The sequence below is a fragment of the Toxotes jaculatrix genome, chromosome 16 (assembly GCF_017976425.1).
Source record: "Toxotes jaculatrix isolate fToxJac2 chromosome 16, fToxJac2.pri, whole genome shotgun sequence".
Taxonomy (NCBI): domain Eukaryota; kingdom Metazoa; phylum Chordata; class Actinopteri; family Toxotidae; genus Toxotes; species Toxotes jaculatrix.
In genome coordinates this window covers 14146690-14202113 of record NC_054409.1, presented here as the reverse complement: position 1 = coordinate 14202113, position 55424 = coordinate 14146690, and the positions used below count along the sequence as shown (strand labels likewise).

Genomic DNA, 55424 nt, shown 5'->3' with positions numbered 1-55424 from the left:
ATCATTAAGTGTAATCACATCTGAAGGAAACAGAGAGTTTGAAGTCTGAAATCACTCTCAGGGGTTTCATGAATCGTGCAAACAGTTACTGTGTATTACCATTTTCACTGCATCCTTTTCCCCATCCTTACTGTAAGTTCTTGTTAAGAAGAGTTAAGTTTGTTTGTTTGTTTTTTTTTATTCAAAATGACACTCAGAACTGCTAAATAAAGAGTCGCAACTATTACAAGAAATTTATTGTATGTCTTTCACATACTGTTGCAGCAAATTTGGGCTTATAAAAAAAAATCTCATCATACATTGTGCAAAAACAGTAATACAATTTTTTTTTAACTGTATCATATTAATGTGTTTTATTTTTTGTTTTGTTTTTTTTAGGTCACAAGCTTCTGTGCTCTCAGTATTTCACAGTTTGTGTTTGGAGCATCAGCACCGCTCCTGTCCCAACTGTCTCCTTGAGTGTGGGGCAGTGTCCCGGACAGGCCATGACCAGCACCCTGCATCCCGCTCTTTCTCTTAGGAACGTCTTTAGGGACTCATCGAAAGATCGGTTCCCTTCTCTGTACCCATCCAGCAACAGTAGAGTCCCACTGGATCTGGTTAACACAGTCCTCAGCTTATATTCTGTTGATGTCTTTTCCGTGAGAGAAAGTTGAGTCACTATCTCCTGAAACAAGTCGCCCTTCACATTGCTGCAGTCGACATATATCAGAATTCTGAGAATGCTGAGATTGAGGAGGTCACTGAGGGCATGTGCAGGCCCTTCAGCCCAAGAAGAGATCAGGACATGGGCCACTGTTGTCTTCCCGCTTCCTGAGGGTCCCTCAAGAAAAAGTATCTCTCCAGCTTCTGGGAGTAAAGCTTGAAGTTTCACAGCCTGACGCTCACTGAAAAATAAAAACAAACAGACTTGTAATATAAACTATACAGGCCCGTACGAATAGAAAAGTATAGACTTTGGCTGGGTATGTCCCGTTGCCCACACACAAAGTTTCAGTTCCTAAGTCAGTGACAGACTTCATGAAATCACTTGCAGCAAACTTCCTGCAAAGGCAAACTAAACCTGTACAAATTTTTCATATTGAGTTCGACTTTGATACAAATTTGTTTAACTGACCATTATCAAGCTGTCTTGACAGTAGGCTACCGACCTTTTAGGGAATAGAGAGCTCGGAGGAAGCTATCGTACCTGGCTAATGTGCATGCAAACTAGCCCTTTTAGCATCACCTAGCACAGGGGTGGGCAAACTGTTCCACAAAGGGCCGGTGTGGCTGCAGGTTTTTGTTCCAACCAATGAAGAGCACACAGTTTGACCAATCAACTGTCTGAAGACTGAGATCAGTTGATTAAATGAGTCAAGTCTGGTGTGCTGCTGCTTGGTTGGAACAAAAACCTGCAGCCACACCGGCCCTTTGTGGAACAGTTTGCCCACCCCTGACCTAGCATAACTTGCATAGATGTGCAGATGAATCTCACTGTGCCACTTTCTGGGATGACTGAGCCATGATACAAGCTCCTGTTCAGTTGGCTTAACAAACTAATTATTTATCCCATTAAAGGCAATGATTATGTTGTTTCCAAGAATGGAAAGCTCACTATGGAGTCAAACAGGCCTATCTGTTATACTACTTAAAAAGGTTCACATGCTTTCTATGAGGTTTCATTTATTTTTAAAAATTCTCTGCTTGTGGCACAAATGTACTAAAAACCTTTCAAAAGGGAAAGAGCCTCCAGAGGGGACATTTATTCACAATGACATCAATACATACATCATGTGATGCAGAATGCAGAGATTTGTGTGACTTCTAAGGGATGCGATAAAAGTGTATTTAAAAATGTTCTTAATGGTTTAAAAAAAAAAAATCAAGTTGTTGCTGTTACTGGAAATAAGATTACAGAAGAAAGAAAGTCAGGGCATCCTGACAATCAGTTCGGAAATTTGTATTTGTGACTCACTTGTTTTGGAGCCTGTTCGGCAGCTCCTCCACATCGAAAGCGCCTAAGTGGCTTTTCACCTCTGTGCTGAAGGTGTCAGCATAGTGTGCTTTCAGAAACACCCCCAGATTTTCCTCCATGCAATCTGCAGACCAAAAAACAGACGCAATCACGATCATATCTACACTATTTGATGATCAAATAGACTAATCACGTAATTGCCTGTAAAGTACTAGAGAGAGTAGGCAGATATTTTTCGCAGTAAAAGGCATTTTTTATGAATGTAGCAGAAGAAGGTCTGTGGCAGTTTGGCACTAATCCTTTTTTCAGCCGGCAATTTTTTAGTAGGATACAGAAAGAAAACCTACAGCTGTTTATTTACTACCGATGCAAATGAATGATATAGGATGATCATTTATACATCACCAGAAAAACAGAAATCATGTAAACAATACTTCTAAGAGCTGCTCACCTTCATTAGACATAGTTCCCTCCTTCTCATTGACTTTATTTATTTGTGGGCCTGATGGAAAGGAAAGCATTGTTAGAAAACATTCATTCACATGAGAGCTGTTCAATCATCAATGCCACAGTGGCTTTACAAGTTTTGTGCTGGTGTAAATCTATGCACACACATCTTAATGCAAATTTAAATTCAGTTATTCTAATATAGAAACAATGTACTTTATAGCATTTGCACACTATCAACCCTGATGATAAATAAATTTATTGAAGAGCTTTGCTTCAGTCAAGCAAACCTTATTCATCATTTCTAATGTGCAATTTAAACATAGGTCTTTTTTTATTTAAGGTAAGAGGTCATGCAGTGATATGAGTTTTGTCTTATTAGCGAAAATATAATGCATGTTGGTTCGCTCACTTGCTAAGATTTGGTTAAACCACGCTGGTCACAAGCAGCACAGTCTCTACTGCAGACAGCAGCAGGGCTTTTAGATGTTTGACAGCTAAGCCACTTTTGAAAATGATTCATTAAACAATAAGTTTTATTTTCCATGAGTAAATTGCTGCACACTGCATAACTGATCTAGTGAAAAAGTACATGCATATGAGCACGATATCCACAGCACAACGTGAAAAAGAGTCAACCACAGCCAGGCTCAATCACCATGATGGGAAGGAAAATCACAGTTTTGGTTCCTAAATGTATGATCTCAATCATCTTCATGAGAAGTGGCAGAAAATGTGAGTATCTAACTTAAGGTGTATAAATATATTACAAATGCATCATTAGCAATATGACTAAAGTCTACAGAAACCTATTTATTGCAGAACACTTTTTGTGCTCGTTGTTGCCACTTCCTTATTTATTCTTTAGTTTATGTAGTTGTTTTCACAAGTGCTCTGAAACTAAAGTTGCCAGTTCTTCTAAACTGCTTTTGCGTTTCAGTCTTTCAAGCCAATGCTGAGATAAGTAGTGGAGGCTAATGAAGCTAGTTCTCTGCTCTGTGGTATGACTGGTTTCTGCTGTGGCTGTGACTGAGACAGTCAGGCCCTTAAATGCTGTAGTTTTTGGTTGTTGACAGGAGCAGTTAAGAGTAGCCACAGTAAAGCTAATGTAGCTATCTCCATAGCGCTGAAGAGCTACAGCTCTAGCTACCACAGCCAGGCAGAGCAGGTGCAGCTGCAGCTGCAGCTGTCCTCGCACCCTGAGGCTGTGTCGTGGAGCTCAGCATTTCGAGAAGAGCAATGAGCAATAAATGCACAGTGCACAGTGCAAACTGAATTTCTGTAGTACCAGCACTGTGTTATATGTCTGTTCCTATGGATCAGGAGGAATGCTGAAAAGCACAAGCTCTGTTTCAACTCACAAGCATCAGCAGGAACATGACTTTCCCAATCATCAACCAGATGCCTCCTGGCGCGTGGAGTGCTGGATCCTATCAAAAAATTTTAAAAAACCAAAAAACAAAAATTACTATTAGTGTGTACAGTATGTGTGTATGTATTTAAGCAGGGATATTACAAGGTGGAAGTCATTATATGTGTATGTTTGTTTGGTCCTGTATACTGTAAAAATAGTTCCTGATCTACTGTAAATCATTCAAGCAGCTTAATGAAAGTGAAACTAAAAAATGTTTTGATAAGTGTTTTACATTAACTTATCTCTATATGTTTGACAGAATGGTGATATGCTATATGTTTATCATTCATTAATGTTATTGTTCTTTTGTAAAACAACTTGAATGACCCCTATGAATGGTCACTTTTTCCTGATACTAGTTTGAAAATGTCACCCACAGGCTTCCTGACCTGTAACTAAACTGAGACTTATCATGATCATACATTCATATATAGAGAAACGTGTGATAAGCCTTCTATTGAAATGATGATGTTTGTTTGGGGGATTGTACGAACAACAAACATGTGCTACACTGAAAAAGCACCCATGCATTTACAAATAGCTTCAAATTCCCCTGTCACACAAACCACGATTAGCCGGGTGTTTCCAAACTTTGTGGTCATCAAAAGAGCAAAGTCATGGTCTCATGAAAACAGGCAGACTGAGTCACATGCTCACAAAATTCCCTCAAAAGCCAAATAACCAACATAACGGGGCCAAATCATTCTCATGCAGTTAGTTTAAAAATACTTCCTCTTTTCAGAGGCAAACGATTTGAGTCAACATGTATCACAGTCTCCTGCGAAGCTTGTGCTGCCCTCACTGGCACAGAGCTGTTTACTGACAGGACACAAATTCCTCTGCACATTTGACAAAAACAAAAAATTAACAACCACCATGGCTCTGATAGAGGAAGGGAACATTTTGGATGCTGACTAATGAATTCAGCACTACAGTGAGTTGTCTGAGGTGAAACTGAAGATGAATTTTCAAGTTCTGGTTGGACACTAAAGTTCTGTTAGAGCAATGTGTTTTTTTATTACAATTATTACAATTATTTATTATTATTATGTTCTGTTCTGTCCTACGTCACTGCAGTTTTGTGTGTCATTTTTCACTGGGTTGGTGACAGTTCAGAATAAACAAACAGTGAATGTGATGGAACGAGGAAACAGTGAAGGACTAAAACTTGGCCTGCCACCAAATGACTGGATTATCCACTCTTTCGGTGTACACCCTAAAGGGAAATCCAACCCTGGAGTAACCCCACCACTCCCCTGTAGTCTGACTTCAGATCAGGTCGTGCCTTTATACTACACACTGACAGAATGTCTCAGTGTCCAAGATTACTGGCTGATAGTTTTAATCATCTGTCACACATGTATCTGTTGTCATGTGCCATTTGTCACTGTGTCACTTTAATATTTCACCACAGCTGTATGTGGAATTATGATGCATTGTTATTCCTGGTGTGTATTGTCTCATATGCTCATATATCAAAATCAGTTACCAGTGAATGTGGTTTTGATATTTTTGCCCCATTCTACACCTGCATTCTATGTATAGCTGTTTTTGTTGTAAACTACACATAATGTATTGTATATGTAAAGAACTTTACCTTTTCGCCGTTGATACACGAGCACCGCGACGATTATGAAAACTATTACAGCTATGCTCAGTACAACGATGAGACCATCAGTTTTTACTTGTGGAACAGGTATTTCATCTGTGGAAAGAACAAAGAAAGACTAGTGTTAAAATGTGCCTCAGAAATTAAAGTATCACATTTATAATTGAACAATGACAGAACCAGAACAGGTGTTGGCATAATATGTTTAACCACCATGGAAATAACCAAATATCCCAACGCAAACCATCGCAAACTTCCTCTTAATGGTCAAGACCTAAAAAAAATACAACTGTTAAAGAGACTCATTTGTTAGACTTAGTTATGCAAGCAGTCTGGTCTTTTTTCCTCTCTTCGTCATTGTATTCACAGCTCATCTTCCATTATTTGGCACCAAAATAAACTGCTTTTACAGCCCACATACACACAAACATACAACATTTCCAAACATAAAAGCTCTCGTAACTCCTACGCACAGCTAAATCGTTCAAAGCTCAAACACCACCTTCAGCTTCACTGAAAAGTGGGGTGAAAGCTTGCCACTCTGGAAAAAAAAAACTGTGTGAAAGAGCTAAAAATGCTCACACACAACTCACTGATTCCTTTTCTCTTTGTTAGTTATCGTATTTGATGTGGGCTGACATTCTCAATCAGAGAGAAAGTGCGTAGGTAGTGATAAGTATGCAATGATGATACATTTCCTATGAACATCCAAAGCTTCACATAACTTCCCGCCTCTGATGTTTTTTTTGGTGACCGTTCAAAATAGGACAATTCTGCTTTTTTTCCATAGAAAAAGGCAGGGAGTTTAACATGGGTGATGTGCAGAAAAGCGAAAGGCCAAAATAGTGATACAAATGCAGAGGGACACAGGAAAACTTATTTGCTTGCTTCTCAACTGATGTTTTTTTTTTTTTTTTCTAGGCAGTAGAGAGCTGATGGGAAATGAGGAGAGACGGGTGACGACATGCACTAAAGTTCCCAGGCTGCAGTTACATGGTGAGCATTTTAAAACCCTGTCTGCTTCCATGTTCTCTCCAGTTAAACATTCTGAGGACTGCCTTGGTAGAAAGCCTTAAAGGAAATACAAATTTACCTGGAATATGAAATGTTGCAGAGTGGCCGTCATTTGTAAAGTTACATGTGTAGTTGTTTTTGTGCGATGATTTGACGCGGATCTGACTGGTGACTAGAAAAAGTTGGTCTGGTGTTGATACGGCGGTGGTGTTGGAATTGAGCGTCTTCAGGTGTCCATCCTGCCACACAACAGGTGACTGGGGGTATCCCTCAGATTGGCAGGTTAGCAGCACGTCTTCGCCATCTGGAGTCTTCTCAATGTGTTTAGTCACTACTTTATATGGTGCTGGAGAATCAGAGAGGAAGAAAGCACATATACTTATAACTGTATGTTTAGATTAGCACCAATCTTAAAATTAAACTTATTATAAAATTATGATCAACACATCTTGCATCATATTGATATGGGAAAGGGATTTTGAGGGAAGGTTAAATGAGCTAAAAGCATTTTTCCCCACCAAACTAAGTACAGCTGGCGTTAGTTTCATTTTCAGAATTAGTGATTCTCTCAACTGCCCAGAAATGACCATAGGACCATTGTGTAAGAGCATTCCTAGAAGTAAGCCCCTAAAGTCTTGGTCGGGAAAAAAAACCACAAAAAAAAAAAAAAAAAAAACCAAGAAACTAAAACTAAAAAGACGTTTACACTGTCACAGACTGTGTACTTACCTATAACAGACAAAGTTATTGGTTTATAGTCAGCTCCTTCTCCTGTCTGCACCAAACAATGATAGGTTCCAGAGTCATTAATCCTGAGTCTGGAGACCTGTGAAGTGACAAAAGAAGAGGACTCCTTGAATGTCCTCATGGCCAAATGTCACAGTTTAAATGAACCTAAATCCTGTTGGATTATCCCTCCCTTTCTCATGTCTTATTCTGTATTATCATCCCATGCCCCCACATCCACACCATCAATGGAAAATTTGACCCTCACGTCAGTAATTACCGATAGACAGGCGGACCCCATCACTTTGAAGAAACTTAGATAACCCACCACGTACCCAACAAATGTAAGACTGAAAACATCATTGCCAATAATGACCTGCAACTTGGCCCAGCCTTGATTTAGCTCCTCTTTGAGAAGCCTCACTCGGCCCTGATACTTCTCCGTTGCCATGCGCTCCACCCCGTTATTCATCTGGTACACTTCCTGACCAGAGGTGGAGGTGATCCAGGTCACCTTCAGGTCAGTATCAGGATTTGCTGGTTTAGGCTGAAACTTGCAGCCCATCACCACCTCTCCTCCAAACTCTGACTCATACATGGCTCGCTCTACCTCCACAGTGAACAAGACTGCAGAGAAATAATGCAGATGTCAAGATCAATGTAAATTTGGTTCACAGCCATTAAATATAAAACATCAAAGCATGTAATTTTATAATAGCAACTTGATATTGGCTTGTGAGTCAAACAGAAATTGAAACGCATCATGTAGGTGCAGTCTTTGTCCTGTTTGTGCTCTTATTTACTCATATATATACCTCCATTGTTGTACACACCTGAGAGAGATGGCTGAAGTATGACTTGCAAAATTACAAATACGGCCCAGTCCATTGAGACCTAAAGGAAGAAACACAAGGGAGTTTTACAGATGTAGAAATCCTTTGACCATGTTTGACCTCATGTTACTGGCAGCATGAGTCATTTTAGTAAAGAATGCCAAATGTAGATTCCACTGCCACAACTCCTATAATGTAGTTTATTTCTTTACTCTGAAAAAAACAAAAGGAAAAAAAACGATATGATAGTAAACCATTCCTGTGTTATTCCACATTTCACATCAGATGACTTATGACTCAGCTCTGCTGCAAAGCAAGTAACTTCCCTGTTTATTCTCACAAAAGTAGCTCAGTAATGCTGCTGTATCAATCTGGAACTGTGTCAATGTGCACTTTTGTATGTGTGCACACACACACACACACACACACACACACACACACACACACACCAAAACATCTGTTTTTCTTCTACTAAGGAAGTTGTATCTGGCACATCTGTTAGCACATCAGGCTTCTGTGGAAAGGCTTTATTCAGCCACACTCATTTCTAGAAGTTCTTTCATCTAAGGTTCCTTGCATAAACAAGACTATCTGTTGTGGGGTTTTTTTTTTTGTTTGTTTGTTTGTTTTTTTAGCTTTGTTAGGACTGAGATATACCCACAAATCAAGTAAAGCTTCCTGTGAATGGCATATATCTCAACAGACCTCAAAGTGCTTTGGCTTCAAGCCATTTATTGAAATGTGTGATTATCACATGATTAGTCATCTTCTGTGCTGTTTTCCTGTGAAAAGGCAGTTCTGCAGGACATTTAATGTGGGTGAGCTGGTATTGATGATTACTCTCAGTGAGCTGTTTGACTAGTATGAGAATTACATTAAACTCAAACAAGTTCCAATGTTAAGTCATTAAGTCATGAAGTCATTAAGCATTTTCTGCACGTATTATTATTCCCTGTGGTGGACATAGAGATAACTGTATTGGTCCTCAGGACAGTGAGCTAGATTCAAACACAATTCATATTTAAATATATATTTTAAAAACGCTAACAATACAAATATATACATACAAATGAAAAAATCACAAGTAGGTAGAAACTCTAATGCTCATAAATAAAGCTCTTCCACCAGCATTAAATGTACAGAAGTGAATAACAACAACAACAACAACAACAACAACAACAACAACGATAATATGCAGAAGAAGAAGAAGAATTTAAAGTTGCACAAACACGGACTGTTGTTTATCACTTAATAATGTATTCTTACCTTCTGGTCATGTAACAGCTATTTGTGTTTTCATTAAATGTTTCCTTCTTCCCTCTGCTGTGAGCGATGTGAAGCGGCTCCGACCCGTCTGCTGTCTTTATACGTCTGTAGGACACACCCACCGCTGGTTCTGCTTCACTCTGTGCATCTCGACTGTTTGCCACAGAAGTCCCAACCTGAGAGACGCTAAAGCAGCACAGTGAGCAGTTTAGGTAACGGGGGTCGGCTTTTTGCCAGCGGTTAGGAGGTGAGAGTCTCCCACTGACAGTGTCACTCTTCCCATCAGTGAGTGTAGGCACCATAAAAGTCATAATATCGCGTAACAGAACAAAGCTCGGCGGGGAAACGAGTAGTGTAAACCAACTTAATCATCATCCAGTAAAAAGTCTACTCAAACAAAATAGTTAATCATTAATAAAGCGCCCGATGGTTGTTTTGACAGAGACGGAAGTTTTTTTTTCTTTTCTTTCTTTTTTTTTTTTTTTTTTTTTTTTTAGCTGTAAGGGATCTTATCTAACTAAGAAAAAGAAATAAATAATTAACAGCCATAACCAGCCATATCTAACCACCAAGGCTCAGATTTCTTTGGTGAAATGTCAAAGTTGACATGACAGGGACATGTGTTCGTTTATCTGTTGCATTGTGACCAACAGATGAAAATATTAAGAGACATTTGAAAGTCCAATCACGCAGCTATCGTCAGTGTTTGAAACTTTCTGGTTTTTTCCCCCCCTCTCTGTTTCTGCGATGAAACATCCGCGTACATTACAGTTTTCCCGCGGTGATTCATGTATCACTGAATTTACAATTTACAGCCTCACGTGTGAATAAAATAAGTGTTTTACTCTCCAGTGAGATTTACTGGTGTCAGTAGTGTGAGGTAAACCATGGCGTTTACTGTAACTGTGTTAGTATACAAGATTTAACGGTGGTGCCGTCCTAACTGTAACAACAACAAAAATAATGATTATAATAGTGGTAGAGGAAGTATTCAGATCCTATACCTACATAAACAAAGTTCCCACACAACAATGTGAAAAAAAATAATGTGTTGCAAGTGCTGTGGTCAAAATCTTACTTAGGGAAAATTGCAAATGCAGTATCATCAAAATCTGCTCAAGGAATCAAAAGTGAAAGTTCTCATTATGCAACAGAATGGCCCATATTTTACATTTATTGTTAAATATGCAGAAATGTGCAGGCGTTTCACTGTTGTCTCTGGTCGAGTTGGAGCTATTTTAACTACTGAGCAGACTGTTCAATCTGTTCAGGTGCATCATGTTTAAGAACTTATCATATGCCTTGAATGTAAAGTCTTAACCTGCACAATAAGGTAGGTAGCAGAAAATGGGAGAGACACAAGTAAAAGCTCAAGGTCTACTTACTTGTTTTCGCAGGCTCTTTCAAACCCATTTCACTGGCTTCATCACTTCATCAGCACATGAGGGTTGCTAATTCGTCATCCATGCTGTTGAAGACTGTGAGATGTGGTTGAAAGCCCTGAGAAGGCAGTAAGTCAAGACTTTTTGTCAAACTATCATTTCAAACGTCAATAATGAACTTTTATACAATACTACTACTACAACTATGACAACAATAAAACAGATAATAATAATAATACCAAGAAGAATGCTATTATAATGATGAAAACTCAAATTCAAAATTGTGGTTAATGATGATACATATGCTCCAGCTCCCTGCGACCCTGATGGATCAAGCAGTATAGAAGATGAATGAATGAATGAATGATGATATATATAAAACAAAGTTGCATATCCTACATTTTAAATACAAAAGAATTAGTATAAACAAAATAAAAACATATTTTAGGCTATTTAAATAAGACTGGCTTGAGTTGAAATCTGTCCTGTCTCTTAGTTTCCCTTTCTCTCTCAGTCTTATACAGTACGAGGACTAACATGCAAATGTGCTTCAGCGACTGTGCCAGCCAAAAGAACAATATCCCCGAACACACAAGGCGGAAGTAAACACACATTATTTGGGAAATCTGGAAATTTGAATGGAAGAAATTCTGACTCAACACATCAGAAACAAGTTTGGCCAGCGATTTCTATCATCAAGCTTATCAGCCAGGTGGAATTCCCATGTTCAAGGGGCTGATATGCATCTAGTGATTCCACCAGCTCTTTCTAGCAGAGAGTTAACTGTACAATTGTCAGTATTACTATATGGAAACTATGTGGATTCTCCAGCAGTTCATTTACTGGCTCCCACATTTTGTGCATGTTCAGGCGTGACTTGGTCTTTGTGAAACGGGAATGTTAAATCTGATCTTATCGTTGCTGTTGCCCCAGGGAAGTTCATCTTTGGCTGATTCCTCCGTAATGTCTAATTACTTGTGGAAACCCCGGAAAAATCTGAAACTCCTATGGGCTTTACTGTCCATATCACTCAGAGGTAAAATAAATAAAACGCCTGTTCCTGTGCAGGAAATGATTGTGATACATATCACATGTAGACACCTTTTTTTTTTTTTCAGTGGAACCCAACACTTGTGAAGGTCTATGAGGGCACTAAAACATTCAGTTAGCTTAAGTATGCAGGGGTGTAACCAGGATGTAAAAAAATACTGCGAGAAGGAGACTCACTGTGAGATATCATATTTGTCATGACATTTCAGAAAATATTAATTTTCCCCCAAAACTGTTATAATGTTAAAAATGGAAAAATGAACACAAAGGACAACTTTAGTTTTTTTGTTTTTTTTACACAGCTGATGTATACTAAGATGATGTTGTGACTTGCACATGTTGAAGGTGCATTTGTACCAAGAGTTATTTCTGTAGTCTAAGAAGACATCTGTTCAGGAAGATAAAAGTTGGCCAGGAGTCCTCGACGCTGTTGTAATACACTGATGAAAAAGATAGCTTGGCTTGATATGGTTCATTACAGCATGAAAATCATGAGTCTGGTGCATTTTCGATCTGACAGATAAAATTAAAAGTAATCTAAAGGCCGACTGGGATGTACGAGTAATAGATCACCCTTCCTGTGAAGGGTGGGGTGATCTTTTACCTGTACCACTTATCTACACAGCCAACAACATTTACATAAGATATAGTACATATATAAACTTTCTTCTCTGCTACATGTTAAACAAATACTACGTTTCACTCCATTACACTTCTGAGTATATCTGAAGTTACCTTGAAAAATATGTAATATATTAAAAATAAATTAAAATAACTGACAGTAGTTAAAGTAACTTCATAATCTATGGTGTCACTTGAAAGAGGTAGCAGTTGAATCTATGTCATTACAAGCCCATTAGATTGGCAGATAATCCTACATTAATGCTGAGAAAACCAAGTACTATACCCCTGTGATTCAGGTTATCACTGTTCTTTAAATTCTATATACACTGTGACCCAGAGTCACAAGTTTGTTGAAGTTAAGGTATAACACTAAAATTTAAATCAGTGCGCAGTATCATGTATTTTTTTAGGTCCAATTCTTCATGGGGTTTGGTGGCAGGGAATTTCTTCAGCTGTGAGGTTCCTATTGTGTGGTTAATTTTTTTTTTTTTTTTTTGGTGCCCCCTTGGTTAAAACTGCCCACAGTACAAGGGCTGATTGTGATCCAGAATTTGACTTGAGCATAATTCAAAGATTAATTCCAAGATGGTCCTTCTAATTTCATACCTAATCATATTTAAGTTAAAATCCAAAAAAGCTCATTTGATCACTCAGGCCTTTTAAGATACTCACAATGACCAACAGAGAGAGCCATTTCGCAGCTAACTGCAGCCAGCCAGGCACCACAGCCTGTGATAAACACTATACCTCTTTAACACAACCACTGTGTGTAAAACGAGCATTTCTCAAGCCCTGTTTTTCACTTACTCAGAGCAGAAGCCTGATCATAATTCGGTTACCTCCTCTGAATCATGAATGTGATGAATGTGAATGAATGTGTGACCAAATCGAAACTCCTTTGCTGTATAATGAGTTTACAATTACTTATTTTGGTGGTAGGGTGTCACTAAAATGCTGCTATAATATTAGTCTTGGCATTTGTAAAGCGTCCCTCTTGTCCATGACCGAGGTGGCATGTTTTCAGTTTTATTTTGAAAGTCTTCACGGAAGTACAGTGTTTATTTATGCTTCCTGGTGGTAGGTGACAATTGACAAAGTACAGAGAGGAAGTCAGCCGCTTTTTTTTTTTAAGGTGCTCATATGTTTTGATAGAGACATGCCCTTGAATCCTCGTTGGTCCTGTCTTTGTGACCTGTGCTATCAAGTTGTTTAGTTTACCGTCTTCAGAGTATATTAGGTATGTAAAATCTCTCATTTTTAGCCAGCCAAGCTAACAGCCACGGTCAAAACCACAGCTTCATCCCAGGTGAAGCACGACAAGCCGTTTTGTTTGGAGGTATTAGCACATATTGTTAGCCAAAGGCACAAAACCATGTGTCAAGTAGTTTGACCTTTGCCACGTATTGCTATCATCTTGCAATACATAGCACAATATGCATGTTAGACAGAGTTAGCATGTGTGCCATTGAAATGGGGCAGTACAGTGAAACATTTACAACACTGCCTTTACAACCTAAAATAAATGGTATGTCACGGCTGGTTAACCAGTAGTACCTCTATACTCTGCGGATATGTGCCTGTTTGTTTGGTGTGTTGCCTCATGTTGTGGCTGCAGCATAATTTTGAGTAATTATATCTTCAGGTCAGCAAGAGCAACGCCACCATGGGGTTTCTCCTGTCTAAGTCCATGGATGCAAACTTTAAAAAGCAGCAAGAGTTCATGCTCCACAATGCACGGCTGCAGGTGAGTGAAGGTCCAAAAACAGCAGTGATGCTGAGTTTTGCTTGAAGGCTTCACCTTAAAAAAAAAAAAAAAAAATCTAGCTGTAAGATTTAACATTACTGTTTAAGTCAATATTGCAGTGAACCCAGCGCATGGACCAGAGTTTGGTTTGGATTTTATCTGTTGTTTCAACCTGGCTTGCTTTCTATCTTTCTTTCTTTCTTGAATCATACTATATCAGAACCAGGGTTTGAATCTCAGCATTCCAATTTAGAAACTGTAGGTTTTATTGCACTCATTATTTTTTTTTTCTTTTAAATAAAGGATTATTTTTTTTCTTCTCCTTTTTTGGGGCCAATCTGTTGTGATTTATTCCTGCCTGCGAGCTGCTGAGCAGCAGGTGGGATACGTGACTGTCATAACACCAATGACATTATCCGACTTACACCCAGGAGCTTTGTTGTCTTGTCTGCCCCATAATTTTCTGATTCTCTCGCAGCTGTAAATGTGGTAGATGATGACTAATGCTATGTAGTGATGGTAAATGTTTGGCAATTGAATTTCAGAGCGCCCTTGTTTGGGTCATGACAATGACTCACAGTTGAATATTAGGCATGTGTTTAAACATTGCTGTAGTGTGTCCACATTGTCTTATTGGCCTAACTTAGTAAAGATAATTTCATATTTATTATTCATAAACACATTTATGTTTTTAGTACAGATTGAGACATTTCTTATTTTACAATATTCCGCCTGTCTGCTTAAAGTATATTCATAACTTATATTTTAATTTTGATGAATACATTTAACATTTCAAGTCTTAAAAACTCTTCAGTGTCATTAAAGATCAAATGTTATATTACGGCCTGTGGCAGAAAATCATTTTTCTACTTTTTTCACATTCAACATTTAAATTGTATTTTGACATCACCAAATTTAATGAGTAAGATTGACCCCGGCAATTTCAGAATATCTATGAAGCATCACAGTTGCCTCCCCCTGCATTAAGATGTCACAGATGATTGCTTGCCAGTGTTCTCAAGTCACATCAGTCACAGCTAATTGATCCTTGCCATGCTCTTGCCCTTAAGTCAAAGTCATTGGGCATTGTGTTTGAATCACGGGTCCATCTTAAACATTACTTGAAAATTCCCAGGAAATGGGTCCGCTTGTATGACGCATGTCTTGAGGATAAATGGCACCTCTGAAATGACGTAAATGATGTTTTTGTTCACTTTATGTTTAAAAATGAGTCTTGGTTAATAATAATAGGGTTGTGCTTTTTTATTGGCATCCACTGAACTTAAGTGGGTTTGAGTGTAAAGCAGGTGAGCAAAGACCTTCCCGCAAGGTTTTTGATTAGTTTCATTTTCAGCACTTTTTACAAGTAATGCAAATCACAATATAAATCAAGCTTTGTTTGTTCTTCTTCCTCTACAGATTCAGATATTGTGATATTTGCAAACATTTCCTGTAGTTTTATGTTTGGTTGGGAGTAAAGGTAAAAAGCCAAGGTCAGATGATTGTTAAAACCCTGGAACACTGCCACATAGTGTCTTGTGGGTAATTAATAATCATCATAAACCGAGCTCATGATCTGATCCTAGTTAAATCCAGACCTGAATAAATTTCTCAGTATCCTCGAATGACAGTTTGTCGTTGATCATAGCTATTCCCTAGACAAGGTGAGGACAAATAATTAAAAATGTAGTTTTTGTTGCCAACCAAGACCCTGAAGAAACCCCCCTAATTTATCAGACATAACGTCAAATTTTTTTACATCCATTAATATTTGTATTAGTAATTAAAACCAGTTACAGATGCTGCAAAAATACATAAATTATTTTGTATTTAAATTGTTGGAAAAACAACATTTAAGACTTGTGTGTGTGTGTGTGTGAGAGAGAGAGACAGAGAGAGAGAGATGTGGTGGTCCTTTGTCTCTCTCTTATGTGTACTTCCTTTCCTCCTTTCAGTATGTAGACCATGATGATTCGTGTATGTCAGTTTTCCAGGTATTGTCCTGCTCTATGTGTGTCCCCAGCCTCTAGAAAATGTCAGTGAATTTCCCGCTTACGTTTCGGCTCTGCTCTCACTTTGTCACCTTGGGAATGGACTCACTGTGGCTCATTTCTTTCTTTCACTTTTTCTTCACTGCTTTTTCCAGTCACAGTCTCATAGTCATTGTGTAAACGTCTGCTGCTTGTCCAAACTTGCCCCTAAATCTATTGGTCATACCTTATGGTTTCACCAAGAGACATGATGTCTATTTTTGAAGTACACGTAGGTAAAGGTAACACGATGCTGCCACAGCAACTCAAGTTTATCAGACAAAACCTCATAGTCATCACATGGAAACACATCATGAAAACATGAATGAAAAAAATAGGATGAGGAACAGTAACACCAGATAATTTATTATTCAGATTCCTTGAAGAATTTGTGATGTCAGTCAAATTAAGTCAAGTTTATTTATATACCACATCCTAACCATCTTAATCCCAACATTTAACATTTAATAAAAAGAGTGTTTCATAGAGAAACATAGAAAGAACAAATTGTCTGTCAAGTCAAGATTTTTTTTTTTAACATATCCAAGATCTGTGATATTGACCACATATTGAGTGTTTTGGATGGTAATAGTATTTGTGTTCACATCTGTGAGGTTGGAAGTGGATTTAGTTGCTGTGTGTGTTTGTGGTTTTGATGAGTTTGCTCCTGTTGGTTACTGTGAGTGTGGTGAAGTAGCAGATGGAGCAGCAGAAGAACGCTGGCTCTTCGATGCTTTTATACAGGGGGCACGTAGGTGGGTTCCAACAGACAGGGCGTTGAGTTTCCGGATGGTGGAGATCTTGATTATCAATCAACCCGATGCTCATGTTTATAGATTAATTTGTAAGTTTCATTTAGCACAAAAATGTAAAAAAATATTGGCATATGGTTATGACAAGTTAACCAGAGACCAACATTAAAGACTTTGGCTTTGAAGAGTCAGCAGTACAGTTTTGTGTTCTGTTCATTTATGTACTGTTTAAAACAACAGCACCTGGGTTAGCTTTGAGCTAATTAGCAAGCCCTCAGACAAACATAGAGCCAGTATAGGGCAGTACACAAGCTAATTTCAGGGTAGGGGAGTCTTATTCAGTCTCTACTGCTGCATGAGTGCATCACTCAAGCAGATTTTTTTTTATAAGCCAATAAACTGATTTTCGATGGAGAGCATCAGTTTTCAAAGACATGAAACCTTCTTGACGTACATAATGCATGCATGGAAGATATGCATTCTTATATTTTTGTCAAAGTCAGGGGGTGTTACCTTTGTGTGGTACACCTGGGTCTCCTTTGAAGTCTTTTGTGTCAGCCATCACTCAGCTGATGATCATTTCTTAGGAATTTTTGTGTGAAAACCTTCATGCTCGTTTGGGAGCTGTGTGTGCATTGGTCATTTCACAGCATGATCTGAACACCTTTTTAAAATAGTTGAGCTGAAATAGTCCATCTCGCACAGTTAATGTCCAACTCCTGGCTCAACAGAAAAACAAATGAACAGACAGCTGGTGCATTTGCTTGCTGGATAGACAGTTTATCTCATCCTTATTTATATAAATATTTGTTATCTAATTGTTCTATGTCAGATTATGCCCCCCGCTGAGGCAGTTTCTATTTCTTTTAATTAATTTTTATTTCCACTGGAATATTCTGCCCTCTTCAAAAGAAACTTACCCAAAGGTGACTCAAAAATGTTTTATCCGTGATAGGAACTGGGTAGTTTCCAGATGGTTTATTAAATTCAGACATTCAGTGTCTCTAGTCTACTTCCTGTTTTTTGATGAGAGAAGGGATGACTTCACGCAAGATGACGTCTCTTTGACTGTATCACAAGGAACCCTTTATTACGCATTGCTCACTCTCAAGGGCCACCGTGGCTCTGGGAATGGATGGGTGATATGTATGTATGCATAACTCTGGAAAGAGGTCCATTTCAAACACAGTTAGATTCTTGACTCATTTACAGCACCTGCTGCATTTGATTTCTACTTCAACTTTGTCTAATTTTAACGAGCTGTCCTCGAGGTCATTATTTTTTCACTAATTTACCTCAGTGGACCCCACTGTTAGAGCACAAGCACTGCTGATTACAGAAGCTGTGCCTGTTATTTCCATTTCTTTCAAAACATTACTCAGACACAGTCTCTTGAAAATGAAACACTCTCCCCCCGTGGCTATAAAAGGTTAGTAGCTTCCTCCTTCCTGGAGAGGGTAGTCGTCGTAGTAAGCTTGGTTACAGCAGTGGATTCCAAAGTTTCACAAGGAACAAAAGCATCAAAATGTACATAGACGCCTCTTGTGTGTTCAGAGGAATTCTGTGTTGCTGGACTATGCTGGAATGATAATTGATTAAACGTTACAGCTCTAAAATCAGTCATTGATTCAGTGTTATTGTCACTAATAGTAAAGGTTACCAGGTAATATTCACTGCCTATATGAAATTCAGTGTGAAATGATAAACTGCTTCCTTTGTAATTCTCTATTACTGCACAAAGCTGAGGCACCTGTGTTGGAAGAAAACTCCTCAGTTTTATCATGATGAGAACTTAAACCAGGCTCAGCCACCAGAGAATCTAAATACAGTGAATAAACATAAACATGCCTCAGCAGGCATTACATAACAATCTGCAGTAGCTCTTCACTCTACTTCCCAACTCAGTCCACCTTCACCTACGAAGCGGATATGCAGACATTCGTCTCTTCCGATAAAGGAGCAGTTGTCTTCAGTTCTGCTAAATAACCAGTTTCATGAAAATGTATATGGACCAAAATCATTATATAGATAATGTACACTGTATGTTTTGTGCTGTTTGAGTAAAACGAGTCTTTAATGTTCACAGATGTAGATCTGAACCCTCCACAATCAGGCTAATAGCATGAAACCACATTAGATTTAAGGGTTGATTGCGTTTCTTTAACTCGAGTGCCATTTACTGTACTTTTACCTGCCTGTGACGTCTCCTGATTACAGCTTCACCCTTCTGAGCTGTTTTCTTAATTTTAGGCCTCTCCTTTTTTAGTAGCTTAGCACTTCAGTCAGCCAATCACCCAACTTGATGTTCTTGACATGGCCACAACAGGAGAACAATTTATGTCATGTATTAACCACCAAAGGTGTCTGATCAGTGCTATTACATTTTTATGTCTTTGCGTCGGCGACAGCTGTGGCTGAAGGCATAAAATCTCAGTTACGATATTTCAGTGATGCCTTGAGGGAATTTCTTCTTTTTTGTTATTTGTTTACATACAGGAATGAATTAAATAAAGAAATGCTGTGTCCCTTGGCTATTAGTTGTCTGTGAAATCAAACATACGTTTAACTCCAGAGACACTGGCACTAAGACAACAATGAATGACCATTAATAACTTTATCAAAACGTGGAAGTGAGTTAAACTTCTTAATAATCTCTGTTTATTGTACTAAAGGAGAAGAGTGATTGCAGACAACCAAAAAGCAATCTGTGTTATTTAGAATATGTCACACCACTCCTAATCACTTTTTTTAAATTGTAAAAATATTGAACAGTATTGCTCCAGTCATATAACTGATGGGCTCTTTTTTTTTTTGTCGACTAACAGTTGATGACTCTTTGCCAGCGTGGAGGCCATTTCTTCTGCCACCCATGAAGCCCTGAGGAAGGGTTGACGAGTCATTCTTGCCCTTATTCATCCTGCTTGACAAGTTAAACACATTTGGAGCTGGGAGTTGGTCAATATGAAGCCGACTCCCTCATAAAACACTGTTAAATTAACTCTGACTTGTTGCTCTTGTACTGTAAAACTTTGCAGAGCTTAAAATGGCTCATCATCCTCTGCTAAGTCCTAATTCTTTAGGGAATTTTACAGTCAGTGTAGTAATGGGCACTGTTGTACTGTAAGGCCATTACTGTGGGCATGCAAAATGTATGAAGTGCATGTTTACAAGCTGTTTGTGTAATGCCCAGTGCAATTATTTACAGTCTTTAGTTAGGTGTTTTTAATTACTGTGGTAATTTAAGTGTGAGTGTTTTTTTTAATTTATTCATTTGCTTTACTTTTTCATTCTTCAAGTCTCCATTAGTTTAACAGGCTCCACCTATTTAATTTCATTCACTTTAGCTTCAGTGCCACATAATGTTCTGCCATTAAGAGAGACATACAGAACTGATGATGACAATGTGGCAGAAAATCAGAAATCAAAACGCTCCTTCTCCGACATCTTGTAATTTATGCCATTCACTTATGTCATCGACTCGCTCGAATGGTACTGTGGTCTTTTTTTTTTTTTATAAACCTTTGCATCATCAGTGAGTTGGAGTCACTCTCCTGTTAAGTGGAAACAAAGGCTCATCTCTGGCACTTTCACTTTTTGAGAATAAAGGCTTTTTAAATGAGAATGTCACTCAGTCAGCTCAGTGGCAATTGTCATGCAGGAAGCATACATTTGTGTGCGTGTGCATGTGAGTGTATGTGTCAAACAGGAAACAGCAGACAAAAGACCCATCTGACTGAAGTGCTTCAGCATGGATACAGCGTCTCTGAGACTGTCCCTCTCTTGTTCTTTTGACCCTTTCTTTGTCCACCTCACTTTCCGTCTCACTGCTTTCATATCCAGCCACACTGATACCTTTTATATCTCTGGTTGCCATTTTCATTGCATGAGCAGAGTTTATGTTCAGAATATTTTTCTTGTTTAGGATTACTTTGTCTTTTTTCTTATTTTATTTTATTTTTTATTTTAACACTTTAATGGTTAAATGATGTGATTCAAGATCACATTCAAGATCACATTACCCCTTAAATTTGGTTGTTGGAGAAATGTGAATGGGATAGAAATACTAAGGAGGACATATTACAGTTAAACATAAACCTGTCACTTCTCTCTGGTGGACAAACTGTGTAATGAAGATGCAGTTTCTAAATTGCCTCAAACATATCATTAGCATTTCTGGTACTAAAGGGCAGTTAGCATTTGCTAATGTAATTTGTTAATTTGTCTCTTTAATTGAATAAAATTAGTTTTCTGATCATTAGATATTTCATGTTACAAAGTTACAAACACTGAGAGGCATGAGACAGTGTCCTCATGTGGCTTTAAAAGTCTTTTATGATTGATGACGTCTTCTGTGTCCATTCTCCTGTGTGTGTGTGCGTGCGTGCGTGCGTGCGTGCGTGTGTGTGTGTGTGTGTGTGTTTGCTTGCGCAGATGGAGCGTCAGATCCTGATGCAGAACCAGATGAGGGAGAGACAGATGGCTATGCAGATTGCGTGGTCCAGAGAGTTTCTCAAATACTTCGGCACCTTCTACGCAGTGGCCACAGTGGGACTCACTTTGGGGTGAGTGTTGTAACCGCTCATACCGCAAAACCTACAAGTTTTTCTTTTTTTTTCTTTTTCCCCCCCAAGATAAGATTCACTCAGGGTGACCTATGTCTAACACACACACACAACACCCAGTAATAATACAGAGTGAAAGAACAACCTGTATTGGCCCGTACATGACAGCTGTAAAGTGTGATCGTCACTGAACTGAGTCTTCACAGCTTCAGTATCAGATTAATCACACTCTGTAGTCCTGTGGCCTTTAACTGGTGCAGCTCTGTGTATGACGTTTTGTCACTGTTAGACACAGTGGTCACGTAAAGTTTAACTATGTGGTTACAGTTTTACTGGAAAAAAAACAGCATAAGCCACCTATAGGTGGCGCTAGGGCAGCATGACACACTTAAATGGCTGCAGCTCGTCCATCAGGAGTTTGACTCACTTAATCCCATGATTTAGATGTTTTGAAAATTTTAAAGTCAACAAAATGGTCTGCTGTGTTACGGTGTGTATTTTGATGCAAATAACAGATTCAGTTTTCTGTTTATTCTGTTTATTTATCTTTTTATCACACGTTGCCAGTGGAAAATATTCAGATTTTCATCTCTTTGTCTCTACACTTTTCTTCAGAGCTGTTAAAAGAAAGAAGCCGGCCCTGTTCGCTCCCATCATTCCTCTTGGTTTCGTATTTGCCTACCAGATGGACAGCGCCTATGGGACACTCATTTATCGTATGAGAGGTAAGACTACGCAGTCATCATCATGATTATCATCCATCACATGAACAAAACATTGATGTCAGCCAGAAAAAAAAAAAAAGCTTTATCTGCGAGCTGCACATTTCTCATACAGTTTACACTCTGTTTTTGTTGACTCATGTTTCAAAGACAACAGCTTAAAACAAAATGCTGTAAATGAGCTTTGCAGCTTTTCACAAGCTTTTCTCCTCAACATTCACACAATTATCACAAGAAGTTCACAAAAAGTTCATATCAATCAAAAACACCTTTACTGATTCTTAATTCTGCAGCACAGTTACACTAACACTGATCAGACAGTCATTTAAACTTCTTTTGGTATCACGTCCTTTTTTGGGTATCAAAGATCTACTGTATACACACAGCATGTACATATACTAAAACTCAACAAACTAAAACCAGCTTTAACACAACTTCCATTTGTTCTCTGCCATCAGTGCTCACTTAGGAGAGGCAGAAACCAAATAATTAACCTTTATTAAAACCACGTTAGACCAGCACCTTCGCATAGGACAAAAATGATTGACACCCATTCATCGCATCAAAACAAATCACAACACGTTCTTCCATTGTACCTTTAGGGGAGGCTGAGAGTATCATGGCGTCTGAACATGACCGTCTGGACTTGCCTCATGGGACTCCAACCTTCGATAGCATAGAGAAGGCCCGCCGCGCTAAAAGCAGCCTCGCCTCCTTCTTGGAGAAGTGACGACTTGGTTGTTTGAGACTAAATCAGAATCGTCCGCTCAGCGCATTCACCCACAATGCTTTGGCATAATTATGAGAAAAATGTTAAATATACCAGTCGCCTTTTTAAAGTTAATTGAGTCCGTGGTTTGCACTGATTCTCTCTCATGGACTTGAAATTAACGTCAGTATAAATAAAATAATGGCATTGCTGTTTTTGTGGTTATTGTAATTGTTATTGGAGGAGCATCAGCATCCAAATAATGAATTAGGTACTTAATAAAACAGATTATCTGATGCAGAAGATCAGTCCAAATACAAAAGTTAGTAATACAGCACTGTAGTATATGATGAAATAAATGTTAAATGAATATTTTCTTCAGCTTCTGTATCTTTAAACATTTTAATATGATTCCCTCAGACACCATGGGACACTGAGACTGTCTCAATAAGTTGTGTTATTCTTGTTTATCATATTCTTTTTCGTCTAAAGCAGCATTTAGTCATTTTTGTAATTCTCTAGAAGGCAGAAAGACTCCAAAACACAAACACAGTAACAGAAGAGCTGAGGAGCTTTATACCAAAGCTATAGTTAGCATTGGTGCACATGTAACTTTTATTTTTATCATCATGGTTATATTAAAGGGTGCTGATATTTATGCTTTATATATTTAGAATTTTTTAAACTCATGTTTGACATCATGGAAACTATATTTGTGATTCCGTAAAAATAAATATTGCAAAGATAAACATCTTTTTGTGACAAGGTGTTATTTTGATGCAAAACGCAGAAACCAGTAGCTTTGTATAAACACCAGACCACTTTTTGTTTTCTTTTTAGAGATGAGCGCAGTGTTAGTAGAAGCCTAAACCACCTACAATCTTAATTTCTTCCCAGTGATATGTACAAATTGCCATACACACCTCAGTTTCATTTGTGTCTGAATCATCGCTGCAACTCGTCTTTGGGTTCCAAGCGGAGACAGTGTGTGAGTAACTTCAAATATCTCCTAATGATACTACAACAAAGAAATGAGTCCAAGTACGTCATTGTCATCAATCTAAATGACGTGTGTGTGTGTGTGTGTGTGTGAGAGAGAGAGAGCGAGAGGGAGAGGGAGGGGGAGAGAGAGGGGGTCGGGGTTGAAAGTATAGGTTGATGAGTGAACTAGTGACTAGGACTATAAAAGGCTGTGTCCACTGACCAAGAGAGAACAAGGACACCAAAGTCTGCTGTGCAACACAAGACAGACGAACAGAAGCATCTTTTACAACTTGAGCCGGCTCAACAGAATTCTCCTGACAAAAAAAAAAAAAAAAAATCAAACAAAAAAACAACAACAACAAGGAAACCAGCAGGATTTGAAACCCTGATCAGATCTGAGGTGGAGCTCATCTGACCCCACCTGTTTCCGGGAAAAGTGAAAATGCTCTGGAGATTGACTCTTGCCGTGGCTGTGGTGTGCGTCGGTGGCATATGCAGCTGTGTGAAGGCTGATGTAATGAGCAGACTGATCGTACCGAGGGACTACGGGGTGAAACTGTGCGGGAGAGAGTTCATCAGAGCGGTCATTTTCACCTGCGGAGGCTCCCGGTGGAAGCGATCCACAGAGGGAGACGCAGGTGGGTTGACATTACTCCAGTCCCATTCATTGCTTAATATGTGCACACTTATTGGACAAATGTATATCAGAAAAAAAAACTGTTCACAAGCATTAACCACAAGACTCATTGTAAAATACACATTTAACTATATGTTGAAACATGACTTTAAATATATTCTAATGTAGCTGAGAAATAGTGTGAGGAATAGTTGTCTCAGTAAGATTAAAGAAGAAAGGTTCCACAGGTGAAGAACTGAAATAGATTGTTTTAATTCTTAAATCTCTCCAGAACATTAGGTGGTGTGTTATTACACATCAGAGGGTAAGGCTGCCACAGGGTTTTAATCAGGTAACATATTTCAGTTAGACAGCTGATTGGCAGAGGCTCACATTTCAGCACCATGGTTAGCTCACGTTAATGTTTAATTAGACTTAACATGAAAATCATCATTGCCATCATTGCTCTGTTGTTAGTCCTCCACAGAGCACCTTTTACCACTATATTCTGATGTGTCTTTGACATATGATATATAATAAGCTGTGAGGTAACTGTAACTAATCTCTGATTTTTCTTTCCCCAGACCCTTTCCAGTGGAGTTCTCTCAGCGATGTTACAGTGGAAGACAACCAGCACACCTGGCAAAGTGGCGCAGAGCTCACAGATAGCCGCTCTCCTCTCCACATCGCCTCCTCTCACTCCCTGGCAGACCTCCTGGCTCTTTACGGGGCCATAGGGGAGAGACAGCAGCAGTCCCTGAGTGACCTGGCCCCGCTGGAGAAGTCTCAGCCGTTCGCTGTTTTAGGCGAGCAAGACGCCAGACTGGCGGCAGCTGACCGACCCATATCGAGCAAGAAGAAGAGGAACTTTTCTCTGGGTGTGGCAGGGATGTGCTGTAACCAGGGCTGTACCAAGAATGACATTGGACGCTTGTGTTGAGGCGGGAAGGAGGAGAGGGAGAAGGGATGGGTGATGGCAGAGGGGTCGTGACATGAAGGCAGTGTGATGGACAGTAGTAGACAGTTGTGGGAAGGTGTCGGAGGTAAAAGAGGGAGGCTAGCCACTTCACATCTGCTGTTTAATAGGCTATAGTAAGTTATTGCCAGTCATGTCTGACTGCACACATCACTCCAACCTCACATCTCTCTGCCACATTTTATTTATTCTTCTTACTTCATATTTTGTTTAAAAAAAAAATCCTGTTCTGTGTGTACGTTGTTGCCCTTTCAGCATCCTTGACAATAAATTTTAAATACTGTGTTACTATGAAATACTGAGCAGTATCATGTGTTGTCTCCTGCACTTGTTTACATGCGTGGAAAGGATTTCGAGCGGTCAGCCGCGTCCGTATTCCCGCCTGCAGAGCATCTGACTAAACTACGTTCATATGTTCAACACAAGCCCATATCACACATTAATGTCATTTAGGCTGCTGTGAACTTATTGCTGCCCTGTGTTCACAACATTACGCCTGATGATTTTCTGTCAACGCCCGGAGGGCACTGCTCCAAAAGGGCGGATTTTTTTTTTTCTTCTTTTAACCCTTTCAGACTGAGCAAAAACATACATTTAACTCCCCCTTAACAAAACCCATAATATCATTCGCAATATGGTGAAGCTCTATGTGAAGAGCAAGCCACATTTACATTTAAAAAAAGTTCATTTTCATGCCCATAGTATTGCAGCACTACTAGTTGTTTAATAAAAGTATATACACACTTGGAATAAACCACACATTCATCCATCTCAATATTTACATCTATGTACACATGAATGTATTAAAGGTAGCTGCATGTTGCCATCAGATGACAAAAAACTGGGCTTCATTTCATTCACACAGCAACAAACTAAAAGTGAAATAAATGCAAAGAAGAACCAGCAGTTTAAACTGTTAAACATCTGGTTTTTCTCAAAGTCTTTGGATTAAAAAAAACATATTTCACAAAATACTCATATTTGATGTTACACAGCAATACACATATATCACCACAACAGCTGTATGAGTAAAAAAAAAAAAAAGATATTAATGCAAAAAAAAAAACATAACCCGTTTGGCAGCAACAAAAAAACAACTTGATAATCTTAGTCAGAGAAACACACACAGATCATCAGCATAAATAGTGCTCAGAGGTTTAGGCATGGGAGCTTACAGGCACAGTTTGTGCGTCTGTATGTGAGAAAACTTTACGGCTCTTTACAGTGACTCATTCTTAGTAATGTAAGAGGGCATCCATCCTTTGACATTGTGTGTGTGTGTGAGAGTTGCCTTTTAGGGCTTAAAGTAACCCTTGAGAGTGATTTTTTTTTTTAAATTTAAAACAAAGATGCTGATTCCCCTCATTAGTCTCAACACAAATCACACATTTTAGCCAGTGACATTTGGCATGTTAACTTAAACATTAAAAAAAAAAAAAAAAAAAAAAAAAAAATCCCCCTTGTGACACTGTAATGCGCATCCTAACATACTCTCCTGACACACAAGCTACTCAACATCTTTAAATGGTGGGAAAATAATGACATGAACAAATATGTTTTAAATAAAACAACAACAAGCTGCTGTAGAAAGCAAAAGCACCTCCTTTCATCACTGTGAATGTGCACTTTTCAAATTAGGTATCCACAGGCAGATAGTATAGCCTTTTAACACCGAAGACGTCAAGCTGTATCTATAAAATATATATTTACCCATTGTGAATTAATTATAAAGACAATATCATTATTTCCCTGGCTGGTATCCTTCAAAAACAAGAATGATACTGTATGAGCCAATGATATGACACTACTGTGCTATATACCCACTTCTCTAAGAGCTTAATGAGCAGTTATTGCTGTCTCTCTCATTCATTTCATTGTTTCCACATTGCGTTTAAAGGATGTAAACAAATAACAAGCTGTTTGTGTAAAATCTGACCTGTTATGTAGACAGATGGCGTTTTTGTAGCAAACCACAAAAAAAAAACAAAAAAAACAAAAAGGGGCTGTTGCTTCATACACTCAGAAACACACAGAATGATCGTCAATGTGCAACAAATATCTGTAAAACACAAGCACACTGTAACAGCAGAAATCTGACTCGAAAAACCACTGGTAGAGATCTTCGAAGTGGGCCCCGTCGAGACAGAGGTTCAGCCGGTGCTTTACATTTATGGACTGCCCTGTAACAGTCTTTAAAAAAAAGTCCCCAGTCATTCATAAAAGTACAGCCACACATGAGCAGTGCAGTGAGGTTCAGTTCAGGTGGACTTGGCTCAGTGATGTGAAAACGATGTGACGTTTGTTCTCGGTTTCAGGTGCCGTTAGATGACTAACAGTCTGTTAAGAACCCCATGGTCTCTTTGGTTAAACAAAATGAGTCTCTGCTCATTTTACACTTATACATTTTTGGTGCCGATATGAATAAACATTCAATGCAAAGTACTGAAAAAGTATCTCCTCTCTCAAAATCAATATGTAGAACACAACCTGCACAAGTGACACAATGAAAATAATTTATCCCATCATGGAATGTTCTTAATGGCATCACTGATTATCTTTGGTTTTGAGTCTAAGTCAGATGTAGTGTAGTAATCGATCTGATCATTTGTATGCTTCATAGAAAGAAGTGGGTAAACTGTGCTGAGAAAGCGGGTGTTACCATCACTCCAAAAAGTAAATCTTAATTAGGCTGACAGGCAGACGGAGCACCAAAAATAAAAAACAAAAAAACACAAATATACTCCAGACTGGTGACGGCACCACTGCAGTAAACCCAGAGGTCACAGAGATCTGTGAGGACTGATTCCTGGGAGTTGACACCTAAAGTTCAGAGGTTCAGGGATGAGTGCCGCTCATCCGTTCTTGCTGTCTCGTACAGTCTCCACACTGTGGGTTAATGTCTTGAATGTAGGCCGCAGTCTCGGGTCACTGTTCCAGCACTCTGTCATAATCTTGTGAATCTGAGGGAAACATCAGAAAAACATTAACACAGAAAAAGAAAAAATGTAAAGTTAATTTATTCTGCACAAAGGCCGATTTACAGCTTTGAGGCAGCCAAGGTCATTTTATTTTTCTATTAGATGGATTGCCATGAAATTTGGTCCCACCGGCGCCACCGTGAGGTTCAGATTTGTGCTTTTGAGTGAAATGTCTCAACAAGCATTGGATCATTTGTCATGACATTTTATATGTCTGTATAAAATTATAATCACTCTGGTGATCCCTTAACTTTTCCTCTTTACTCAGACTTTTGCCATCATCAGGTTAAAATTTTAATTGGTCCAATCATTTGGTTTAATTCCCATAAGCCTCAGCTATTCTTTGTGATTTTGTGGCAATTAGCAAATGTTTGCCTGCTACCACCCTAAACTGTGATTGTTAACATGGTAAACCTTACACCTGTTGTCAGTGTGAGCACGTTGTATGTACGTATGTATGTGTGTTGTTACCGACCTCCTTTGGACAATTATCAGGAGCTGGCAACCTGTATCCTTGCTTCAGCAGGTCTATCAGATGGTAGACAATCATCTGGCCCTGCTTTTCATTTCCCATCTTTTCCATGAAGACCTGGAACAGAGAAAGTAGTTTTTGTCTGGTTTTAATGGAAACAGCTTTGTAAATTATATAAAAAGCGTTTCCTGTTTTTAAGTACATTACTTTGGAACGGAGCAGAGTGCTCAGTCAAGTGGTTTCTTTAACACTGCTCTACAAACTAATTATACGGACATTGTTTTATAGCTTAGTTAAGTTAGTCAGACAAGTGACAAAATAATTAAGGTTAGAAGAGGAACACGGTTACGTGACAGAACTAAAAAACAAACAAACTAAAAAGTAGAAGTGAGGTACCGCTGGTGGACTGTAGTTCTTGTCACTGTAGGTGAAGAGTTCGTAGAGGACAACACCAAAACTCCAAACATCTGATGCCACAGAGAACTTGCTCTCTGTCAGAGATTCTGGAGCATACCTGGGAAACAACACATCACAGATTAGGGATGATTCGTGATTTTAAGATTTTCGAATAGTCATTAAGTTCTAAAAAAAATCACATAGTTTATTCAAGTATTGTATTAAAAAATATTTTTTTCCCTTGTTCTTACTAGCTCCTGGTAGTAAATAATGTGACACAATCGCCAGAAGGTGACAGTAATGCACCCAAAAGCTGTTTGCCAACTTCCAATAAACAAAAGAAGAAGAAGAACGCATTACTACCAGGTGCTGGTAAGACCTGTGTGGTGGTATGGATTTCACCAAATGGTCAAATAGCTCCATGTTAATATCAAATAGTATTCATGCCCATCCCTGTAATATATACACAGAATAATGATGGACACATCTTAATATAACAGTAATGAATATTACTGTAAGCACAAGTCCTACAATACAAGCAGACAGATATGAGTGTGAGAAATAAGCAGAAAGCACACCTAGTCTGGATGTACAAAAACAAATCAAAATTTTCTCCCTCTGAATCATACAATCTTATCTTAACACCTGTTTTTAAAGATCAGTCACAAAGGGTTATAATATTTACCACAACAGTGGAAAAGACAGTAAAAACAGCAACAGAGTGTCAAACCTTTATCCTCGTAAAGGTCAACCGACAAAAATACGAAAATACTTGTGAAACCTTTAGCAAACACGTGCGGTGTTTTCATCCTCACCAAAAGATGGGGCTTTCCCCAGGCTCTTTGACAGTGTAGTACTCCTTGTCCTGTGGCAGCACCTTGGTCAGACCGAAGTCACCGATTTTCACCCTCATCTCGCTCTCCACCAGAATGTTTCTAGTGGCAAGATCTCTGTGGATGTAACGCTTTGTGGCAAGGTAGTCCATACCCTGGAAGACATGAGTTCATTCATGTGTCATTAATTTTTTACATTTATCTGTCATTACCAGATTTGACGCTTGAACTCCTTATTTTAACGTGCTAGTTACAGTGGACTCCAGCTCCAGGGAAAGTGTTTCAAATGTTCGGTAACACCAGTATGCATGTGTGACAGGACGGGATAAGATCAAGACTTGCTCTTGCTCTGCGTTACCTTGCAAATCTGTGATGCATAGAGCAGCAGCTTCTTGGAATCGAAGTGGTTCCTGTGTTTGACGAGATAATCTCTCAAGCTGCCATAGGGGAGATACTCCATGATCAGCCGCAGGTTCCTTCGTCCTGTAGAAAAAGAGACGTGCAAGAAGAACAAGGACGTGTGATACCTGAGAGAGAAAGTATGATGTGTGAGCAGTGGAGGTGGAGGCTGCGCTTAAAATTTCTGAGAAGATCCAGATTTATTTGTTTCATGGGCGAGGTCACTGACGCCCTAGGCAGCGAATGTGGAGACTGTCAAGACATTATCATGTATAACAAAATGTGCAGGAGTGGTGATTCTCACTGGTCTTTGATTGTAGTGTTTTGTCATGTTGTTTCGTGTGTCACAAGTTTCCTCATAATCAACGTTAAACAGGTACAATAGTTTATAACTGACAACAAAAAAAGAGCAGGATATATAATCACACCGCTGTATTCTGTTATTTCCGATCAGTTCATGTAACACACAGAGTTCAGACAATGTGCTCATACCTGCACTGTAGCAGACGCCTTTGTATTTGACAATGTTTTCATGCTGGAGGGATCTGAGGATCTCAATTTCCCGCTCAAAGTCCCTGAGGTGCTCGGCCGTGCTGTGCTGTAGTTTCTTCACCGCCACCACCTCCCCTGTGCTGTCCTGCAGGGGGTCGTACCTGCACATCTCCACGCTGCCGAAGTTTCCCTGCAGCGTGCGGTCAGAGGGAGAACAGGCGCAGAAAGAAGTGCTGTGATTTCATTTAGTTTTCGAGTGCATATTAATGTCACAAAATATAATTTGAGGCATTCCCGTCAAATAGGATAGAATCAGTGAGCTGTCTAATTACAAGTAGAGGAATAAGTTGTGACGGAAAACAATGCTCATCATCTTGGAGGCAAAGTCAGATAGAGTTCTCAGAAATTGTTTTCTTTCATATCAATTTGTACTAGCCGTAATTCATGCTATCCGGAAAGTATCATGAGAATATCTCTGATAACAGCAGGAACTTGCCAATTGCTTAGAAGCGTGGGTTGAATGTTTGCTACTGTAAATCAAAGTTTATCTGAAAAATACATTTTCAAAACCCATTTACCAAATTAACACTCTGACAACAGCAAAAAAACACCCCAAGAGATTGTATCTCATCACAGTGTGTGTGCTTGTGTGTGAATGTCTCACTTTGCCCAGCTGCTTGAGAAAGATGAGGTGTCTCTCTTCAAACTGGGCGGGCTCCTGGCTCTCAGAGGCCCATGGGAAGCCAAAGCCTCTTGTTCTGCTGGGCACCATGTCGCTCTCCACCAGCAGCTCATAGTCTGCAACACAACAGGAGGCAAAGTTATTTTATCCAAAATCTGGATAAAAGCTAGGATGATTAATAAGTGTGGCATCCAGTAGATTCCCTTGATCCTTACACTGCGTGCCAAATTATTATGCAAGTTGCATTTTTGGGAATATTCTAAAAACTGTCATTAAAAACAGTCATTTTCAAATTTATTAAGAAGTCAGATAGTGAACATATTTCTTCAAATGTGTGGTTAATATTATGTTTATCAAAGTATTGTAGGCTGTATTTTTAAATTAATGCAGAATCTGCAGAAAGTGGCTGGTCAGCTGATTTAGTTAGGTTTCTGATGACTTCTCTGCTGACACTGTGTGCTGCACCTTGCATGGCTTTCCAAAGCTGGTCTTTTGAGCTGCATTGCATGCCATCACTGTAAATGATCTTCTTTATTATTGACCACAAGTTCTCAATTGTGTTGAGATTGGGTGAGCAGGCAGGTCAGTTCATGAGGCGATCGTTGTTGATGATGAGTTGTTGATGTCGCAGTTGAGTTAGAGCGGCATGGCCACCTGAAATCCAACCAGATGCACACCCATCTGGTCCATCTAGGATTGCCCGGCACTCATCGGTGATTATAACTTTAAAGAAGTTGGTTTTCATGTATTGTTAAGCCTATTCCAATCATTTTTTCTGATGTATTTTCTTCAGTGGAGGTTTTGTCTTTGCCTTTTGGACCTTTGCTACTCGTCTTAGCGTCCTTCATTGAGTAGACCTGGGTACATCATCAAGCCCCACAGCTTCAAAAATGGCCTTACTGGTAGCTAAGGGTCTTTTAGCAGCCTTTCATTTGATTCTTGACAGTTCTCGGCTTGACAATATTCGACAAGCGTTTTCTGCTCTGGGTTTTCTCCCATCCTGACTATTTTGGACATATCTTTTTATGGTTTGGGGGTCATGCTACAATTTCTTGGCTATATCATTTGTAGAGTCCCCCTTGCTCAGACTCTTGACAATCTGACTCTTTTCCTCTTTGGTCAGTTCACTTTTCCTGCCCACGGTCAAAGTTGAATAGAACCTGCATAATAATGTGACACACTTATATACATGTTGTCTGTGATAAAGGATATTAGAAAGCTTTGTAGATTCAAACAAAAAGGGTTTTGTTAAAGCACAAGGCCTTAGAAACATCATACTAAAACATTATTTTTTTCTGAACAGCAGCCGTCCAGATTTTCAAGAAAAGACTTGACTTGCATAATAATTTGGCACGCAGTGTAGATATGTCTGCCAGATGTGAAGGGGAACTATGGACCTGTCAAAGGTGACTGGCTTTCACATTTTTCCCATTTGTCTTCCTACCTGGTGTGAAGAGGCTGTTGAGATCTCTGATGATTGCTCTAAAGGATGGTCGGTGTAAGGGCTCATAGTCCATACAACTGTTTATCAGATTAGCCAGCTCAGTCCATTTGGGAGCTGGCAGCTGGTGTCTGTCCTCATAGAACAAGTTCTTCTGCACAGGAAAAGAGCAAAAGCAAAAGTCATGACCTGCATATTTTTTAGTTTGGGTCGTAAAATGGTGAAGTTGCAAGGGAAAGTGTGGGAAAAATAATCCCAAAAATATGGTGGTTAAATAACCACATGTGCTTTTCATTTTTTTAATGTGTGAGTTAAATGAATATTTGAGCATTTTGGGAAATGTGATAATTTGCTTTCTTGCTGAGCGTTAGATGAGAAGAACAATATCACTCACATGTCTGTACAGTAAATAGAAGGCTACACCTGGCAGACAGTTAGTAACAATGTTGTTGTGTAGCTATTTCTGTACTTTTAGGAGTGGGTTAGGCCAGGCAACCGGCGGCAACTACAATTTTTAAGTCAATGCATCCTTTGTTTATTTGACCTTGGAGCAATCCAGAGTGCTGAGTGGCTTGTCTCCGCCACTGCAGATCTCCCAAAGGGTAGTCCCGAAGCCCCACTTGTCTGTGGCTAAACTGATGTTTTGGGGATCTTCAATGCACTCAGGGGGCACCCACGGGATACGCTCCACCAGTACTGATGAAAGGACAAGTAGAAAAAAAAAGAAAGAGAGAAATGAACGAAATTGATAAATAAAGGTAGGCTGACCAAACTTTGTTCCTAGCAGCAACTAAGACAATCACACCAATGGTGGAGAATATTATTACCACATAGCATCAGGTCGTGTATCTCACCTTCTCTGGGCAGCACAGTGATGCTGATACCAGGGTCACTGAGTTTGATGAAGGGCAGGCTGCCTGTCTTCCGATCCTCCTCCCTGATCAGAAGAACATTCTTGGCACAGACATTTCCATGAATGAGGTTCTTATCCTCCTGTGTGCACATATGACAGGGACAGCATAAAATGCCTTGGTGTAAACGTATTTCTTCTTCCATTTCATTTTTTGTCCGACGCAAAACAGGACGTCAGTGTCGTCTTACCAGGTAGTGCATAGCCCAGGCTAGCTGCTTGGCCACCTCTAACTTCCATGTGATGTTGACACAGCTTTTATTTTTTTTCAGGTAGATGTCCAGAGAACCAAATTTACCATACTCCTGCACCATCATGTCTGAGAGGCAGAGGAGAGGGAGATGATTTTATTATTCAAACTACCATCCATATTCAAATTCTTAGAAACAAAAGGCTTTCTATTGAATTTCCCATTTAACAAGTGTGTGGTTTATTGTAGCTTATTTCCTGTGGTTTCTTCAATGACGCAGATGTTACTGACACAACAGAAAGCACAACAGACAGTCAGCTGCGAGACACTGCATTGATGAATAAGAGATAAAAACCTAGACCCTACAGACACATTTCAAATGACTTCCAAAATCCTTCCAGCACTTGAACCTTTTCTTTCCTGTCTGCTCCTTCCCTGCATTCAGAAATGTGAATGGAAAAGGTTTCCAGACACACTGCTCTGATCTGTGTGGGCAGATGCAGGTAAAGATCAAGACCGCAGTGGCCCATTACTGACTTGTTGAACCTGAGGGCTTAATCTAGTCCGAAGGTCAAGCCAGAGCGCAAAGAAAGTCAGCAGGTCACAAACCTTAGTTCTTCTCTGTTTGATTCTTAGTACTGATCCCTCACGGGTGTTTGACTGACTACCTGACTCTTTGTAATCACACATACTGGTTAGTCTGGCAACCCTCTGTCATTTTTACAAGCTACACCTGAGGATAACCAAAATAATTCCCTTGTTTGTTACCATTTTTGCCTAGTAGTGTATGTTTGTGTGTGCATGTTGTAAACTTACTCTCATCACCACAAACACACACACCGTAGTTGAGGAGTAAGTGCTTGTGGGAGAGCTGGCTCATCATGCTGGCTGCCTCAAAGAAGGACTATGAGGGAGAAAATGAGAGAAAAGAGACAAGATTAGTGAATTTGATTTGAAATGTTTATTTAATCAGATCCACTCACTCGCTCATTCATTCAGCCAACAAACCAACCTCTGAATAATTGCGGTGAGCCTTGTCCAGGATCTTGATAACGACGTCTATCTGGTGCACCTCTCCGTAGTCCCTCAGCTCTTTCCTTACACCGCAGAAGATCTTGGTGAAAGTTCCTTGACCCAGACTCTCATTCTAAAACACAGTTTTTATTGTTATGTTAAAAACCCGCTTTGGAAAGGAGGGGGAGTGCATTTTTCTCCCTAACCAGTACTCTCTACCCAAGACCTATACTGTGTACAATGATAGATGTGATGACAGTGCTGATGTGAGACTGAAAGCTTGATGAATTCACAAATTACAGAGTAAGTTATTGAATACAGCCCAAGGAAGGCACCAAAGAAGTGGCAAGGGGAAACTAACTCGTGCAGTAAATCTTACAGCTTCCCCAGCCCAGAAACCAAACTCAGTAATGTCCACTCCTGCCTCCCTTCCACCGGGACCAAGATGTGACTCATAGTCAGCTAGAACCTAACTAACCTAATGGCTTTAAGTGCACAAGCTTCAACAAAATCAATTTAAGGTCACAATGTCCAAACCTGTGAAACAACTGCATCACATAGCTGAACCTAAGTAACAGGAAGCTGAAACATCTGAATCTGCTAAAAATGAGCGAGAAGACAATAGAGCAATACAGGAAAAACCCCTGAGCTCTTTGATTAGGGGAACGGCTTCTGTGGTTTTCCTGTGACAGACCCGTTGTACAAAACTTCAAGTGCTCGAACAACAGAAAATGTAGTGAGATGGAAAGAGACCAGCCACTGAGGAGAAAGCATGGCTGACACTGACACGCACAACGCGCACAGTGCATTCACACATGTCCACAGAGACTGCTCATGATGATGCTGAGGCACAGTAAGTCGATCAACAGGAAGTCTTTTTGTTAACTGCAGCGACCTCACTGACCCTGTAGGAGTCCCTGTTGTTCCTGTCTGATCGAAAATCCTGGTACTCTCACAATAGGCTGTGACCTGTTACCTTGTCTATAAAAGGCCAGCATCATTACATTTTGGCTTAACATTTCGTGTTCAATTAGAAAAGCATACAAGGGCCATGGTTATACTGTTGTAAGCTTCTACAAATATAACTTACGAAGACTGAAGGGATAGGCTAGTTATGAGTGCCTGTAAACATTTTTCTGCTGGGGAAAAAAGCTAAAGCAAGCAGTCAAAGACGGTTATCTTACAAAGACGAGGTCCTCTTTTCGGATCTTGTGGAAGACCATCTGGCTGATGTGTTTGTGGAGGGAGGGGGACAGAGGAACCTCTGCTCCTTGATTATTTCTACACACCAGCAGGTTGGACTTTTCTGAGGAAAGGTAAAGGTGGACAGGGATTAGGATTCATCACTCATATTTTGACACTACATCTGATTAATAATACAGCAGGGTTGTTGTTTTTCAGTGTGACAAAATTAATAATACTGTTAATTCTAAATTTAGATTGCCTAGAGTTGTTAATCATGAATACCAGCATGAATAAAACCTTTGTGGTTTGTTTTTTTTGGCTCTTACAGACAAGTAACATGGCTCTGAAACAAGAGTTTAGCCAGCTGGAAACCTAGTAAAGTAGTCATTGACTCATTAGCAGTCATTAGTAACTCCATCAAATCCCCACAGAGATCGAAGGGTCAAGATATGCGTGGCAGTAAAAAATATTACTTTAAGCCTTTTTAAAGGACAACACTGATTCTGCTGCAGTCTCAGTGATTAAACATTAAACCTCCACCTTCACCTTAGATGACACGGTGCCTACATGTTTATATTTATTGGTGAAAATGTGATAATCAGGAAAGAAAGAACTCAGAGAGCAGTGTGTTGAAGATTAAGAGCTAATGTGCTGAACAAATTTAGTGCTGCATCTTGTTTCCCATCTTTTGAATCCCAATTATAACAGCACGGTTTATGCTGTCAGAAGTTGCTCCATCTTGTAATTAATTCAAGCTCATCAGTTAATATGCTGCAGCAGCAAGGCTGGTGTTTACTTCAAAGAACAACAGGTTCTGCACTCTTCATTGGCGTAAATCCAATGGTAATTCAAGGAACTCTTCTTTTGAAAAGCTGTTCTTAATATTTTATTTTTAAGGAATCACAATTAAAAAAAGACTGAGTCCAACAGTGTGTAAAGGTCTCGGCTGTGCCTTAAAGGAAAACTGCTCATATTTTAAGTGTATACACTGTGTATGTGTTGTTCTACCTGGGTTAACCTCATCCGTATAGTATAGTCTTGAATGACAACAAAGCTGTACCTTGTGTGTTTGTATGTAAACACTCACCTTTGGAAGCGGGTGGGCAGCACCTGGTCAGCTGAAATGTGTGTCCATCAGTGCGCAGCTCCTCCTTTTGATAGCAGTGCAGAAGTTCCCTCAGTGAGCCGAAGCTCCTCTTAGCTCCACTCAGAATGTACTCTCCCGACTCCGTCTTCATGATCTGACAGTGCTTGTAGTCCACCATAGATTCATACTGAAAATAAAACATGATAAATCAAAAGAAAATCCTTACAGTCGAGTTGAGTGCTGAACTGCTCTTGAAAGCCAGCAATATTATTTTAACAGACTATAAAGGACACTCCCTGATTGAGTGTCTGAACACGTAAGATCCGAATAACCTAAAGTGATTTCAGTGCATTCAAACTTTACTCAATCCCATCAGCTTTGCAGTATTGTCACGATTATACAATTGCCTGACCTTAGTCAAACACGTTATAGCTGAACAGTCGTTAGTCGTTTTGGCAAACCAGTGAGCAAATATAGTTTACCTTCAGAAACAGCTACACATGTAAATGTCGAGATACAGCAGTTACTGTGATTGTAACCTCTTACACCTTACCTGAACAAACTATATTGCATTTACATTTTAGTTTAATGGCCTCGGTTGTTGTGTCATGTTATCAGCCAGTTGAAATAATGTGGTAGTCTGGTGGGATGCATGTAGTCATGAGCTGAAGAAGTGAGTTAGTAATATACGGTTGGTCAAAGACTATGTAGAAAGAGCCCATCTATTTGTACACTCGTGAAAAATATTGTACTTCACAGTGATGATGACCCAACATTAACTGCTTACCCCCACCACAAAGGACATGAAGTATTTGTCGTAGTCCCTTGGGCTGCAGCGAAGGATGTACAGGCCTTGGTGGTTACCAGAGTGACGCAGCTTACCAATTGTAAACTCCATCCTGTGATCAAAGAGAGAGACTGTGTCTTTGTGTGTGTGTGTGTGTGTGTGTGTGTGTGTGTGTGTGTCTGTGTCTGTGTCTGTGTCTGTGTCTGTATGAATGGTTCTTCAGCTGTGGCTGCATGAGTAAAGGTGTGATGTGTTGCATCTGGGCATATATGTGAAACTCACGACACAGGGCCATGGTAATAGCTCTGAATGCACTCCAGTAGTCTTGGTGGAGCCACCTCTTTACACAGGTAATGATGGGCATCGGCAACCAGTCTGTAATATCCGTCAACTAATGATACGAATGACAGAGCCTCTGATAGGGAATGAAACTCCAGTTCCTTTGTGGTCAGACAAAGATACAGACAGGGTGCAGAAAAAGACAAAATCAATCAAACAATAAATCAGTACCTGCTTTGAGCTTTATAATAATTTTTCAATCCTTTTATGCAACTAAGTGTAACAAATACATTTTAGATTTAGTTAAAGAAAATGTTTAGGTCACTGTATCAAACTAGCTGTCAGTTAAAATGGTCTTGTTTTGTCTTGTCTTGTTGGTTATGAACAGATGTTGCTGTTAAGTCCAGCTGCTGTAACAAACCACTGGCGCACTTTGCATATATCTATGAGCTCATTAGGAAACATGTTCCTGATATAATTAGATTTAAAAAAAGCAAACAAATTATTTATTTTAGAGTGTAGCAGAGTATACTATACTATACTATACATGGAGTGGAGTATACCATACCAAGATCTGGCTGTCCTGTCTGGTGAGGGTAACTATGCGACTCTCCGCAGAGCCTTCTTTATTTGCCTGTTTGATACTGATGTCAATCACCTCTGGGAAGTCACAGTATGTCTTTAGCTCCTGGAAATGCAAAAAGAGTAATTTGTATTAGATGAAGGGACATGAAGAAGCATGCACACACACATAGTTTTGTTGTTATTGGCATCTTTACCCAACTCCTGCAGCTCCATCTATTGGCAAAAAACAACCATGACAGCATCACACTGTGACTGGTTATGTACAAAAGCATCACCATGGCAACATGAATCCATCTCCTGTTCCTCACCTCCTCTGCTCCCTCTTCCTCATTCCCTTTTGACCACTGGATGCCCTTGTTACCCATGACAACAATGGTAACCTCGCGTGTGGAGAGGTCAGTGACTTGGAAGCGCTCAGAGTAGAGGGAGGGCAGAAGTGTCTCCAGGCTCATGAGGTATTTGAGCATGAGGTTACACACCGTGGCCTTGCATTCGCTGAACTGCTGGATGAACCTCTTGAAGCGATAACGGATCCTCTTCCGAGTCAAGATGTTATATTCCTGGATGCGGCTTTGCATGCATCTCGGCAGGAGGGATTTGTAGCTAAAAGCAGGGAAAGGCAGATGGGGTCCGGAAGGGTGGTGAGGTGGAGATGGAGTTGATAGTAAAGAAAAGAGGAAGAAATAAAGAACAAATAATATGAAAGATAAAGAAAGAAGAGAGGGACAAGTGAAAGAGGAAACAAAGTTAAAAGAGGAAACGTTTTGTATGCTTTATTACAGTTCAGCGTACACGCTGGTTTGCCTCATGAGAATCAGTAAAGTAACATAAATGTAAAACAAATAACAGAAATGATGAATGAGATATGAAAGAGGATTTAGAGGAGAATTCACATTTCAAGTATGGATACAGTGCATGAGCAGATGAGATATTATGGACACATTTTAAGAGATAATTCATTCAGCTGCATGCACACACATGCAGTGTGTGTCCTGAGGAGTCTGTCACACTGCTTGCTTTGAAATCGTTATTCATAAGCTGTACCACGTGCACACCAGCATAACAGGGAGCATTTTACATTATTTACGTAAGAGAGTGTGTAGCATGTGCATAAGACTGGAATTTGGTCTGGAATTCTGGTTCAGACAGTAATGTCTTATTTTCCTGGTCTTAAAGCCTGCTTTACATTTCTAAACTTCTTAGATTGTTCTTTTTCTCCGAGATTAGAATAGAATAGATTTTTTTTGTCTGACATTATCTTGCCTTCCCCTAGTTTGGATTAAATACTGTACAAAGCAGCAACCATTACCCAAAATATTGTCACGTTAGTGTTATCTCCAGTGAGTGAGAGGGTCCTACCTGGTGTCACTGTAGATGTCCACAGGTGACCGACCTCTCTCTTTAGCAAGCCTCATCATGTCCAGCACTGCCATGCCTAGACACTCCTCCTGGGACTCATGGCTCACGGGGATTTGAACCCAGCCATTAAGAAAGTCACTACGCCACTGGAGAAGGAAAAAAAACACAACATGCAAAAAATGGATGAACAAATGGGCGATTTCAGATCCATGAAAGAATTGAGTAGAAGAATCTAGTGGGAGAACTGGTTGGACAGGGGAGGGGGAAGAGGGTAAACAAATAGCAAATATCTTAGCAAGAGAGCAATTGCCTTAATTTCCATGCCTTAACATGGCCCTAAACACACAGCATATTTTTAGACTGTAAAAGTCAAGCTCTACAGCACCAGGCCTCTGTATCACATTCTGTAGGTCAGTCTGTGGACACGCAACTCATGGTGTCTGTTTGTGCAGATAAAAACAAAGCTGAACAAAGTTTGCACAAGCATGTGGGAAAGAAAAGAAAAGCAGAAACAATTTAAAATGCACACACAGACACAAGCACACACATGTGCACAGACACACACAAACACTTAGAGAAAAGAGACCTAACATGCCCTTGTTCCCCATTTGTGCTTCTTAAACAGTCTTACAACTCCACTTCCTGTTTTCTCAGCTCACACAAAAGATTGGGCTGAGACGACAGACAGACTGGCAATCAGTCAGAGAGACGGAAACAAGAGGGGAGACTTTTTTCGATAGGGTGTGATAGAGGTTAAGGAGAGAATATTAGTCTTGAGGACGCTGTCCTCTGGTTTGCACCCAGTACACCCCAACATGCAAAGTACCCCACGTAGAAGAAAACAACTAATTTGTTGTTTAGCGTAAGTTGTTATGTCATGAAGACTAACCTGAAAAAACAGATATGCCATTACACAATCATCCATCACAGGGGTCTCCATCCCCTTGGATACACCATACCGATGGGCATAGAATGAACTGCTGTTGTTATACCAGCCAGGAAAATAGTACCTGGACAGCAGAAGAAACCAGGGGAGTAAGAAATGGATTCCAGACAAAAAAAAAATAGACAGGCAGATAAGAAAAATATGACAACAAAAATCTGAAACAGATTAAGGAAATGAAAAAACTGACTGAAAATATCACTGTCTACCTGATTCTGAAGTGCAGGTTCTCACTGGATGGCTGGTGAAGTTTAAAGATGTGATTAGGAGGAAACCATATCCGGTCACCTTCCCTCATCAGGCCAAACAAATTGCGGTACACTGGAGCAATCCCTGGCAAGAGAGAAAACAGTGCCTTTTTTAATCAAACAAGGCTGAATCACGGCATTCCGTGATTCAAAATAGGAGAGCCTACTCATGTACTACTCCTGTATCCAGGTCTGAAATAAAGAACTCCTTTTCACAACTTTTTAGAGCATTAAAAGCCCACATCACTAACCATTCTCTGAAAGTGAGACTAGCTGACACTAAAGAATGAGAACTGGCCAATATTTAGACATACACATAGATATGTATGTACATTATGTTTACACATACAAACACAGCTTGTGTTGTGGTAGCACTGTGCCTCTGTAGCCTGCAAAAGACTATGCTTTGACAATGACACATGATGACAACCAACTAACTTTTCTCAGTAGTCAAGTCGAGTTTTATTTACATAGTGCCGAATCATAACAGAAGTTAATTCAGGGGACTTTTCATATAGAGCAGGTCGGCGGGGAGAGGGGACAACAGAAGGCAGGAGGAAAGAGAGCATAGCACAGTGAAGGTTCCACACAATAATAGTAACAAGACTAATTATATGAAAAAAAAAAACCCAAAAAGTCAAAACACCCATGAACTGTTTTGCAAGTTTGCCTGTTTGCCTTAAGTTTTGTTTTTGTGAAGACTCTTTATCACATCTTTGTCAATGATGATAACAGCAAAGCACAGAAGATAACAATCTCAGTATAAATGACTTTTACAACTTTAAATGTCAATAATAGCCTGCTTAATGCTTGAACATCAAGAAATCCTGAAACACATCTGTGTCTGTCTTTGCATCCCCAGCACCACTAGTAGCAGGCCAAGCTGTTTTATCAGCTGAGCTAAGTGGTTCATTAGCAGACAGAAAATGTCAACATACAGCAGGAAGCACTCACAAGAATGAAGCAGTGGTATGGGAACAGGAGCGCTGCGTAAGAGGAAGCATGCTCAACCACAATAGAGGAAGTCAAGTCACAGTGCAAACAAGGCTGATGTATATGCAAGTCCTAGCTTGTATTATTTATTACAATATCAAATAATAATAAAAATAAGAAATGTGCTGCAGAGTAAATGATTGTATTTCCACACTTTAGGAGCTGGGATTCATTGCATTTTATATTATACAGCTTAACGACCTACATTTAAAAAAGTGTCAAGAATAACCAGGCAGCACATAGAAATCCCTCACGTGATTATTCTTTGACTGTGGTTAAACTATGAAAGAGAGAATGGAAGAATAAGACAGATGGAAAATAGACTCAGGCAAGAGGCGGGAAATAGGAAATTAATAAAATAAAAATAAAAAAGAGATGCAGGAGGATACAGAAAAAGCAGAAGATAAAAAGGAAGGAGAGATGAGTTTGTTTCTTATCGGCTCAAGAGGGAATGGAGCAAGAGTGTGTGGCAGAAAGAGATAGAGCTGAGGGGGAGAGGAAAACAGACACAACAGGCAACAACTTCCTGATTTGAGTTTGCTAGAAAGAAGAAAGCAAAAAGACAGGCTGAGCGTGTGAGTGAGTGCTTCCACAAAACAGAACTGCCTCCTTTCTCAAATTCCCAACCATGAGATCCTTGTTAAGAAATAAAGTTGGATGAATTTGACCTCAAAAAATAAACAAAAGTGTATGAATGCTGAACACACAAAGATGAACATGATCACTTACATCACGCATATTTACAGTATAACATATGAAGATATAAAAAAATGATCCATTTACAACAGTTTGCACAGGTCCCCAGGAGGAAAGCACCTCTTTGGCTGATTCATCAGAAGGATTTGCATGTTCACATGGATTAATACTAATCACCACACACTTAACATTATAACTGAAGAAGGCATGTAAATAAACCTGGCAACAATCAGTTCATTTGATTATTTGCTTTCTTACTACTTGGATGAAAAGCCTATGCTGTAAATCACTGACCAAGACCATATATGGCTACTGGATGCTGACTCAAAATATTCCAAATTTATTGACATACAGAGAAACAGATCCAGCTTTCCTCTTGTTATAAGGATGGGAGACTAATTAAAGGAAAAAAAAAACATTGTCCTAATAAGGCGCTGGGCCACCGCAAGCTGCCAGAACAAGTTAAACACTATCTGGAGGGATAAACAACATTCTTAAGAATATATTCCCTCATTTGGTATGGAGAGGGCTGTACATATTCAAGATTTTTGTTTTCCATAAGAAGTTAAGCCAAAAACAAAAAAAAATCACATGAGTGACTGATTGAGAGGCATTTCAAACTTTCACAGCTGGCTATGGTTCTTGGTACTTGCTCGTGCATTAAACTCAAACACCGGCTTCAAGGGCCACAAACACTGTGTGAGTGCAGAAATGGGGGAGTGTGTGAATGCGTATTTAGCTCGACACACAGTGGTTTCTCACCAAGGTGTACAACAGCTTGACAATGTTGCAGCAACGACCACGTGATGATAAAAAAACAAGTTCATCATCTAACCAGTGAACTATTGCAAGTTTTCAACATGACACTTGGAATGTATGAACTGTTCACATGGTGAATCAACAGGCTTTTACACATCCAAATTAGAGATCGGCGTCTAATTGTTAAGCAGTATAAAAATATATTTTCACACGGCTTGTTGACAAGTTCACACCACTCTATACTATATATAGACTAAATACTATATTTTTATTTCTGCTCTGTTTTCTAATGTTTGATACATGTTTCATTTTTTAGCACTGCATAAAGCCCTTATTTAACTGATGTTGCTCAACAATGATAAAACCGTATTTTGTGTGTGTGGGAAGACATCAGAACTGAAATCATCTTGTGACTCACCACAAGCTTTCGCTGCAGTGATGCACAGTTCCTCTGCTACATACTCCCCAGGTGGAAACGTGAGAGCACTTTCTGAAACTTTGGCCCCACCTCCTCCTCCATCCTTCCCCAGGTAGTAAAGGTGGACAGTGAGGCACGTGGCATGCATGTCCTGCTTGGGGTCGAGGTCTGAGCGAATGCCATTGTGATGTCCTCCTGTGGGCCCAGAGGTGAGTGTATCCATGTCTGTCAGCAGAATACAGGCCATGTGCTGCTTAAAATCAACATTCACCTGTAAGGGACAGCAAAAACGAGACAGGTCAGAGAGTGAGCGGAAAGGCAGAAACTGTTGTTCTTGGAAGTTAATTTTATTACAGGAAGTACTTTTAGACTGAGTCCAGCAGTGTTTTGCAGCAACTTGCTGACTGATCATTTTGTACAGCTCCCAGGTGGGTTACATGGCAACTAAGCTTTTGAGAGTTGAATGTGTTAACAAATTAAAATATTTTAAAAACAGGGGTTGCATATGGCTCTAACTGAACAAGGGAAAGCAATTATCAATCAATCAATTCACGAGTTAAGCCACGATAAATCACGAAAAGCTGAGGTCTTTTGTAGGATAGTGCTGGTGGAGATGACAGATTTCAAATAAAGAGTCTAAAACAGCTTTTTTTTTGTCGTTCAGAGGGTCTGAAAACAAAAACTCATTGTTGTTTTCAAATTATAGAAATCGTTTCAAGTACTTCCATTTGAAATATCTTATATGTTACATTTACATGAACTCTTGTACTACACTAAATTTTGTTTCTTTATCATATCAACATCTGTCCTTGTATACACGTACACTCTTTACTGAAATTAAAATTCCTTTAATCAAGTGAAATAAAAAATAAGCTTATTAATATTGTTAAGGGGTTAGTCTTCAAATGAACCTCACTGGGGAAGAGGACTAGAGGAAAAATGCAAATGAGTGGAAGCAGAGGCTGAAATGAAGATTATAGACCATAGCTGAAATACACTGGAGAGCCGTCCCAAGAGATCAGTTGCAGTAGATTGCAGGGGAGAAGTCATTATGCTTCATATTGACCTAAGTAAGTAGAGTTACAGCAATAAGGTCTGTAGCTAGAATTGTAGTGTACAGGCAAAGTACTGCAGTTGTACAACTCTGGTAGATTTATGGAGATGGAACAGTGGCTGATTCAGATGCCTGACATTGTATTGTATCCCTCTCTATAACCATAAACTGTTAGCTGACACGAGATGAGCATTACTTATCATCAACTACATTTATGGTTGCTTATCAGAACACATAATTACTTATCACAAGACTGCAGTGCAGTAGGCTCTCTATGCACTGGGCTGCCCACAGCTGTTTTCGTCTCCAAACCGCATACATGGAATTTTTTTGCACATGGAACATTTGGTACTTTCTCTCCTCCAAATTCTATTATTTCAGTGACAACAGATTAAAATAAAACTGGCAGATTTCCACGTGTGACTCCACTGTCCTCTATCAGCACAGCTGCAGATATATGTTTCTAATACACATTCTGTTTTTAATAACAATTAGCAATCTTAGTATACTAATACTAAATGTTTCTTAAATGTACTGGAGGCAAATGGTTAACGTACAAATTCAAACGAATACAGTCTATGTTCAACAACCCATCCCAACCCATGAAAACTGCAGTTACCTTATTGTAGACAATTGGTATATAATCTGTTTAATCACAAGCCTCTTATGGCTTGGTAGGAATGATTCCTCCACCCAGTTACAATAAGGGGGCATATCCCATTAACTACAGTCTAGTTAACGACTAGGCTTACATATGTCTAGTTACTAGACATATGTAAGCCTAAAGGAATTAGCATGAACAGCAATGATTTCAGCAATTTATTCAATTTCCATTTTCCCTAATAATTCTCATGAACTCCATGTAAAAGGAACTGGGTGTGCAACGTTGACATGACAAGTCTCTTTAAGCTTTTGGTTTAGTTTCATCTACAGTCAATTGTTTTTCACTTTCTTCTGTCAGTAATGTTTGTGTACTTTATGTTATGTCTGTGTTCATACTGTTGCACTTCCTCTTTATGGTTTTTGACCCTCATCACCTGATGGTAACACTTGACTGGTCGTGCTATACCATCTAAATGGTGAGATGCTGTGAGCTTTACAATGTCTTGAACATGTCACTGTACTGTGATCATGGCAGTCAAAAGCATATTATTCTTTTCTCTTCTATACCTGTGAGCCATCTCAACACACACGGCTTATTCATACTGGAAACAATTACATATTTAACTGTCTGTAAGAAGGCAAAACATAACATGAAATATTGGAAAGAATGTTGCATGCCATCTGTCTCTTCCGCAGTAATGCCTCGTCAGCAGGCCTGTAATCAAAAGCAGACTAGCCATGAAGAAGCACAGACCAGAAGAGCGAGCCTGTTTCAGTACCTGACTCAAAAACATTAATGGTCTTCCCATATTCTATTTGTTGTGTTTTCCCCCTTCACAGTGCAATGACATTAGATTTTTAAGATTGTGAAATTTTATATTCTGCAATGTGTGTTGTCATTTCACACATGCTGCTCAGAACCACCCAAACAATGAATGTATTTTCTGGCTCAGTGAAGTTGTTGTGCACTCCCCTAAACCTCTCTTGAAACATTTTCATCATGTGCCAATGTGATTAGAACAGCTCTTTAAAAATGTGAGCTGACTGATGCCAGAGACCAGGCAGATTTATCACCACATTCTGTGTGCCAAGGATGCAGTATAAAAAGTACTCACACAGGGTGTCCTCTGCTGTTCTCCCCTTTTTGCTGAGTGTTTTTCAGGGGTTTCCCCCGTTTTTTTCAAAAGAGCTTGAGTTCAAAGCTGTAGAGTTGATGGTTTATGAGAGGTCAAATGAAAAAAAGCCAAATTAGCCAATTATGTGATGATGTACACTTGGACAAAATAAATGTGTTATTTTGTTATGTCAAGCCCCTTCTTCTTATAACCTTTGTGTACTGGATTTGCAGCTTCATTTCCATTCCTCCCTTCAAGTGCTGTGGTGCTCAACTGTTTAAATCAGTTTTTTTCTGCAGATATCAGTAGGGATTTCCTGTTTGAAGAGGTTCCATTGTATCTTTGGACATTTGCGCCATTGGGAAATTAAATCACAATGTGGCTGTGTTTGGCTTTATTCATTGTTCATTGTACATCCTTGAAGCTTCAGTCAGAAGAGATGAATGCAGCTGTGACTCAGGGACTCAGGAGCTGATGAACAGTGTATCGACCACCCTGTTTCTTTTGCACCAGCCTTTGATCTGCCTATGAAATGAAGGCAGCTTTTTAATGTGTGCTGATTTTTTTTCAATATGCTTTGATAATTTCAAATGCTGATCGTTGATAATGTTTTAGTGTTTGGCAGTTCTTCACAGCTATTACGCTAGAACAGGGGTTGTCAACCAGCGGTTATCCTCATTTTGGATGTCAAAAGGGTTTTATGGCTCCGGGTGTTTTCTTTTCTGTGGAAGGCAGTCCAAATGGCTCTTTGAGTATGTAAGGTTGCCGACCCCTGCACTAGAACCTGAATTTAATATCATTTATCAAAGTCTAATTAGTCTAAATTGTTGTGTTGACAGGACATTTTTCACTGCAGATAGTTTTTTCTCATAATGGGATCAACAAATCAAATCTTGATGTGAGCTGAGGGTTTCAGCGTGGCCTTTACTTTAGCACTACTTTAGCAGAGAGGAGTGAAGATGACTTTGACTGTAGGACTGTGGGACTCTCTTTCTGCCAGAGGAGTGGCTCACAATTTTTATGTTTTTTGGCCAATTGTGTACACTTTCAGCTAGAGCAACGCACTAACTCCAACTACGAGTTCTACAATGTTCTTATTTCAGGTTTCTATTCCAGCTGAACCATATCAACATAAACACAGAGGAAGGCACAATCAGTGAAATCATCTGTTATACTACATGGCTGATATGCAAACAAATATAACGGTCAGCTCCCACACCAGCTGATGACTATCTGGTGATAAAACTGGAATGCTTTGGTTACCATATCAGTGGTTGCCAGGTTCCCTAACGTTTGCTGCTACAGGCATCTCTCGAGTCTGACTGACCCTGAGCCATTCAAATAAAGGTACCACAAGGGCTGCTGCTGTCTGTAGTTACACTGCTCCATAACACACAGCTGTGCACCAACCTGATAATGGCTAAACAATCTTCTTTTTACTTGAGAATTAATATACAGATTACAAATGTTAATTGAGTTACACATGTTGGCAGGTAAACTTTTTAACTGTAGCAGTCATAAACATAATAAGACATGGGTGCAAAGTAAAAACAAGAATTATGCAAAGTATTGTTTTACTTTACAAGCCCTCTGCAAGTGAGGCCAAACGTTATTGATGCTACATAATTAGATAATACATGCTACATAATTACATAAAGGGGCCTTTGGTATATGACATGAGGAAGGTCAGAACATGTGTATACATGTGTAGAATACCGGAAAACCCTGCTCTCTCAAACGTTTCACAGTGTGTTTACACACCCAAAACGTTTATCATGAAGCAGACGGGCACAGAGTTAGACCAGTTCCTTTCTGGGTCTTATCAGGGCCTTGGAGCCTGTAGAGGTCAGAGCTATCAGCTCAGCCACATTTTGCTCTCTGTGGCTGCTCTGCTCTAATGCTGGCCGCTAATGCTGCCTGTTTAATTGGCCTCTGAACATTCTGCACTTATCAACCAACTGCTTGGCTTCCTCTAAAGTTAGGATCAAGTTTCATGTTGGGAATAAAATAAATGTCAACAGTTCCTAAATCATTTTTGAGAAAGTGGAATCTACAATTATTGGCTATGTTGCACAATTTCATTTAACTGATGTAAAGTGACCTGATGTAAAATGACCTGCAAAGTTACTTTTGAGACTCTCAAACTAATTGGCTGCAGGTGTTTTGAAGCCATGGCTACAACTTTCCCAACTCAAAAACAGAGCAGCTGAGAGACTTTGTCTTGCAGATCAGTGTTTCGTTCCTTCATTTTTTTCTCCCATTTTTAGTGCGGTGTTTGTATAGTGACACAGATTTTTTTTTTCACAGCAGAAATTTGAATATGTCACAGAAGGAAAAGCACAGATGTCAATAAAGAAATGAAAGACGGCTGCAGAATAGAACAGAGCCATTACTGATGTTATTAGGCTCCAAGCAACCATCCACAATTTGACTCAAAGTCCCTGATACATACTGTCCATTCTTTTTTATTTATTTAGATTTGGAGTAACACCACTTCCATAGCTCCTATTGCTGCCGTGGCAGGAGAGGACTGCATTGTTGACAAACTCACTGTCCAGTTAAATGGGATGAGTTTGTTTGTGGCACCTTTAGTCGTACATTACTGAGACTCTTGAGTCATTGATGATGGTTACAATGGAGGCAGGTGTTGTTGTTTGTTCCTTTTATTCCTTCATTAATCATACCATGGAGAGGAGTTCATGTTATTAATCTTGACTACTTGATCTTCAAACTAGCTCTGTTTCAGCTCAAAAGTGATTTTTATTCTGTCATACCATGTCATGGTTTGACAAGAAGCCACACATCCCTCTACAGAAGTAAATCATGCTATCTGTTGTGAATCTTTTAATGTTACTTACAAAAATCCCCCCCCCCCCCACCCCCCTTTTCTCAAAAGCCTCCCTATTTATCTGTTCTCGCATGCTAAAAAGGAAGTCAATCAGGCTGGAAAAGCTTACCAAAAGCATTGCTTTGACTGTGGGATGTACTCTTGAAACAAACAGTTCAATAAGAGCACAATGTCTAAAGTTCATATTGTCCTTACTGTTACTGCTCACCCACTTCCCACTACACTGATGCAACACTGTGGTTGCTTCAGCATGTTTACACTTCCCCAAAAGTGTCTACAAAACGTAGCCAGGCAGTACACATTCTTTGGCCAATGGTGATTTGAAATCAACACAGAGAATGACACCACCACAGGGTAGCCAGCAGACACTATTACTTACTACAGCACATGGTTCTGAATGTTGATGTGTTCTGTGTCTGTTCTTTACTCTTTTTCAGTGTAGAAACAACTTGCCACTTTATTACAGCTTTCTCTTCATGAAACCACTTTTCATGAGGGGGTCACATTCTATGTACTCTCTTTTCCCACAAGAGGGAAAAAAATGAAGCATGAGTAAGAGGCATTACAGGCAGCCGTGCCAGACAGACTTCCTATAAAGGGACCCCCACCAAAGTGGTAGCCGAAAATTATCCACACTTTGAAAGAACCTCAAGCTAGCAGTTAACAACAATCCCTGAGGTTCCACCACTGTACTGGCCCCTGTTATGTCCTTAACATCTTAAAAGTATAATTTTTCACAATATGTCATCAACAAAAAGTGCAGCAGAGACCACAGGTTAATGCACTTGAGTTGACGAACAAACAGGAATTTTCTTTTCCTGCATCAGAGCACAGCTGTTTACAGAATCTTGGCTCCTGCTTTGTTAAAAGGACAGAGGCACTGTGTTTAAAGGCTATTACAGAAATGGCATTACAGAGAACATTTTTGTGAATGGGATCCTTTTTCTGAAATGCCTACTTCTTGTTTAAATACCATGAATGATAGCTAAATATATTGGCAAGGATTTTCGGTCACCCATGTCAAAGTCAGCAAAGCTGCCTAAAGCAGCACACTTCAAAAGATAAAATGAATCGAGGCTCCGGGAAACACAGAGCTATTTCACATTTTATCTTACCCTAAACCACACCACACCTTAGTGTGGGAAGTTTTCATTCTCTTCTGTTCAGATTTAGCTCTCTATGATCCAGAGCTCCTAAGACTGTACCAAACATTACTTTGGCAAAAACGTGACATGGAGAAACTTGTTCTTGTTCAAGGTTAAACTAACCACCTCACTTTTCTCCATTACAGCAGCAGACAGCTGTATATGACCTGAATAAAACTTAGAAAAAATGTTACACATGACCCCTGATGCAAGAATAATGTACTTTCCCCATAACTGTCTGCACATCTGTGTCACTGATTATGTTCTTCCAGTAAAGACCTATATAAAAATGCTAAATAGACTGTATGTGCTGTGACAAGTAGCCTAACGAATCAGCACTACCTACATAAAATTAAAATATCACATTAAAAACAACAAAATCATATGTACTTACTTTTTGTAACATAAACAAAAGTTGTGATAAATGTTGAGTTAATACTGTCTCCCTCACCCCAGCAGTCCCCTGTACATAGTGTGCTGTCAATTTAAGAATCATTATTAGTATCACTGGTTGGGGTGACTAAAATATTGCAAACAACACTGCTTCCCCTCTCAAAACTAGAGAACAGAGCCAACGTTATGATGCATGAACTGGAAAATGAGCTGACTGCTCTGAAGAGAATTAACTAATCTGGTTTGTAAAATTAATCATCGAGAGGATAAACATCCACATAAAACACACGGCAGCAAAGTCAACAAACTAAATACGCACTCAGTTGCCACTTTATTTGGCACAACTCTTTGTAACTAATGCAGCCTAAAAAAAAAAGCTCAGTGATAAATCCTACCTACACCGAGGTAATAATTCTCAGATTTTTTTAAGAGAGGTTCAAGTAAGGGAATCCCCTTTTCTACACATTAATAACAAGCTATAACTATAACCATGCTCTCCAGACCTTTTCACCTGATGTTGATTCTCATTTATATCAGTGAGGTTGCGACATACAATTGAAAACACCTCTCACTATAATGCAATATTATTTAACAGCACCACAAACTACAGCCTCCAAAATGACCGTAAAGTTGAATCAACTTTGACCCTAAATGACCCAGGGTGATGTACTGGCCAGTATTACTTTATTACACATTTATCAGTGTCAGCGGATTTGTAACAAGAAATTGCAGTACACCAATGTCAAAGATATGTTTGAGACATTCAGAAACAGCGTATTTATACTGTTAGTCCTTCAGAGATGACCAAATTTAAGGGAACCTTCTCAGAAATTAGGGAGCAATGTGTAAGAACTGGCCAACTGTCAAATTCATACGCCAAACAAATCCGAGCAGCATATTATCAGAAAATTGGGGTGTCTCTTTGAAAATGCACTCTTTGGTCCCCTGACCCCCCTCCTCTTCCCTAGTGCCATAGTCACACTAGCCCTCGGGTGTGAAGGGGCAAATCCCGGTGGACCGTCAAAAAAAATCCATACAGTTTTTCACCAGCCTTCTCTGGTACCTGTCATCCGTGGTGCACATGAGTGCACTGCCTGCATGTTCCAGGACTGGGCTCAGTGGCCAATCACAACCAAGTTTCAACCCATCTTACTCATATTGAGATTACTTTGGCTTGAGTAAATCTAACCTCAGTTGATGACATGCTGCCAAATCTACATAGACTGGGGAATAATGCTTTCCACACAGGTTTGTCTTACCATCTATGTAACAAATAAGTTGTTGATCATTTTAATTATTTTTTTTTCATCTTTTAAACTAAAATATTTAAGTATTGCCCCTTTAAAGAAATACACATTGACAGTTTGATAGCAGAATCTTTAAAATTCCCATTTACCAATATTGGTATCTGCCTCAAAAATGCAACACTGGCATGGTTATAATCAAAACCTCTTCAACAAAAACCGAACATTAAAATCCTCATTTAGGTAGAAGTTAGTGCAGGACTCTTGTATTTGCATAATGTTACATTAGTTACATTAGTTTCAGTTAGGTGTACATAAGGACTGCAACTAACAACTGTTATTGATTATTAATCTGTTCCTCTTTTGTCTAGAAAATATGACAAAGCAGTGAAAAATGCCTGTTTCCCCACATCCCAAGGTGATCTATTTAGAAAGATTGTTTTATTCAAGTTAAACAAAACCCAATGATATTTAGTTTACCATGATATATGACAACACAACTCTGGAAATCCTGACTTATAGAGAGGATATAGAGAGTTTAAAAATAACCAAAACTATTAACTGATTATCAAAATAGTTGCTGAATAATGTTCAACTAATGGTTAATGGTTCCAGCTCTAGTGTGCTTAATAAAATGAGGATGTGGATAAACCTGTAATGAATACGTGATAAACCTGTCATTTGAGCAAATAGGTATTTCACATCTCAGTGACGGCAAGTACTAGACTTAGGGATCTCTGCTTTCCGTATTTACTTCAGCACCTTCATATTTCTTGAACTGTTCGGTCACATAAACAAACTCCGACTTGTGGCACAAACTACATACAGGTTTATTGACCTCTGCTCGCTATGCTAACTGTAACTGCCGTCAGCTGGTTCGCGTGGACTCAGGACACTACAATGACCGCTCACACCATCCACACACACTCGCACTCGAACTTACTCTGCCTGTTGTCTTCTGCCGTGCTGCGGCTGCTTGAGTTCTTCTAAATCAACACCGGTCGGTCAGGGTCGGTGTTCGTAGACCAACACAGAGTCAACCTGGGTACAAGACGGGCTCGCGGCGTTAGCTAGCTAAAGCCGCAGACCTAACGGCTTACGTTAGCTGTCAACAAAAGTACAGTCGCTTCTCTATTTGCCCCGTTAACTGCCATCCCGTCGTTCTTCACATCTTATCCTAAACTATTTGTTCACTTGTACCACTCGGTAACTTTAAACGAGGTCATTTCTTTTCTTTTTCTTTTTTTTTTTTATTGCTCGGGTTTCCTGTCACCCAACTACTGCCCTGGCTCTCCCTCAATTGTCACGCGAGCCGATAAGAGTATACAGCACTATGATGATGATGATGGTGATGGTATTGGTGATGGCGAGGGCGGAGCAGGATGCCTCCCAACGGTTTGGCTTCTTTCTGTCACAAGACTCGGTTTTTGCTTCTTCCGTGTTTGTAAAACGGAAGCACGTTGTTCTTTTTTCTTTTTTTCCCTCGTTGTAGTGGAATCGCCTTTAGTTAATCCCATCGCCCCCGATCATGTTTGTCCAGTGCTGGAATGTAACGAAGTACATTTACTCAAGTACTGTGCAATTCTAAGCTACTTTTACTATAGTTGAGTACTTCCATTTTGTGCTACGGTACTTTACACAGGGGTGGGTTCAGGCTCAGAGTGGGAAATCTGCTCAAGTGGAGCTGTGCGAGTGTTGGCAGCCGAATGTTTTTGTGTTATATCTGATTCTTATTATGTTATTATCTTGATGGCACCACCCCTTTCAACCTGACAGTGTTAGATTAAGTGGGACAGGGGATTTCAGGTTGAGTGGAACAGCACTTCCAAACATAGGAACTGCACATAGCAACAAGTCAGTGAATTAAAATACTAAAACAGCAATGATATGTCGATTTCTTTTTAATAACACGTTTAATGTAAATATACGTGCAAATAATTAAAACTGCAGTGGTAGGTCATATTTTATATTAATTAGGCTACAGGAAATGACTAGCACACTGCTAGAATGAAAGGACAGGTGAAATAAATAAAAATAAATAAAAAATACACACACACACACATATACGTATATATATGTGTGTGCACAGAAAAGGCAAGAGGAAAATAAATAAATATATGCATGGATGACAAGGAGCTGTAGGAGTACAAAGGGACAAAAGGGCACTGTCCAAAAAAATCTAAAGAAGATATATTATTAACTCAAGACCTTTCTAAACAAGTTTTGTGTTATTAATTGTTCCTGATCAAATAAGATCAATAAGTATAAAGTAGTTTTCACTTCCTCCTTATTTATTTATTTGTAATGCAGACGTGAAACCAGAAAACCCACGTGATTCCCGGAATTCCTTTTATTGACGTTTTGTTTGGCCAAAAACTCAACCCCGTATTGCTGTGTTTTTGTTTTCGTTTTTTTCTTTGTTTGTTTTTTTCTATTATTGTGTGCATACATCTAAAAAG

The 55424-nt window shown here is 39.4% G+C and overlaps 4 protein-coding genes across 6 annotated transcripts; 2 read left to right on the top strand and 2 right to left on the bottom strand.

Annotated features, from left to right (window-relative positions):
* Positions 1-218: 218 nt before the first annotated feature.
* LOC121195737 lies at positions 219-9368 on the bottom strand. Its single transcript, XM_041059391.1, has 10 exons — positions 9267-9368; positions 8001-8061; positions 7544-7794; positions 7171-7267; positions 6521-6787; positions 5416-5523; positions 3766-3834; positions 2409-2459; positions 1958-2081; positions 219-887 (listed from the first exon to the last, which is right to left on the bottom strand). The coding sequence occupies exons 2-10, from the start codon at positions 8053-8055 to the stop codon at positions 398-400; spliced, it is 1512 nt and encodes a 503-aa protein (XP_040915325.1). The 5' UTR covers positions 8056-8061; positions 9267-9368; the 3' UTR covers positions 219-397.
* Positions 9369-13411: 4043 nt separating this feature from the next.
* plgrkt (plasminogen receptor, C-terminal lysine transmembrane protein) lies at positions 13412-23543 on the top strand. 2 transcript variants are annotated; one of them, XM_041059339.1, is made up of 5 exons: positions 13412-13559; positions 13965-14066; positions 21280-21410; positions 22026-22135; positions 22735-23543. In XM_041059339.1, exons 2-5 carry the CDS (start codon positions 13986-13988, stop codon positions 22860-22862), a joined length of 450 nt encoding a protein of 149 aa, XP_040915273.1. In that variant the 5' UTR covers positions 13412-13559; positions 13965-13985; the 3' UTR covers positions 22863-23543. The 2 variants fall into 2 exon arrangements, with proteins under 2 accessions (XP_040915273.1, XP_040915274.1); XM_041059340.1 differs by having other exon boundaries at positions 13435-13658.
* A 423-nt stretch (positions 23544-23966) lies between these two features.
* On the top strand, positions 23967-25929 carry rln1 (relaxin 1). Its single transcript, XM_041059338.1, has 2 exons — positions 23967-24463; positions 25026-25929. The coding sequence occupies exons 1-2, from the start codon at positions 24268-24270 to the stop codon at positions 25379-25381; spliced, it is 552 nt and encodes a 183-aa protein (XP_040915272.1). The 5' UTR covers positions 23967-24267; the 3' UTR covers positions 25382-25929.
* Positions 25930-26690: 761 nt separating this feature from the next.
* On the bottom strand, positions 26691-54414 carry jak2a (Janus kinase 2a). Of its 2 annotated transcripts, XR_005895503.1 has the most exons (25): positions 53909-54414; positions 44564-44834; positions 41659-41782; positions 41396-41516; positions 40507-40652; positions 39456-39750; positions 39131-39250; positions 38566-38723; positions 38284-38395; positions 37497-37683; positions 36409-36530; positions 35223-35357; positions 35027-35114; positions 34212-34339; positions 33965-34103; positions 33655-33806; positions 33114-33264; positions 31652-31785; positions 30988-31177; positions 30455-30579; positions 30079-30251; positions 29264-29381; positions 28871-28984; positions 27088-28377; positions 26691-27042 (listed from the first exon to the last, which is right to left on the bottom strand). XR_005895503.1 is itself a non-coding variant. In XM_041059337.1 (24 exons), exons 2-24 carry the CDS (start codon positions 44808-44810, stop codon positions 28270-28272), a joined length of 3387 nt encoding a protein of 1128 aa, XP_040915271.1. In that variant the 5' UTR covers positions 44811-44834; positions 53909-54414; the 3' UTR covers positions 26691-28269. The 2 variants fall into 2 exon arrangements, 1 of the variants encoding a protein (XP_040915271.1); XM_041059337.1 differs by having other exon boundaries at positions 26691-28377.
* Between the last annotated feature and the right edge of the window lie 1010 nt (positions 54415-55424).

Bases quoted from the DNA above. Each gene is read 5' to 3' on its own strand.
- LOC121195737 (XM_041059391.1), bottom strand. From the start codon at position 8,055: ATGGACTGGGCCGTATTTGTAATTTTGCAAGTCATACTTCAGCCATCT. The intron at 7,795-8,000 runs GTGTGTACAACA...ATTTCTCTGCAG, and splicing joins ACTTCAGCCATCTCTCTCAG to TCTTGTTCACTGTGGAGGTA. The intron at 2,460-3,765 runs GTGAGTTGAAAC...CCTTTCCATCAG, and splicing joins TCATGTTCCTGCTGATGCTT to GCCCACAAATAAATAAAGTC.
- plgrkt (XM_041059339.1), top strand. From the start codon at position 13,986: ATGGGGTTTCTCCTGTCTAAGTCCATGGATGCAAACTTTAAAAAGCAG. The intron at 21,411-22,025 runs GTGAGTGTTGTA...ACTTTTCTTCAG, and splicing joins ACAGTGGGACTCACTTTGGG to AGCTGTTAAAAGAAAGAAGC. The intron at 22,136-22,734 runs GTAAGACTACGC...TTGTACCTTTAG, and splicing joins ACTCATTTATCGTATGAGAG to GGGAGGCTGAGAGTATCATG.
- rln1 (XM_041059338.1), top strand. From the start codon at position 24,268: ATGCTCTGGAGATTGACTCTTGCCGTGGCTGTGGTGTGCGTCGGTGGC. The intron at 24,464-25,025 runs GTGGGTTGACAT...TTCTTTCCCCAG, and splicing joins ATCCACAGAGGGAGACGCAG to ACCCTTTCCAGTGGAGTTCT.
- jak2a (XM_041059337.1), bottom strand. From the start codon at position 44,810: ATGGCCTGTATTCTGCTGACAGACATGGATACACTCACCTCTGGGCCC. The intron at 39,251-39,455 runs GTGAGGAACAGG...TTGCATTTCCAG, and splicing joins AGGAAGAGGGAGCAGAGGAG to GAGCTAAAGACATACTGTGA. The intron at 33,807-33,964 runs GTGAGATACACG...TCCTTTCATCAG, and splicing joins CACTGTGCTGCCCAGAGAAG to TACTGGTGGAGCGTATCCCG.